Source organism: Aythya fuligula, chromosome 1 (genome assembly GCF_009819795.1).
Source record: "Aythya fuligula isolate bAytFul2 chromosome 1, bAytFul2.pri, whole genome shotgun sequence".
NCBI classification, from domain to species: domain Eukaryota; kingdom Metazoa; phylum Chordata; class Aves; order Anseriformes; family Anatidae; genus Aythya; species Aythya fuligula.
In genome coordinates this window covers 185,654,719-185,705,441 of record NC_045559.1, presented here as the reverse complement: position 1 = coordinate 185,705,441, position 50,723 = coordinate 185,654,719, and the positions used below count along the sequence as shown (strand labels likewise).

The following is a 50,723-nucleotide window of genomic DNA, read 5'->3' as shown; positions in this document are numbered from 1 at the left end:
ACCAGATGATCTTGGAGGGCTTGTCCAACCTTAATGATTCATGATTCTATGATTCTATGAACTGGTGGTTGTTCAGTCTCTCCATAAAACACAAAAATCCTCCCCAAGCCCCACTCCTGAGTGTCTACAATGAATCCCAAAGACAAACGTGCTGCTCAGCCCCTCGGCTTTACTGCAAGAGGTTCAGAAACAACCACTCCCATCCCTTGCTCTGTTCGTCATGAGGAGATTCATGCTTGGCCAAACTTGCTGCTGCCGTGGTGGGGCAGAGGACGGCTGCTTTGGCTGAGCACCTCCTGCATCGCTCCCACGTCTGGCACTGGGGGTGAATTTTGCTGCGGGAAGCAAAATGAGATGTGGTCATCCCTGGTTATAGCAGATGCACTGATCAACATCACCGATGTTTCTAGTTTGTTGTTGTTGTGTCAACCAAATAGAAAGGAAATTTCTTCCCATGCAGACTCTAGCTAAACCCCCTTCCAGGTAGCAGCCACTGTTGTATGTCTGTAAGTTACATGTCAGATACAACTGTCACTGAAAATTCTGCGTTCTGTTTGTTTTTAGAAAGAAAATCAGGGTTTAAAAAAAGAAAGACTTATTTTCTGCCCCATATGGCAGACCTAGACTTCATTCCCCAAACACACAGCCTGTGTTTCCAGCAAGTACCTGGCTTCAAAGCTGGTTTGCAGCCTCTCCTGGGCTGTATCCCTCTTGTTTCCTGAGCCAGTGCTCCTGCAGCAGCTGAGCCAACTGCAGGAAAATCCGTCGGTCTTCACAGCACAGCTCTGCCCTGGCTGATGCCTTCCTATTGCTGCCCAAATTAATCACATAAAAGGACACCTAATTGCTCTTTCCTTAAATGTGTGGCCTGGCCTTCAACCAGCTGTCTGTAAATTAGAAACCTGCTCAATAGCCACGTCCCAGCATGGTGACAGGTCTAGGAAATAGAAAAGAGTGTGTCAGCCTCTGCTGTGGCAAGGGGACGCTGGCCAGGCACAAGGCTGCAGGTGACAGCCTTGTCCTGGGCTGCTGCTGAGGGCAGAAAAGGGCTTCTCTGGGTCTGCAGAAATGCAAGAGCTGGATACCTGTACTATAATGAATTGGATTTCATTAGACTTAGAGAAACAACAGACCAAATTCTGACTTTCTCAGGACGCTCAGTTTGGGGATGCCTCACAGGCGCTGATTTCCAGAAGGTGCTTAGCACCCTATGCCTCCCCAGCACAGCCCTTGGAGCAACTCAGAATGAGCAACTGGAGTAAAAATTGCTTTTCACAAATACAAGCACAGGGCTAGTGCTTGGCCTGGGTGTGTGGAGCCAGATTCTGGTAGGTGCTGAGCACCTTTCCATCCCAGGCACCGGGGCTGTTTGGTCAGGGCTAGACGCTTCATGCAAAAGAGTATTCTGGGCAGGAATGACTTGCTTCAGCAGCAAGCTTACAGACACAGGCATTTTCCCCGTTTCCTTGCACTCGTTATGAGCCATGTTAACATCCCAGTAAACATGTTTTCTTTTCAGCTACAGTGCTTGTAACAGTATTTGCCTGAATTAGAGCGAGTTTGTTCTGCAAACTGCATTTACCTTTCCCAGATACAGAGCAGCTGTTCCCTGTACGTTCTCGCAAGGTCTTTGTTTGCACAGACTTTTGTCAGCAAATATACCCCCCTAAACAAGCCACTCACGTCAACTTTCCAGCACTGATAGGGGAGTTGTGAGCCCTGCAAGACACCTTCCTCCTTGTCTTTTTTGTTTCATTTATAGGCACCTGCCTTCGAGACGGCGCCAACAAGGATTTGCTCATGCCATCAATCATGGCCATCAATCAAGACTCAATCGCAAGCCTTACAGAAGTGTGAAAGAAAGCAGCAGACGTTATTAATTTTGCCTTGGGTGAAAGCTCTTCGATCACACCATTCTGACAGCTGCTACCTATCCCCAGCAGCATAAACACGAAGGTCACCAGCTCCCCCGTTGGTACCCAGGAGAAAACATCTCCCCCATGGGTCCCCATGTGGAAGGTGGCATTTACTCCTTGCATAGTGGAATCATGACCTGTGAAAAGCACCAAAGTAGTGGTGTCCATTTTGCAGGCAGGTGTCCAGAGAAACTGCTTCTAGCACGGAAGATTGGTGTGGGTGTGTCGGTGTCCCGTGGGAGGTGTTGAAATGCTGACATGCCACAGAATATCTTGGTTTTGAGATGGACAAAGATGGAACACCAAATGGGGCTTCATGGTGCCTACTGTGGGCATCCCATTAAACCCAAGTTCAGAAAATCTCTTGAAACGTCCTTCCTACAAAGCCTGGAGAGGAGGTGGCTCTGAGAGGAGTTAATTAGAACATTGATCACCACCCATGGAAAGAAGTTAAGGTTTCTCCAGACTTCTTTGTGAAGATGCCTAAATTAGATGCATCTAACCCATCCAGAACCTAATTAGATCAGGTTCTTCAGATGGCTTACTAAAGATGCCATTACGTCTTCCTCCCTACGCTCATTCTGGGGTCTTAAAGCTCTGCAGAGTAGCTGGGTGAGCCAGAGCAGGTGTGGGTGCTGTCGTGCATCCACACACAAGAATAAGGCATAAATGCAGCTGCAAAGGACATGCCCAAAGTGTTAGAGAGAATCTGGAGCAGAGCCAGTGACTGAAGGCCATCATTCCTCACAGACAGTTGTATCTGATGACTGGGCTCTGTGAGTGAAACCAGCTAAGAGACAAGGTTAGATGCTGGGCTACTCAGGCTGACTTTGGTCAGCCTGCCCCAGTAGGCCACGGCAGGGGATCTGGTTGTGTTCCTGCTCCTGAGGGGGTTCACATTTACCACCACATTTACTCTCAGGGGCAGGTACACCTACAAACACACACCCTCCTCTGACCCAAACAGAGCTGGCAGGTGCTCATGTCAGCCCACAGTATTTCTCTGAAACGTATAAAAGAAGTTGGAGTCCATCACTGCCAAGTTGTTGCCTGAAATAAGAATGCGGGTTATTACAGTGTCCAGGATAAAGCTGCTTCATGCCTGTTGCAACTAATCCAGCTGCCCCCAGACTCCCCAGAGAGCACAAGGAGATCCCCCTGGCAGAGCAGTGTTTGAGGAAGGTGACCATGGGCCAGCCCAGCCTCCAGGGAGACGTGGCAGATCGGTCGTCCCATACAGTCAGTGCCCGTTGTCTCTTCTCAGAACTCATTATTTTCCTTGCTCTGAGATTCCTGTCACAGATCTCCACTGCCTTTTAGCTAGAGAGGGTTGGCCGTAGGTGCTTTTAAGCTTCAGAGGGTGTGAAAGCCAGAAGACATGGTTCTTTTCCTGGAAAGCGCCTGCAGCGACTCCACCCCATGCATTGGTTAGATACTATCTGAAGCCATTCAAGCAGACATTACACAAGTAAAGAATGTTATACATCCACCACACACAAAAAGGCAGTGCAGTAATGGTCGTTGGCTTCATCCCCAGTGATCTGAGCTGTTGTCTCTGGCCTATCTTGGGCAGGGGACACATCCCCATCTCCTTGACAGCAGTCACATACAAAGCTATTACAGCAGCAATTCATGCCCTCAGATAACTCCACAGTCATTTCCAGGTCCAAGAGTACTGATCTGGGCAGTTTGAACCAGCCAAGGTTATCTTGGAGGCCTCCTCTGACCATGGTCCCTTGAGAGATGAGGATTTAGTCCTGGGTACAGCCATGGGTGCAGGGTGCTCTCAGGTCATTGGAGTTATGCTAGGAGTCAGGCTGAGCCCCAGAATACAAATGATTGGTGATGGTAGAATGATAAAAGCCTTTTTTCTTCACTGATCATCCAATGCCAGGAAGAAACCACAGTGATTTGACCTCTTACTAAATGGAGTGGCTGAGCTAGGTAGGTTGAATGGGGCCAGAGCTGCAATCCAGAATAATTTCTCACTGAACACTAAGAGTTTAGAACAACTTGGGTCAGTAAAGAGGGCTAATTTTTGCTGCCTGATGAAGGCAGAGTGTCTTCAATACAGTTAGTTCCCTTTAGACAACTGTCTGCCATCACAGCTGGTTCTCATAGGTGATCTGTCCAGCTCTCAGCACAGGCTGACTGCCTGTAGAGGCTTGCAGCTTGTAGCTCCAACCCACCTGGGACCCCCTCGGGGCTGGAGAATATTAGCAAGGACTTATTCTGCTTCACATTCCTAGCTCTGTCAACAAGGGGTGTTTTAGAAGCAGCACAGTGAAATTGCATAAAGGTTATGTGGCATTTCTTGATCTACTGAGAGGGGTTATCTCAGCTGGAAAGCTCTGACTTTGTGCATTTCCAGGGATTATGTTTCTGTGCAATGGGTAAAGCATCCCATTAGATGTAGCCTCATTTTCAACACGTGTTGGTGCCTTTCCAGGGAAGTTTTAGTTTGGTATTAAGGGAAATAACAGTATGTCTTCACTACCACTCTCTTCTCACTATTCAGGCGTGTTAAGCTGACTGAGCACCAGAAGGACATTATAACCAGATGACCAACCAAGGGAACCTGAGCCAATCATAATTTAAGGCAGTATCAGCTCAATCAAGCAACCTATGAAAGAGACACAAAACCTGTTTGCCATGTTGTCACTTCTTATCAGGCTGGGATTTGCTTTGGATGTGACAATTCAGCTTGACACGATATTCAACAGTGAAGAAAGCTGGCTGAACGTGGCAACAGGCACAGTAGCAAAGAAAGGCTTTAAAAGGAACCGATGAATCCAGAAAAGGAGAATGAAGAACTAGGAAAGTGCAACGTGAAACACGAACTGTTTGCACAGTCTTTAGGAGAGTTATATTTACTGAGTAATCTTGGTTATCTAATGCACATGGGCAGGGCACATCTCTTATTATGTGTCCGAACAGCACCTGGCAAAATGACACGTAAATATCACTGATGAAAACTTTGTATTAATAACCACAAGAATAAAGGAATGGAAGGTGATGTCTTCAGGCAAGAAGCCCTTCATGAAAGCGACCAGTGAAGTTTTAAGCTAGTTGTCCACAAGGATGCAAACAGCATCCAAAAGAATATATGGAAACTGTATGTACATTGGTGTTAACTTACAGCACGACTTCAAAAAGATTAAAACGTACCACGGGCTTTCAATTTTAAAATAATAGGGGCCTATCTCTGTAATGGAAAGGAAAGGAATTTTTTACATTGATTTTCAAAAGATTTCCTCTTTCATAATAAAAGGAAGTTTGGTAGTTACAGATTATAAATGCTTACACAGAAAAATTTAAGGCCAGTAAAGCCCTTTAATGACTACTGAAATGCCATCTAATTTCCACCACATTAGTTAAAGACACAGAGTATCAGAAAAGTTACTATTTTTTACTGTTTTTCTTGATTTGTATGATTAATATTATTCACAGGCAATGGCTATCAAAGGAAGTTTCAGAAACATCACGAGGGCAGCAGATAAAATCTGTTAATCAGCTTCAATGAGTGAGTGTGCTTGTGTTTGGATTATGTAGTTTTCTAAAGGAGGGGGATAGAGGGGCTGGGGGGGAGGGAGAAAGCTTTCCTGGACCTTTTGTAGGTGAAGAATTGTAGTTTCTATGCCTCGATCTGCCCCATCTCCATGTTTCTGATTGAGTTTTCAAGCTTCCATGGTCAGCCTCACCCAAAATCTTATGGTTGGCACCAAAAGGGGGGTTTTAGGACTCTCAACTAAGGTTAAAAATCGTGAAACTTAACATTTAACACCTTCCTCCTTCCAAACCTGATATACCCACACAGCAAGTTGCATCATCCTCAAATCTGCTGCTTTAAAGAGAAAAACGCCAATCTCAATGCAAGAAGAGGCGTAAACACCCTTCTAAACTCAGGGCTGAGTCTATTAGTATTTAACTGCACATTTTCACATGTAATGGAAGAAATAACGCAGTGCTTGGCTGATGCTCTGAAGATAGTCTATGAGAATGCATCATAGGAGAGGGAATTAACTGGTTCTTTTCTGACAGATGGGTGTATGTCCTCCCTCAGGCTTTCTGCTAGAGAGGTGCCTCTACCCCATCTCCTACTGCCCTTCAGAGTGGGTGCACACTACAAACCAGTGCCCACGGTCGTCTGTTCAGGAATGAGAGACCAAAGCACATCAAATGGGTTGCCCAGGGAGGTGATGGAGTCACTGTCCCTGGGGGTGTTCAAGGAGAGGTTGGACGTGGTGCCTGGGGACATGGCTTAGTGGGTGACATTGGTGGTAGGGGATGGTTGGACTAGGTGATCTTGGAGGTCTTTTCCAACCTTAATGATGCTAGGATTCTATGATCCTAAATCTCTGTGCAGCGAAACAGCTCTGCGCACCTGCTCCACCCTCACACATTCCCAGTGCAGGAGCACAAGACTGTTGTGTGGTGTCTACAAAGCAGATATGCTGTTTAAAGCTGGAAAGAGCTGGTTTTTCTCTTCTGTACAAGAGTTTATAAGACGTAGGCACTGCATGTTGCCATCTGGACAGTGAATGGGACAGCAGCAGCCTGTCATGATTGATCGGAGCTGAGAGGCAGTGAGAAAACAGCGGTGCTCCACTACTAATGGCATTGATTTCCCTCCATGGAGACCCATCAGACACCTGGGAATCAAACACAGTGCCTTCCTGTGCCATTTCAATTTACAGCTCAGGCTGGGTGCTCGGCATTTAGCAGTGTCTGTGCTGCACAGGGTCAGTCCCTGCGCCGTGCAGCCACCGAGGCGTAGCGTGGTTCCCCTCCCACATGCTTGCTCAAATGTTCCCACATATGCCCACATGCTGGGAACCAGTGTGCTGGGAACCCACCTTTGGTCCTGACTTTTGGCATGTGTGTAAAACCATGTAAAAATGTGTAAAACTGACCCCGCAAGGTGGGGAAGGAAGGCTTCACAAGTGGTGGGTGGCAGTTAGAGTCTGTACCAAAGCACGAAGAGGATGCTGCTCTGTTTTTTAAAGCCTCATTTTCTTGCATTTCTCACACACCCATCATTGAATCACTCTTAACTGGAAAGATGAAAATCTCCTTTTTTCCTCATCATGCTTTTCTTTGAGATTTAAAACACTTCAAGTATCTCTTTACACTTCTACTATCCTTACTCTAGCTTTTCTCACCTTTACTTGAGCCTTGGTAGTGATGTGCTCGATGTGCTCAGGTTTTTCGAATCTTTACTAGCTAGCCAAGTGCATGCCAGCTCATAGATTTCCACTTTAGTTTGAAATTAGGCTCTTCCTTCTAGATACTACAGAATTAGGACATTCCCAAATGGTCAGAGCATCTTTCACACAGCATCAGAGGGCTTCTGTGGGGAGTGAGGGCACCAGGCAGCCCCAGGAGCTGGACCCATGGTGAAATGCTATGGCTTTGTCCCTGCTTTACTGTGCCAGATGAATGATTCATCAGCAGGACCATAAAAACACAAGTCACTTGCCCAAGGCATGCTAGGGTCTGAAAAGTAACATGTCTTTCATGCAAGTAATTTGCTTTCAGACAACTAATTAGCATTGGTAAACATAGGCTCAAAACCAGCAATAAATTAAACGTAGTGAATTAAACCTCAGATTTTGATTACTGTTTTGGAAAACTGCAAGAAAATCACAGTCTAAATTACTCAGCGACGTGCCATAGCCAATTTGGGAAATGCCACATGATTCAGAGTGGAACAGTTTCATGAAATGTATTGATCCTTCCTTTTTCTCAGATGTATTTGCAATGCCAAAAGCAGACCGCCGTGTGTCATGCAAGGAAGGAAATCAGCACAGCCTGCATGATTCACTGCCCCACGAAACTGTGGCGTTGCCTTTGCTTGTGCCGGGGTGCGGCACAGCATCTCTTCTGCCCACCAGCCACTGTGGCCCATCCAAACCGCCCTGGCTCTGAGCTGCCTTGTTGATAAGGACACTAAACACAAAGCTTTTTTTTTTTTTTTCTTTCAGTACAGTAGAGTAGGACAAGCTGAAACAGCAGGAGCCACCTTTGGAAACACGCATATATATTGAGAAGTTGCTCAGGAACCAAGCTATGTAAGCAGAGGATTTTTACTAGCTCTGATTGCAAATGAAAAGAAGTTTTTACTTCGTTGGAGGTGTGTATACTGATACAACCAAAGAAGCAAAGAGAAATATCAGAAGCCCTAGAAAAGCATGAAGTGGGGAGAGAAGTACAAATTTTTGGCTAGAGAAAGTGCCTGGCACAAGGAACGCCAACACAGGTCTCATTCCCCCAAGAACCTCAGTGCCTGGGTTGGTCATTGTTTTTTTTTTTTTTTTTTTTTTTTTTTAAAGTCAGTCAAGAGAATTGCATTTCAGAATTGCCTGACTCTTCCTTGTCCTCAGAACTGCTGAAGCATTGGCTCCTCTATCCAGTGGCTTCCATCCCCACATCAGCCAGAAGCATTGCCCTTGCCTCTCCCCACTCCCCCCAGTAAAGGTGCTCCCGTATGTTGAGCAGCAGGGCTCCAAAGATGCTCCACAGCTGGAGGTTGCTGTGGGTGAGGTGCACAAAGTCCATTTTTACCCACCAAGCCCCTTTCAAACTACTCTGGCCTTCCCTTAGAAGTCTGCCATCAGCAGAATTTCTCTCCCAGGGCAACGCCTTAGAAAACAGCCTTCCTTTCATGCAGGCTGCTGCAGAAAATAGTCATTGTACAATAAGAAGGCATAGAGAAATCACTGAGAATTAATGAGAAGCAAAGACTCCTACACAACCAACTTCTTTAGATGCATTTTATTCCTTTCAGCAGGGAAAGTCAGCCGGATGAGCTTGCACAGGCCAACCAGCAAGCAAAGAGCCCTCGAGCTGCTCCAGCTGACCTCATCCCAGCCAGCAGCTTCCCCACCAGCCCTGCCAGGTTGCATGCTGCTCGAGTGGCTTTGCTGATTCAGACCCTGAGAGCAAGTAGTTGTCCGCAGCTACTGGAAATGGAGCTCTCACTTAATGATGCTTGAAGCTACTGTCACCAAGAATGGCCAAAACATGAGTTCAAGGGCCTTTTTTTAATTGTTATTATTTTTTATTATTATTATTTTATTGTTATTATAATTTTGTGTTTATCAGTTTGTAAAGTTTTCCTGTTTTAACAGGTTCAGCCATTTGTAAGGAGATCAAGGACGTTGCCTACAATCCATGGGGTGCACTGGGCTTTTTTTTCTCCCTCTCCTACACTCCCCACTGCCCACTCTGAGCACAGCACGTCTCCCACACACCTTGGGTATGGGATCTGTAGCCCTACAAGTAGTTACTTCGATATAACCACTGTGTCCTTGACCCTATCTGTGGTTATAAATGGAGAAGGTACAGCGCATCCCCCCCAAAGAGGACATTTGTTCTGAGTAGCCCTTGCAAACCTGGTGGCCTTGACACCAGGAGGTCTTGACAAACACTGAGAAGACTCTTGTTCCTCTTTCAGACACTTGTCCGTCCACCTGCACAAAACCATGGCCTGAAGATGAAACCGTGGCTCCCAGGCTGGTACCACACAGGTCAGACTGGGTGGTCTGCATGATTTCTCCACCCTTCAAAACCTACCAGGTATGTAACACTTGTGGAGAGAGGTGGCATTAGGGTTTCTCCAGTTCAGCACATAAAAACAACGATGATGATGACCATATTAACATCCCAGTTTGCATTTTGTGAGTGTTGCTCAGAGCCATTCGGTGTTGCCCACTAGGACAGCCTGCCTTCTGAGCCAGGTAATGCTGAACCCCCCTCAGCCAGCTTACGTGAGGGCAGGGAGGCTGCGAATGGCCTCATGCCCCGGGTTCCTTCATTACGTCTTGCCTTGTATCCACCGGATCAATTTTATCTGAACTGTTTGCTGTCCCCGAGCAGCGGCGAGAAGGCAGGAATGCTGCCGATAACTCTGCAAACAGAGAAGGCATGGAAGGGTCAGAGCCCGAGAGAAAGATCAATATGTTGGCTTAGCCGAAGAGATGAGCGAATTGTGACCGAGGGCCAGACACACATCCATGAGAATAAAAACAAGGTGTTTCCTCCCTTGGCCCCTCTCCCCTCCATCCCTTTTGCTTTTGCAGCTCCTTGTTCATGTCCTGCAGGCAGCTCCCAGCAGCTCGGAAATGCTGGGTCCATCCACGCCTTTCCCATGCTCTTTCCAACCACCACTGCCGAATGAATTCGTCTTCACTTTCCCTACCCAGACCCCGCTACCTAATGTAACCCCGAGGGACATTTTCCATCAGGGATTTCTACTGTCCGTCAGATCCTCCCTTTCTCCCTCGCCCCGGGTTGATTAATCGCCCAGCACACGCGGCGGCGGACAGCTGACCCACTGACGCAAGCGCTTTGTTTTTCCATCCTCATCACCGTAGGATGATACTGATCAAACAACTGTGGGCATAAAGCCAGGTTGAGGCTCCTTTCAGATAACAAGGCACTGTTTCCCTTCCAACATTAAACCCTGGGGGGTGTGGGAGGCACTAAAACTAGTTCCCCCCAGAAGTAGACAATATCTTTTTCCCCCAACATCACATCTCATCCAGCTGAACTGGAAGCTCACCGGTTTGGAAACTGCCCAAATCCTTCTTGAGGCAAAGGGTGGTGAGGTAGTGCATCCTGGCTAGGGCACGGAAAGGGCTGTCACTGTGGGGTGACACTGTGGGGTTTGCTAGTGGGCATGATGTGACTGCTTGGCTAATCCTCAGCTCCCAGCTTCACGGGTGCTTTGGCACTCCCAAAGTCAGAAAAGTGCCACAGACGTGTGTCTTGTCTGAGATCTGGGCATTTTCCTCACACAGCATAGAGTGAAAAACTTAATTCAGGGAGCAGGCACACTCAAACATCAAATATTGCCTCCCCGGAGGGAACACTGATGTTGTACATTAGGTGCTTGTTTCATCTGTAATCAATTGTAGGTCTTCCTCTGTTGGGAAAGGATCACATACAGGGGCTTAAAAACATTCCCACTGCTTTTAAGGTCATCTGGAGGCAAGCAGACCCTTCCTTCAGGAAGGATTTGAGGTCGCCTGTGCAGAAACCAAGAGAACAGTGATGGCAAAGGGCCGTAAGAAAAAGCATCCCTCTGCAAACACCAGCGAGATGGTGAAGACCGCGTCCCGGAGAGCATCCAGGTGATGCCAGCCCTGGGAAAGCGGGGACGTTATAAGCTTCTGTGTAAGAGTAGCGTCTATCTTTGCTTCCCTTTTAACGAGATTAGTCTTGCTTTTCTCCCCCTCTTTATTTTGCTGTCTACTGGCCACCTCCGTGCTCTCGCGCTAATGTGATTAGCGGTGCCTGTGGACCATACTGGCAGCAACTGTCACAAAGATCTCTGCTTACTTGAGTGCACCTCTTTCCTGAATGAACCATCTTGTGTTTATGGTCACAGGGGGTATTGTTAACTCCTGGATTCAAATAGAAGGGGATATTTACGGCCCTCCCATAAAAGTTGATTCATGGAGGCATTTAGGAAAGAGGCGGACAGAAGACAGATGTGTTTCCTACCACAGATGCTGAGGAGGTTCAATTGTTCTGCATATGTAATGACTTTTTATGGTTCCTTACAAACGCTTTTTACACCGCTAGAAAGGTGCCAAAGTCAAATACACACAGTCGCTTACTGAAGACAATTTAGTGACCATATAGGACACTACAACTTTATATCTCCTTAAATATGTTAGAGATGGGCATTTCTAAATGTACGACGTGGAGGGGAATCTCTTACTGCCTTCCCCACACGCAACACCGGTGTCCTTTAGAGTTCCCTGAGCCTTTCAGAGCATGTTTACTGTTGTTCCCATATGCTTAACACTTAAAGAAACTATAGATTATTTTTTTTCCCAAGTGAGGCACGTTATTGGTGTTAAGTCACCAGTGGAGGTGTATTGCCTGCTGTTTACATCTTTCCAAAAGAGCAGACAAAAAGTGCTCCTGACTGTGCAAACAAATAAGTGCTTGTAGGTGGCAGGGCCAGATCGGCTGCTGGATTCCTGGCTGAAGAGAGCAGATGACCAGGGAGCAAAGCTGGTGTAATTACAGGTAAGAGATGAGAAGGAAGATGGCAAATTTTTGTGCTGTGCTCGTGGCAGCCAGAGGATGCTTGGCTCCATGAGGCCTCTGCCCAGGGATGGCTGTTTTCACTCCCTCATGTTAGCTCCTGGGCTGTGACAAGAGGTACAGGAGGAAATTTGTATCCCTGCTGGTGAAATGGGCTTGTGGCTTTGTACAGCATCCAAAGCTCAAGCCAAAGCCACCAACTGTGGGCACTCTGTGCTCCTGTGACAGCAGCAAAGCCGTTTCCCAGAGCTCTGACACCAAAAACACTATGCAAAAAGTAGTTGTTTTGCTGTGATGCCTGTGGGGAAATGCTGTTGTTCCTACCACACAGAAGGAAAGGGAAAGATGGGCAGCAGGAGATAGCCAAGAAGCATCTGCACCTCCCTTTGAGCTCAAAGGCAAGTATTTCTGGCCTGTGGTTGTGCAGCATGGTGGAATAGGCAGGGTTTCATCCTGGTGTGGGGCTCTTTTCTCAGGTGACAAGATATAGGATGTGAAGAAACGGCCTCAAGTTGCACCAGGAGAGGTTCAGGTTGGATATTGGGGATAATTTCTTCACAGGCAGGGTGGGCAAGCCTTGGAACGGGCTGCCCAGGGAAGTGGTGGAGTCCCCAGCCCTGGAGGTATCATCTCCTGTTCACAAAGAAAATAACATGTTCCTTGATGAGGAAGCTTTTTTTTTTCCTCTGGTAAATAATTACTAATGAAAGTACAAGCTGCTGCTTGCCTTGTGCTTTTATACAGCAAGGTGAAAAACTCGTGGGCTACACAGCATGTCTTCAAAAAGAAACCTCACTTGGTAGGAAAATCTGGGCTAAAATGACCGAGGAACAGCCAAGTTTAGCAAAGGCTGGGGTCAAAAGAGAAAACAAGCTCTGGAATATGTCTCTGGTTTCTGAGGTTCGTGAATTATTCCCCAAACTGTAGGGACTTACCTTGCCCTCCAAAATACTGCATTTTCATGATCAAATCACTCCCACCACATGCTCTGCAGGCTAGATCCTGACCTTAGGTCCTGTACCAATCTCACTGACTTTTAGGAACAAAACCCTTTCTTTGAGAATGCATTTATATATTTCCTTCGTTTGATGTGAGCAGGAGTGTTACACTATAAACCACATGTTGACAAGGAAAAAATCCTCACTACCAGCCCAGGAAACTCGACGCTGGTGATATTAGTGACAGCAGCTTTCCATGCGTCTACAGAAGGTGATTTTTGCACACTGGAAGCAATAAGGCCACAGATTTTCTCTGCACCTGCCTATGTTCTCAGCTGTGCATTGGGGCTCCCCGTCCCACCACCCGCTCAAAGCCACCCCTGCCCTGCCCAGGCACCGTGGATGAGCCCCGATGACGCTGGTTGGAAGAACAAGCCATCAGTTGTTGCCTAACCCATCTTATGCCTGCTTTAACTCGTGTCATTTCTTCAAATTCCTCTTCAACTTCTCTGTTTCCACAGCCATTTGCTTCGTCACGTCTGAGCCCCGTCCCGCCGCTGCAGCACACGTCGGCGGGGACAGCCCGGCCACCACGGGGACTGCTGCAAGCATTTAGGAAATGAAGCCAGGAACGCCGTGAGTCCTCGGCCATAAAAAACATGCTGCAGGCTGTGTCTTGCTGGGCAATGTTAGCTCCCAAAGCTGTTTTTCCCTAGTTGTTGTCATAAAACCCCAGTGAAACCACCTACGCGCTTCAGAAGTTGTGTGGGGGAAGGGGTGTGCATCGAGAGTCCCCTGTTAAAGCCTGCAGGGCTTCTGTTGCTTAAATTGGCTTGTCCTGGTAGGACTTTGCTGGGCTCTGTGGGATGGTCAGAGAGCCAGAGCCGAGGAATCAATTCATCATCATTTTCTCCCCTGAAAACAGATGACTCAGCCAGCAGAACTCCTGAACAAAGGTGTTTGCGCTGGGCTCCTCGCTCTTTCATCTGCCTAATTAGAGGCCTGGAGGTCTGTTTAGCGAGGCTGCTCCAAGTGCTAGGTAGAGCTGAAAGCTGCTGGCGAGCCAGCTTCCCAAAATACAGAAACAGCACAACCCGAGCTCCACGGGCGGGTGGTTTGGGGGTGATTGTCAGTAGCCACAACACGTCTGTGTGCACAGCACAGCGGCACGGCGCTTTCAGACGATGACAAATGTGCAGTTGTCGTCCTCTAAACCAATTCGTAATCGGCTGATTCATAAGGACACGGGGAGGAAGCACACCTAAACTGAGCTCCCTGAGTTTTGTTAGCTTATTACTGCAATCTCTCCTTCTGCCTGCTTGTGTCCCTGGACTGAGGGCAGCACGCAGCTCGCCAGGTCCTGCCCAGGAAGGTGTTTTGCTTGGAGTCCTTTGCAGAAAGCGCAGCGGACGTTTGGGCAGCTTCCAGCTCTCGGAGGGTCTGGTGGAGCAGGTCTTCACAGAAGCTTTCTGTTCAAACACATTTTAGGAATCGGGCCTCTAAACTAAGGGCTGGATCTGGCCATACCACGTGCTGTCCCGGCCAGCGCTGTAAGCCAGCTGCGGGTTTCGGAGCTGACTCCAATCTGATTAAAGCTGCTTGAGTCAACTAACATGCTGCTCCCAGGTTCATCCCCAATTAACCGTGACCAGAGTAGCTCCTTCAGATGAGAGGGTAAACGAGAACTGGGCACCGTTAACATGTTTGGGCTGCACTTACAGCAGTCCAGGAAAAGACTAGAAACCCTACAAAAAGCAGCACAGCCTCTTGCCTCAGATTTTAGCATGTGGATTCACGAGCAGGCACAAAACACGGGACACATTTTCAGCCACAACTGGCTAAATGGAGCCGAGAGGATTTGGAAAGAGGAATTAATACCAAAATGAACAAAGCTAAGTGGGAGAGTCTCAACCCTAACCAGGTAAGTGTTGCAGGGAGTCACCTTCATCAGAAGGGATTTTTTCTTTTCAATTATAAGCCCAGGCAAAAGCGTTTTTGTTCCTTTGATGGCTGCATTGTCCTTATTCTCCTTCCACACCCTTCACCCTAGCAGCTCATTACACACACTCCTTTCACCTTGCCTTAATTAAGGATGTGGAAAATGCCTGGGATGCTGGTGCTGAGTTCCTGGCTGAGACTGCAGGTATGAACAAGTTACTGGGTAGAACTGGTTAAATATGTTCAAAGAGCTGTGTCATCTGGTAGAAACAAAACCTGTCTGTGGGAGCAAGAAAAGGAATGTTTTGGCCTCTTATTTTCAGAAGTAAAGCTGAAAGCAGAGGCAAAGCCAAACATGTAAGCTTGACCCCAGACAAATTGTTTTGCTTTGGGGTGGTTTGTGATGCAGACAGCCTTGGGTTTGGTTCCACCCCAAGACAAACCAAACCTTGAAGCTGGAATTTCTGCCCCAGACTGGCAGGTCAGCCCGCTCACTATGGCCCTGATGTGGTGGCACCAGCCCCACATCTTCGCCCCTGCACAGTCCTGTCCTTCGGCCATGGGGAAACCTCTTGGGGTGAGGAGGAGACCGAGGCTTGAGGGCTCTGTGATGGGGACACAGCTGCACTGAGCAGCGTGAATATAGCCTAAGGACCCCAAATGGTCTCGGCAGCACAGATAGGGACAGGGCTGACTCTGGTCCCTCTCTGCCCTAGGGCAAACGGTCTCACCTCTGTGCTCCAGGAGAATCCCTTCCTTCCCAGAAGCAATACGAGGCCTGGAGGGTGCTCGGGAAGGCTCACATGAAAGCCACGCTGGCTACTTTATCTTCCCCTTTATAAACCACAAAGTGTATGGACACTACCCGAGGAGCAAAACCTCCTCAGTAACCTCATTATCCCGTCGTTTGGGGAGTTTACTGTAAAACATCAGGCTTTGGATCTTAATTGGCTGGGAAGTGCAGTAATGCAGTTAGCTGGACTGATAATGAACTGAATTGTGTGGCTGCTTCAGAGGAGAGAGGGAGTTTGCTGGACAAAGAAGGAAAAGGAAGAAGAAAAAAGCAAAAATTCCCTGTTACAACCCCCCCCCCCTTTTTTTTTTTCAATACATTAGTGATAGAAAGTTATGAAAGTGTTTCATTTTGGTTTTCGTTTTGATCAGAGGCAGTGTTCAGTCCAACCTCAAATATTTCCTTACCTGAAAAGAACCTTTTAAAAATTTAATAAAATTTTATAAAAACAGCATCTCCACTGTCCTGTTTTTTCCCTTGTGTGGCTCAAGCAGCTCAAAATGAGTTTGGGGAAACTCTCCCAGGAAATACAAGAGCCCCATCCACCCCATCAGGATGCTCTCCAGCTGAGGCCAAGCTCTGGCCAAGCCTGGCATCCCACACTCTTCCCACCTCCCTAGGGCCCAAACCCAAACCTTGTTGATGACCCAGAGCAATCTTTTCTCTTGGCACTGCCATCCCTGCTCCCAGCTCCCCAAACCTTTGCTGTCCACAGGCTGCTGGGAACCAGACAAAGCTCCGGCTGCGTGAACCCCATGAGATGCACCCACGGGCGAGGGGCCCTCTGGCCTGCTGGTGGTGAACATTGGCCTTTGGGGGCTTGTGGACTTTTTGTGCTCTGTGAAATGAAGAATGCGTTTCTCTTGTCACTAGATGGCTCTATCTGCTTTCACTAAACACACACGGTTTTCCTTTTACATCCCCAAATCAGTGGCTTGTGGGGTCCCAAGCCACACCATGGGAAGGCAAATCTCCAGTGGGTGGGAAAATTCAGCTGGGCTGGGATGACAGTTTTCATTATGTTCCTGCTAACATCCCCGAATAAAATGAACACTTGTGAGAAATTTCATTTTGAGATTTGCATGAAACAGCCCTCTTGGGGACAAAGTCTGGGTTTTCCTCCAGCAGCCCTTGCACTTGTGTGGATTTGAAGCAAAAAGGGGGGGAATTTGGATGTCTGGTGGATGTTTAACTCGGGTGCAGACTGGTGGAGAGTCAGGAGCTGCCTTTTCTTTGTCTTTTGTGCAAAGGTGGACTAGCTCCCAGCACAAGATAAGGTGAATCCAGCTGGTGGGACCATGCCTTCCTTGTTCGCCACTGGCATAGAAGGAAAGGGAGGAGAGAATGCTTGTGGAGGGGATGCTTGTGCACAGGGGGAGTGCAGGGAGGTGGGTGGAAGGCAAACCTTTGCTGTACAAGAGGCAGAGGGCACACACCGAAGCCCTGGAGATGTCTGAAACCTCAAAAAGTCAGAGTAAAAGTGTTTTTGGATTTGGATGTCTCCGTGCAACTAAAAAGCTACTGCAGGTCTGATTCTGGGCAAGAAGGAACATGAGATTATTGCTTTTCCAAGGAGAAAAAACTATATCTTGAAAGAAAATACAACATATTCAGGGGCTCCACTGGCTGTATTGGCTTAAGGCTGGGTATTTTATCAGTTGACAGATCTCTCAAGTGTATTCAAGAGATGTTTGAAGCAAAATTCCTGCCCGGAAAAAGTTACTATCTGAGGATGTAATCCAAACCTGTTAAAGACTGCGAGCAACTCTCTACTGATTTCAAAAGGATTTCAATCAGGCCCTGGGGAACGAGTCCTTCTTCACATCGGCAGCTTCGATGAGACAGCCCTGGTAATGACAGCTGCTGGCAGGGCTCTTTGCAAGATCACAGCCTCCGCTGCACAAACGATACATGGAACTAGTGACCATGGTGGGAAAGGAAGCAAATTTGCTTATTTAGATAATTAACAGGCATTTGAGACGAGCGTTGATGCGTGACACGTTCCCGGCAGACTAATAATTCTGCCTGGCGAAGCAGCAATTATTACAATAACGTTATGGTCCACTAAAATAGCTGTCCCGTAGAGGATGGGGGAAATGGTGTTTCTCCTTCTTCCAAGTAAACAGACTACATGCTGGGGAAATGCCCCGAGGGCTCGGCCAGGGGAGGAAGGACTCCCACAGCTGCTGTGTGGCAACTTCTGTTGTAACCAGCCTTCGGAGGATGCCTGGTTTTTATGGCTGCAGGTAGCTGCAGGCGTAATTTTGCACCTGCAATTTCGGTTGGGCAGATAACCGCCTTCCTTATTGACCCATGCAACCCGATGCCTCGAGAGGCCTGCGTTGTGAGCACAAATAATTGTGACTGATTAAAAAAAGGTACCATCTTGAGGAGAGGCGTGATTCGGGGCATTGTGTCTCTTCTGAAAATCAGCCGTGCTGTGAGCCAGGAATGACCAATACCCCTGAGATGTCCTTTGGGCAGGCAGCTCCTTCTTGGAGTTGTCCTGGAGCAACTTTGCTCGCATCAGGGGAACACAGAGGTTTTATAGAGAAGAAAATCTGGCCCATTTTGGTTTATCTTGATCTTGTCTGATCTTGTCTAATGGCTGTGCAAGAAATTTTGTTCAAGGTCCGACTCCTCACCACATAAAATTGTCAGGGGCAGACAATGGGAGGTTGGCTGGGAACAGGGGGCTCTGAACTCTGCTTCACACAGCTCTGCCCTGCAACTTCGCTATCATCTGCAGCCTGTGCCCTCTGCAAACAGGAGAGAAAATCAGGCAATGAGGATTTCCTCTGTTTCTTCTGCTGGGGGATCAGTCCATTGAGAAATTCATCAAAATCTGCTAGGCCAGAAATAGAAAAAGCATCAAGTGACGAGACAATGCTCTTACAGAAATCAAGTCTTTGATAGCTTTACATGCTTCTTGAGCACAGGGAAAGACGGTCAGTAAAGTTCCTCGTGGCCTAAAAGCAGAAACATCTGTCGGAGTCAGCTTGCTAGGCTGAATATAGCAGCAGGAAAGCCCAACTGATTAACTCCATCCTCTTCCTAGCATGTTTTTGTGGCGACCAGAAATCCCCAGAAAGGGCTCCTGAGGACATCAGCCCCAGTAAAAGCCAGCTATAATTCTGTAAACAGGGAGATCAAGGGCACGTTATTCCAGCTGCACTTTACCTCTGGCATCCAGGTTGCGTAATTCACACCTACTGCATCTGCTCTCCCTTAGCTGTGGGATAAGCTTTAATTTTGGGAGAGAGGAAGAGCCCAGGCTCTGATGGGGGAGAGAATAAAACTGATGTTGTGAGGAAGAAATAGGCTGGAGCAGGGGAAAAAGACAGAGAAGATTAAAGCAATATAGTGGATGCAGGAGGCACTTTCCAGCGTGGCCGGGCTGATGCTGCTTGATGTGAACAACCCCCCGCTCCTCTCATCCACATTCACCCCAAGAGGGATAGCAGCCAGCTTTTTGGGGCTTTCTCTTGATCGTTTTTAACATTTTAGTCTTCCTTCATTTGTGTTTTGAGTAATCCTGTGGGATGAAAATGCTGAAGAATAACAGCCCTTTCCATTCTCTCCCCGGCATCAACTTCAAGTCTGGTATCAAGTGACAAATTTGTCCCTGATAGCACAAGGAGACACGTATTTTCACTGCTACATTTTGGACAGACATACATAGTTAACCCCACCATTTTTAAGAAATTTCAAGAACTGGAATTTAAGTTGTGATGTAGCTAATTTCCTGCAGCCAGGCTCCTGAAGCATGAGCTTTACTGACCACTCACTGTGCAGTACTTTTCGTTCAAATTATCCAAATTCTGCCTTTCATCAAGCCTGAAACCTTCAAAAATGGTCACAGTTCCTGTAGGGTACCTTCCAATTAATGCACTGCCATAAAATTGAGGAGAAGCAAAACCTGCTTTTGTGTTCAGACTTATGAACACGCTGAGGGAAATATGCAAGGAGAAGGGCTTCACTGGAAGTCTCTTCATCACCTCCCCATCTGTCAGCCTTGAAGGACACAACAGTTCCAACAAGGCATTCAAGGCATCCACACTAAATGTTTTCCAGGAGCACCAACATCTGGGTAATTTTGACATCCATTCAGCTGAAAACTCTGGAAATCATCCTGAGGGCATGTGTCTCAACATTCCTACGTGTTACCACTATTGCCAAAAAGGACAATTGTCCTGAAACCTTGTAGCTAATCAGGAAAAACGAATGAAAACTTCTTTCACAGCTTTTGCAGCCAAAAATGAATTACCTGTGACACCTTGTCCTGCAATACACAGTAGATGAGCCGAACAATTATGTAGGAGGAAATATTTCTTCTGGTTTTCCATGAACTTCGAGCACCATTAGCTGCAAATACCATACACTGTTAAAGTCAAATCATTTGATTGCAAGACATTAATTTTACCTTTCACAGCTTCCTCGCAATCTTGGAAATGATCAGACAGTGGTCTACTCCCTTCTCAATTATGGAAAATGAACGACCAAAAAACTTTGTTGCTTCTATGTTTTCAGGTATCTATGGCCTAGAGTGGAAAAAAAAGTCCTTTAAGTCCTTTTTGGCTAAGTCCTTATTTTCTCTGCAAGAGAGGATCTAATATATTGTTGGGATTCACAAAGCTCTCTTCCTACAAAGATGAATTGTGTTACCTGTAGGTGGATCAGGGAAACCTACACCTTTGTTTTTGCAGTCACATAATCCATTGGAGTGCTTATGGACTGTACTACCACAGGTTCCTGTCGCATCTGCTACAGTGATATTTTCACATTCCTGCTAAGAACAAGCTCAAAGTTTCACCTTTTAAAGAAATGTTTCAGTAGTTTCTTTCTCCATGCTGCTTCCATCCTCCCCTGCACAGGACAGGTCACGCTGCGTAACTGAGAAACTTCTCCACAACCTGAAGAAAGTCTCCTGCCAGCTTTGTTGATATCATTTGTCCACTTACCAATACTCAATACCATTTGTCCACTTACCCTGGAAAGCAGAAAAACTTTTTTTTTAACTTTTTTTTTTTTTTTTCCTCATGTGGGGGAATCATTCCTGCAATTCCAGAGCTACTCTGCAAGCACATTTAAAATATCTATCGTTTTAATACACAGTGAAACAATTTCTGTGCAATTTTCATAAAGAAACGTAAAATCTTTGGACTTCAATGGTTCAACATAAAGAGAAATGACTCTTGTCAGACATAAAGTCAGTATGACTTTGACTACTGCAGAATGGCATTCATTCTGAAGGCATTTCACTTTGGAGGAAAATAGATATCCCCAGCCCCACGTGCAGTCTTTCTGAGATTGCTGCTTAATTCTGGCTAGATTGTGATGGCTTAGAGGAATAGTTTTAATCAGTCTGAGGGATTACTACCCTCTGGGTTGTGTGTGTGTGTGGGAAAGGGAGTTGTGTGATGTTTTTTTCTTGAGGGGAAAAACCTCAATTCTGTTTGTTTTTCTTTCTTTGGTTGGTTTTGCATCTTTTCAGCTTCCAGATTATTAAAATTTATCAGTGGAAAAGTGGTCCTCGTGTTGGAAATTTGCATCTTCAGATGTTCTTTTCTCCACTGCACTTTTTTACCTATTAGAAGTCTCCAAAGCTGGGAACTGTATAAGATCTCTCCGACATGTGAGATCAAACCTCAGTGGGAACCCACTGCTCTTTCCAGCTCTTCTGAAGGACTCTTCAAAATCCTCCCTGTGTAGTCACCTCAGAAAACATAAACAGCATAACACAGTGAAAATCCCTCAGGACTGGCATCTTTCTCTTTACATATATCCAAAATAGGATGAAAATTCCCAGAGGACTCTGCTGAAATCTCTAACTGGGGTGACCAGCCCCCCCAGAAAGAGCTGGCCAAGGTCTGTGTTTCAAAGCCTAATGTACATGTATATGTATTGCTCACAAAATGTTGTGAGGTATTATGTAGGAAAACAACAACAAAAACAAACAAACAAAAGCAAACAAACAAACAAAAAAGCCACCCACAACGTGACGAATATTTGCTTTCAGTGTAGCCAGTAGTGACATTTTCCAAAGTAGACGTTTTCTTCCTTGTATGCTATTTCTTCATGTGTGTTAGACTGAAGTAATAGCATGTTTTAACAGGCAAAGTCTCAAAAAGGAAGATTTGTAACTTTTTTTTAGATTTCAATTTTTTCATTGTAAACCTGAGACAAAAAAAAAAAAAAAAAAAAAAAAAAAAAAAAGTGTCAGCTTTTACTTCCAGTGTTTGGGCTAGTACTTGTTAAAAACTGAGATGTTTTCAGACTGACTTCCCTTCCAAAAACAGGGTGAAAATAAGCTGCATTTCTTGCCATTGCTTTGTGAGGTTCTGACTGATAGATTCAGCCCTCTGCTCAAACCTGTGGCAGGTGACCAGGCTCAGATCGGTCCCTCAGGGCCGTGGGAATTTGGGCAGGGACTGTTTGCTCTGCCCAGCAGCTTCCCTCAACTAGTGATAGGACTCATGTTGCGCCAGGGGAGGTTCAGGTTGGCAATGAGGAGACATTTCTGCTCAGAAAGAGCAGTCAGGCACTGGGACGGGTTGCCCAGGGAGGTGGTGGAGTCACCGTCCCTGGGGGTGTTCAAGGAGAGGTTGGACGTGGTGCTTGGGGACATGGTTTGGTGGGTGACAGTGGTGGTAGGGGGATGGTTGGATCAGATCATCTTGGAGGGTTTGTCCAACCTGAATAATTCAATGACTGGGAGTTTTCCCCCCCAGGTGGGTTCCCTTGTCACTATCCTGTCTTGGTTCTCTGCCCCTTGTCCCTCACACTTGGTGGGTAGGGGTGTATCTGACATGGAGCGCCTCCTGAAGTAAAGCACAGGTGGTGGCTCCAATAATACATATCAGAGCAGACGATTCATTTTGCACAAGTTAGGAAATGTGAAAATGGCTTCGCAAGGTCTCAGAACCCCCCAGCTCCGTGCGGCCCCACAGATTCCTGAAGGGGTGACCTCGGGCTGAGTGGGGACAGGGGCGACAAGCCAGTGGCACCATGAGGTCCTGGACAGCGGAGACACCTCCGTTTGGGCTGAAAATACCTAAATTAAGGGCAGGTGGTGGGAAGAGTGCAGCAGAGGGGACTGCCCCTCTCTGTGAGCCCTCCTCATGGCTCCCCCTGCTCGCCCGCCCCAGTGACAGATCGCGCACGCGCGCGGCGCCGCGGCCATTTCGTCGCCCGGCCGCGGCGGCGCGCTCACGTGACCCTCCCGCATGGCCGTGGAGGGAGCGGCGGCGGCGGCGGGCGCGTCCCCGTGCCCGTGCCCGTCCCCGCCCGGTGGCAGCAGCAGCATCGGGAGCGCGCCCGCCGCCTCCCCCAGCAGCACCCGCCCGTTCATCTGCTCCTTCCCCGGCTGCGACGCCGCCTTCAGCAAGGGCTGGCGGCTGGACGCGCACCTCTGCCGGCACACGGGCGAGGTGAGGAGCCCCCTGCCGGGTCCCCGGGGGTGGTGGGGGGGGGGGGTGGGGGGTGGGGGGTGGGGGGTGTCCCGGTGCCGTCCCCGTCCCCGTCCCCGTCCCCGTCCCCGGTGCCATCCCCGGTGGTGTCTTGCAGAGGCCGTACGTCTGCGGGCATGAAGGCTGCGGGAAGGGCTTCACCAGGGAGTTCCACCGGGCTCGGCATCTCCTCACGCACAGCGGGGAAAAGCCTTTTGAGTAAGGACCAAGGGTGTTTTTGGGGGGGATTTTGGGGTTTTTGAGGCACGGGGATGCTGAGGGAGGCGGGGGGGGGGGGGGGGTACGGGAGTGGGCAGATCTCTGCCTCAAAGGGAGAGGAAATGAAGGAAAAGCAATCAACCCATATGATTTAGCAATTAATAGCTGCATGCCATGGACTAAGATTTAGAAATTCCTATATATTTAACTAAAATCCTTCCCTCTTACCATGTTTGCCAGTGGCTTTTAATGGTGACAACCTCAAGCTTTTCATGTCTTTAAGCCAAATTTTCACGTTTGGGCTATGAATTTTGGTGGTTCTTCCTCTTGTGAGTGATAATGATTTAGTTTATTTGCAGGTGCACGGCTGATGGATGCAATCAGAAATTCGGGACAAAATCAAACCTGAAGAAACACATTCAACGCAAGCATGAAAATCAGCAGAAGCAATATGTGGTGAGTAACTACCTTTGGTGTGCAAAACTAAAGGCTAAGCAAGCTCCTCGTGGGATGTCCATTGAGATTCTTGAACTTGTTATTATGCAGAACTTGTATGTGTCCAAATACTGCAGTTGGGATTTCAGCAAACACAGGTGGACTGGGCTCTGTCATTGTTTGGCCTCTAATGACAACTTAATTTCCTAAATAGTGCGACTTTGAAGGCTGTAACAAGTCTTTCAAGAAACATCAGCAACTTAAAGTGCACCAGTGTCACCACACCAATGAACCTCCCTTCAAGTAGGTGAATAATTTTACTGATAAACTTTAGAATTCCATTTAAATGATATAGGTGAAAACATGTGCCTCCTCCCAGCCTTTTCATTGATGTGGCGTTTAATACCTGAAAAAAACTTGCATGAATGTAGGTGTGATTGCCAGTACATTTCTTGTGTTGGTTGTTTGCTCAGTAGTCTGCTTTGAGCAACCATCATGGTGCACTGTAACTTCAACTTTCCATGTATTATGTTAGTATTTATTACAGGTTCACAGGAAAAACAAACTAGTCTTGAATTCACACAGTCTGAAACACAAACATAAAATATTGCACAGTAATGAAAAATGCAGTTACCTCTGTTTTCCAGTGAAAAGTAGGAACTTGGCTAACGCTGAACTGAGCAGTGGCTTAAAAAAAGGTGAGAGCCTTGGACACCAGTCTGAGACACTGCATTGCAACTCCATTATTTACATCACACGTTGGTACAAATCTGCTGAAAGAATCTTGTGTTTCTTACAAGTGGGACACACTTCACAGGAGTGTTCCACTTAAGTGCAGTAGTGTGGCTGGGTCACCAGTACAATATGCTGTTGCTGCTCTGCTACTGCCCTGACTGCTAGATTTGTACAAATCTCTTAAACCTTCCACTTCCTATCTCTATATTTGGAGAGCTGGAGTATGAAGGATATGAAGCTTGATTCTTTAGCTAAAGCTTAATTTGCTGTATACAAGGGAAGCTGTATGTAATTTACTTTTACAAGGGGGGAAATGGAACAAATCTCTGGGCAAGGGGAAACTTGGGTTATTTGGCACACTTTGTGCCTGACTTAACAAAAAATACATGGATGCAGTGCAAGAAATTAAACCAGCATACTTTATACCTAGATGTAGTCATGAAGGATGTGGAAAGAGCTTTTCTACTCCAAGTAGACTAAAACGGCACGAGAAGATACATGAAGGTAATCCAGTTTTTCCTCTTGCTGCTATTATGTTTTAGCAGAATAAAAAGGACTTTTTCTGGTGTGGATGGTATGCACGGATGTAAAAGTACTCTGGGCCTAGTGATCCAGACAGACAAAGTAAGAATACCTGTTCTGAATGGTCAGCAGGGCTACAATTGCAGGACGCTGCAGCATTCAGTTGTGATGTACTGGTGGCAGGCTGAACTGAGCTCAGGATGCCTTTCAGTTAATTTTTTTTCCTGTTATGCTTCCTTGTCAATAACCCATCTCCTGGAGAGAAGGTATAGGCTAATGGTTAAGCCACTAGCCTGTTTTGATCCTATTGGTTAGGAACAATTCCCAGTTCTGCCACAAATTTCTCATGTAACCTTGGTAAAACCACACGGGCTTGCATATTTAAAGTTATTAATGTATTTATGTGAAAGGTATTAAGTGGAATTGTCAGGAGGTGGTCATACAGGTGCTAGAGCTAATTCTGCTACACTACTATCTATTCTTTTAGTACTCCTGTCAGCTAACTTGCTTTCCAGTGCTAGTAAAAAACTGTGGCTAGGAAGAATATCCAAGAAGCTATGACTTGTACTGCATTCCTTTCTTAAGGCAGGGATTTGCTTACAGTTCTTTGACCTTTCCAGTCAAAGAACAGTATTGGCTTTCTGTGGTTCATTTAAAAGCCATCCTGTCTGATAACACGATGGTCTCTTTAGGCTTGAGTATTACTATATGGTAAAGTTCTTCTGTTTTTTAATACTCAATACAAGTATTTATATGGAAATACATTATTACAGCTATATACCTGAATGAAAGTGTATGGCTGATGAGAAAGTAGTCTTTCTGAAGACAAGAAACGGTAGAGCTTCATGAAGTTCTCTAAATTGGAAAAGACCTCTGGAAGTTATCTGGTCCAAATCCACGCTTGGTTAGACCAGCTTGCTCAGGGCTGCATCCAGTCAGGTTTCGAATGCCTGCAAGGGCAGGGATTCCACAGCCTCTCTGAACAACTTGTGTCTGTGGCCTTCTGTCCTGCCGTGCAGTATGGGAGGAGATGAAGAATGTTTGCCTCTGATTTTCAAACACTAAGGGTGGAGTTTGCCCTTACAAAAGTGGATTGTTTGCCAGACCCTTTGTGATTGTAAACAGCTGTTGTCTCGAACAGGCTATGCATGCAAGAAAGAAAACTGCTCATATATTGGAAAAACGTGGACTGAGCTTCTGAAACATAATAAAGAAAGTCATACAGGTAAACTCCAAATGCTTCAGTAAACCAAAATTACTTTTGAATAATTAGGAAACAAAGCGCTCATCTGAAAATTAGTCCTTGTTTAACTTGCCCCCTCGTCATTGTACCTAGACGAACTTGTTCACTAGCACTCTCTTGGTAGAATGTTATTAGTCTGGCTAGACCTTTAACTGATGGAAGTGTTGCTCAGTATGCTAACTTTGCTTTGTGATCCAGTTAATGAGGATTTGTATAATGTTGGATTTGGGATCTAGATAACTCATGTTGTGGTGATCTGAGTTCCCTACTTCATATGAGTTTTAGCTTAGTGGTAGAGGTTTGATTCTATAGTTTAATTCTAAGCTCCTGCAAGAGGCTGTCAACTTATATTCTGCTTCTATGTCTTTCCCCTCTACTCCTCCTCAGAGCCAATAGTTTGCAGTGAGTGTTCAAAAACTTTTAAACGCAAAGACTACCTCAAGCAGCATCAAAAAACACATGCTGTGGAGAGGGAAGTCTGCCGCTGCCCAAGAGAAGGATGTGGGAGAACTTACACAACTTTATTTAACCTTCAAAGCCATATTCTCTCATTTCATGAGGAAAAAAAGCCATTCTCTTGTGATCATCCAGGCTGCGGAAAAGTGTTTGCAATGAAGGTATGTATCTTTACACTGCCCTAATCTGAATGACATGATCTGAAATTAAACTTTCTTTTTCCTTTGCAACTGTAGCAGAGCCTAGCAAGGCACATGGTTGACCACGATCCTGAAAAGAGAAAGCTGAAATTAAAAGTAAGTTGTACTCAAAGAAATCCTCTCATCCATATCCTGCCACCTCACAGAGGAGGGTTAATATTAAGTGTTTCAGAATGTGATTTCAAGTGGGAAAACAGGTCAGCTATCTATTTAATTTGAGGGATTCTTGATCTTTTGGAAGTTCCTTTAGAAGTAGTGCTAGCCTTTTCATTGTTTTTTCTTCTACCTCCATCATTAGTCTTGGCACCATATATATGTTGCTAATTCTGTATTTATTTCTGCCAGACAAAGCGTTCTCGCCCTAAGAGGAGCTTAGCCTCTCGTCTGAGCGGATACATTCCTCCTAAAACGCAGCCAGGAAAAGGTGTGGCTGTGACAGAGAGCAAGACAGTGGATAAACCCATGGAAAATGAAATACCAACTGTTGAAATTCTGACTCTGCAGTAAAGGTTAATTGAGACAGTTTTCTTCGTGGAATGACCAGTGCAAAGCTCAACAAAAAACACTTTATTATTATTTTTTTTTTTTTAAATAAGAAATTAATATTGTTTATACCTCTTCATAAAGTCACTGAGACACCCCACTTGACTTCTGATCTTCATTTCCATCTTGGTTTACTGTACTGTTTTTCTGCTTTTCCGCCTTCTGGTGTGCTTGCAACTCTTTGTCAGACATTTGTCTCAAAATACAGGTACCTGTTCCTTCTTTAATAGCTTTTGGCTTGGAAAGGTAAGTGGCTTTGTCAGACACAGTCTCCAAAATCCGATCAAAAAGGATGAACTGAAAAGAAGGGGAGAAATTGGGTAAAATGCACAAACACGGGTAGAAAAACATTTCAGACTGTTTTGTTAGCCCTAGTCTGAGCAGTTTAATTTATCAAGATGAACTCTCAGTTCATAGTTAAGTATTTAAATTTAAGGAAAACCTAAATGTGGACTGCCATGAAGTGTTCCCTCCCCTATCCAATTCTTCCACATGATACCCTTTCCCTGTAAATTCAGCTTCCTACAAAAATGTTTTGCTCCTTTTGAGTGAAGTGGCATCACTTTTTTTTTTTTTTTTTCCAGCAATTTACAAATTCATTGCACACGTTAAAAGGAAAAAAAAAAAGTCTTTGGAAAAAAGCCATTTGTGCAGGTGACAAATCTGAAGGCTCTGCAGTTATACTACTCGATTGCCATTCCAGTAGCTTTGAACACAGCAATGGAAAACTAAACTTAGCCACAGGATGCACATATGAGTCTTCAGAAGAGCAGTTTGATTATTGAAATAATCCAGCTAAAATAGAATCTATTAAAAACCTTACTGCAAAATATCTCAGTATGTGAGCTGGCTTAAGGTATAGATGGGAGTTTTACCAGCCCAGTTAAGGTAGTGCTGAAAAGAAATAGGAACTGCTTAAATTCTGCTGTCAAGACCAATATTATACTGGCATTCTTAACAAAGAATTCTTAACAAAGAATATCAGAAACAGTGTGACCAGCAGGGCTAGGGAGGTGATTGTCCCTCTGTACTCAGCTCTGGTGAGGCTGCACCTCGAGTACTGTGTTCAGTTTTGGGCCCCTCGCTACAAGAAGGACATCGAGGTGCTTGAGCGGGTGCAGAGAAGGGCGACGAAGCTGGTGAGGGGCCTGGAAAACAAGTCCTACGAGGAGCGGCTGAGGGAGCTGAGCTTGTTCAGCCTGGAGAAGAGGAGGCTCAGGGGCGACCTTATCGCTCTTTTTAGGTACCTCAAGGGAGGCTGTAGCGAGGTGGGGGTTGATCTGTTCTCCCATGTGCCTGGTGACAGGACGAGGGGGAATGGGTTTAAGTTGAGCCAGGGGAGTTTTAGGCTAGATGTTAGGAAGAACTTCTTCACTGAAAGGGTTGTGAGGCATTGGAACAGGCTGCCCAGGGAAGTGGTGGAGTCACCATCCCTGGAAGTCTTCAAAAGACGTTTAGATGTAGAGCTTAGGGATGTGGTTTAGTGGAGGGCTGTTAGTGTTAGGTCAGAGGTTGGACTCGATCTTGAGGTCTCTTCCAACGTAGAAATTCTGTGATTCTGTGTAAAGCATAGTACTAGAATTGTGTATACAGGACTGCAGTGTTTGAACAGACATAGCAACCACTGCTTTCATGGGACCTACACTTACTTTAGCAGTGAACGATACGTTAAAAGAAGAAAGCAGCCCTGTAGAGGGGAACTTAATACCAGTACACCTGTGTAATGAAACCGTCCACTTACCATGTCTGTATTGCTATCCTTTGCTTGGCGGATGGTAACTTTAACGTGGTACTTCTTTTCAATCCAGTGTGCTATCTGCTTAGTCTTGGTCTCCAAGTCGTTCTTAGCAATAGCTGAAGAAAAGGATAACTCCTTCTGAACTAGCCCTGTTTAAAACAGAACTAAGATTGTGTTGGTGTAGCATGACAAACCTGCATTGCTTTCTTTCAATAACCTGTGGTGGTTTGCTTAACTCCCTTCCCCGTGTTGATTTCTCATAGATTACCCAGTCTCCTTGTGTCAGAATTCACCCTTGGTGGTGGTGGTTAAACTGTTACCTCACACTCACTGCTGTAACACAGAAAGTGGCTGCATGTTTGGGGCACACAGGAATGTCTCTTCAGGGTCAGAACATTCTCAAGTGTTTTTATTTCAACTGCAATTTTGTTCGTACCACCCACAGTGCAGGCCTAACAGACAAATAGGTAAGCACTGGATCTGGACTTTAAGTGTACAAATTCCTATAGTTTGCTCGTGATGTAGCTGAGTGTGAAAGCCTTAAAACTAGGCACCTATTCATCTCAAGCCCATTTTCTTACACGGTAAAGTATGATATTAAAGTGGAAGTACAAGACCTTGTAATACATTTAAACAAGTTGGTCTCTTCCTCCTTAAGGATTCTGCAAAATAGTTACTATGTGAATAATCTTTCTGTACCTTTTGGAACAAAAAAAAATCACTACCACAGCAATCACTACCAAAGCACAAATCCCTTCTTTAACCTGAGGGTAACAAAAGACAAAGTCAGATATTTTTTCTAAAACTTCCCAAACTCAGTTTGTTAAACTGCTGGAGCAGACGAACTTAAGATACAAAAGTTTCCAAAGTGTTCAAGACTAAAAAAGTTGTTCTGTTATTCCGTAAATGAACGGGCTCCAGACTTTCTCCTCCTAGAAGCAGGCCAGGAAGAGAAAGTTTCGCAATTCCTGGTGATGAAACTAAATTTGTGTATCTGGTGCACATAGTTTTTACAAACTGTCATTTATGCCTTAATTAAGAACAGAAATTCAGCGAGTCTTACAAAACCAGAATCTAGTTGTATTAATAATAGATATTGAAATAAAACAAACAAACAAAAAATCAGCTGATGCCAAAATAGTAAATCCTGAGAAAGCAATAGAAGGCTTCTCTGGAGAAGACAATACTAATCCAAAATTTTATTTTCACTAGTGCAAATCCTTAGTAGCACGGACTGCAGTGGCATGGCTTTGGATTTACACAAATGCAAGTAAGAGGATTTAATCTGCTGAAACCACTTTTAGTACAGCATGTTTCAGTGTTCATTGTTGTAACATTAACAGTATACGTACCTGCTTTTGAACTTGCTTTTTTCTTCTCTGCACGCTTAAGCTGCTCTTCATGAATCTGCTGCCCACTCATTAGCCTGTACACAGGAGGTTCGACGTTCTCACGAAGCAGAACAAGTTTCAGGCCATGCTGATCCATAAGTCTGAGTGCATCCGCTCGGTGCATATTTCCTAAGCTCTCTCCATCCTGGTTGAGGACGTGCAAAATCCGATACGGAATTCTTCGCCCAACACTTCCAAACACTGCTTTCTGTTTTGGTTCTCTGTGAGATTTTTCAGCTGTACAAAATGGCTGAGCAAGTCCGAACACTGTTGTCTTTTTAGGGTCAGGTACCACCAAGCAGAATGGAGAAAAGACTCCCTTTTGTGCTGTCCGTGTCAGGAGAGTACCAAAGAATCTTTTTGCATATCCATTTTCATTTCTGGTTGCATGACATAAAAATTTCATCACACAAAAGGTGGTCATTCTGAGGAAGCAGGGAAGAAGAAAAAAACAAGTTAACTTCATCAGTCAGATTCTTCTACTTGTCATTAGACCTAACTCCACTAAACAGCCATCCATTAAACCACTCTGAAAAAGATGTATCGCATTGTTACACAGAACAAGCAATCAACAGTAATTTTACAATAACAAAGGGAGCTTCAAAACAGAGAGAAAATGTTACAAAGGAACAGAATGTGTAGAATTGATGTTATATTTAGTATTTTAACATTTAAGCTTTGAAGACTCCAGAACAACTAGTTCCTTTCTTCTCTGACGCAGCTCTTGTCTGTGCAGAGAAATTAGCTAATGGTTACAAGGGAGAAGTTTTTGTCAAATAAAAAGGCTTGTCACACTTTTAAAGTCATGTATTTTCAGTCCAGATTTTTTTTTTTCATGAAACATGCAACACTAGGACTTCCTTTTTGCTTCTGGTACTCCTCTATGTAAAGTACTATTCAAGCCACGTTGCTTCAGACTTACCCTAAGTACTCAGCCTTCCCAACATCTATGGCCTGACTCTGCTGCTGTGTTTTGTATGGGTTTGGAACTTCAAAATGCCATTTTATCAGGCATTTAAAGTATCGATTGCCCTTTCCAAAAACACTAAATTTGGTGTGGCATAATCCTGTTTATAATGAGCTGAGCTGATTTTTTTTCAGTTAACAAAACTTTTAGATTTCTTACATACAGAATAGATGCATCTAAGCAGCATGAGTTGTTTGTTTGGAAAGTGCAGTTTGCTGTAGACATTTCATCAGAACCACCTAGTAAAAACCCTGATACTGAGATTTTTCTTCCTGAATGATGTTGAAAAAAGCTCGCAGGAAAGAGGGAAAAATTGAAAAGCACAAGGAAGACTTCTCTGCAATACACGGAACAGAAGATAAGCAACAAATTCATATGCCTAGGATCCCCATAAAAAAAATTTAAATGCATTTTTACAGGCATCTATCCTGGCACGGTACTTATGGAGCTGCATGCTTTCAAAACAAGCCTCAAAATACACCAGTGCTTGAAATCTGAAAACTAGTGAAACTGTTCTTTGAACACGCCTTCCATGATCATTTTTCCCCATTCCTGCCTGGTTTGTGAAATCTCCCTGACAATCTTGGTGCACCTGACCACTACTCCCATTTTGTTCCAGGCCTCAGAAGTTATCTGCTCTCTTAACAGCTGCAAAAACTTTAGATGCAAAGAGCACACTGTGGAGTATGATCTGCAGGTTTGGTATTCTGTGGTTAAAATGCTGCAAGGATACTGAAGATGATACAGGAACAAGTGTGTTTTGCCTGGTAAGCTGGGAAGAGCATGACTTCTTTTGCCTAGGAAGGAACGTAACTGCACTCTGTGAGCATATATATGCATGTGTATATCACTGTGTAGATGTGTTTCCATGTGCATACATAAATACGTATGTCTGTACACACGTATCTGTGGAAAGGTGCAAACACTCAGCAAGCATAAGGCATTATTTGTAAGTATAAGCAATATTTGGAATAGGAACAGCTAAAATGACCTGCCTGGGAACAAACTTAGCCTAAAAATGGGGAAATTTCACAGCCTGGAACAGACTTACAATTTTAGCAACCGCAGCAAAGCCAATACAAACCACCCAGAGCCCCATCCAGCCTGGCCTTGAGCACCTCCAGGGATGGGGCATCCACAGCTTCTCTGGTCAGCCTGTGCCAGGGCCTCACCACCCTCTGAGGGACGAAATTCCTCCTTATATCTAATCTAAATCTATCCTCTTTTAGTTTAAAGCCATTCCCCCTCGTCCTACCGCTACGCCCCCTGACAGCATCCCTCCCCAGCTTTCCTGCAGCCCCCTCTGGGTGCTGTCAGGCTGCTCTAAGGTCCCAATTATTACGATAATTTCACAGAGCAGCTGCAGGACACTCACTGCAGGCTGTCGGAGGAGCAGCACCACCTGGGTGCGTTATAAATCATAATAAATAATAAATAAATCCCATTTACCCCGCGTCCCAAGGCTTCACCCCCCCAGCACCAGCCGCCCCTACAGCCGGGCAGCAGCCCTATAGCCCCGGGAGCCACCGGCCCCGCTCTGCTGGCCGCCTGCCCGTGCCTTTCTTCCCCGTCTGCCGTTGAGATCCGCCAAAACCCTGCCGAGAAGGGCGCTTTTTGGGGAGAAAACGGCGCTTTTCGGGGAAAACGGCACCGGCGCGGCCCGGTGCGCGGCGCCCGGTACCCGCAGCCCAGTGCCGGCCCCACGGGCACCCCTTACCTGGCGGCCCGGCCCGCCGGGACCCCAGGGGTCACCTCCCCCTTCCCGTCACCCTTTCCCTTCCCCTTCCTCCTCCTCCTCTTCCTCTTCCTCCACCCTCCACGCCTGCGCCTGCCCGCCCCCTGCCCGCCCTCCCCTCAGCCCTGTGGGTTCGAGCCCGCAGGAAGCAGCCCTGAGGGAGGCCTCGTCACCCTGCCCGCTCGCAGGAAAATTGATTTTTTTTTTTTTTTCATTTTGTGTGCCTTGGTTGGAAAAGTCCTCCAAGATCACCTGGTCCAACCATCTCCTTACTACCAATGTCACCCACTGAGCCATGTCCCCAAGCACCACGTCCAACCTCTCCTTGAACACCCCCAGGGACGGTGACTCCACCACCTCCCTGGGCAACCCGTCCCAGTGCCTGACTGCTCTTTCTGAGCAGAAATGTCTCCTCATTGCCAACCTGAACCTCTGCTGGCACAGCTTGAGGCCATTCCCTCTGGTCCTATCACTGGTTACCTGTGAGAAGAGGCTGACCCCCAGCTCCCCACACCTTCCTTTCAGGCAGCTGCAGAGAGCAATGAGGTGTGAGAAGGGGCTGACTGAATTGTCTGTGAAACCAAAAAGTTTCACTAATCAATTCACAAAATCAGAAATTCACTCACATTACCATATTCTCATTTAAACACCTTGTCTGCAGTAATGGCTATGGAAACCTGCCATTATCCGAATTACCCATGTAGGTGGTAGACGGTGTTAACAGCCGGGCTGAGATGTGTAGGTTCACCTGTGCTGTGCAAACGGCTCCTCCTTTTTCCATCCTTTAGTCCTTTAGTTCACTTCTGGATTTCGTTCATTCTTTGTGCCTTTACAGTTGTGAGCATTTTGGGAATGGGGATTGCCATCCAGTATAGCAGTAGAGTGCCTAACAAAACCAGATCTCGGTTTGATGCTCTTGAAACAAATAATTGAAATTATACAGTACCCAGTTGTGGAGAGTGTAAAATTCCACAATAAGGAGGGAAAAAAAGAAAGTTTTATGTGAGTCTTTTGATGGTCTGGAAATCAAGTGTGGTATTTGAATGCCTGTGAGGTGAAGTTTTGGCAGATAAAAATCCTGGAGATACTATTTTTCATCCTCAGACCCTACAATACGTGTTGGAGGAGAGCTGTTCAGAGGCCTGGGCTGCAGGGAGCTCCTGTTGCCTCTCTGAGAACCGTCCCCACAATACAGATAATTTTCAGCAATGTTAGTAGGAGCAATAAAGTTAATAATCCTCCTCACTGTGATAAAAACTACCTGCATGAAGGCAAGATATTTCAGAGCGGAGTATTTGCATTCCTCCTCTCTACCCTTTATTTAATTCTGTTAAGTTTAAGCTTGATGTTTGTTTTACTTCATGCCTTTCTAATTAAATTTAGTCTGCCAAGAAATAGTGCAGCCTTCTCATGCTGTTTGTTCTCAATTAACTTGATCTTTCTGGGGGCTCATTGTACTCGCTCGCCTTGTCCTTTGTCTCGTCTGTTTACCCTGTAATAGTCCAGGGGCTGTGTTTTTATACAGTGCCTATCACAGTTGGGACTGCAGTCTTAATTATCTGAAAGATGCTATCAGAATAAGTTCATTAAATAATAACTTTCTTCTTTCTGTTTTGTCTGATGCACATCATCCTCTGCCTACCCCAACAAGATTCTTAGTCATTTATTTACTTGTGGATTTTTTTTTTCCTTCTTAAATCTACATCTGGCTTTTTTTTTTTTTTTTTTTCCATTTGACATTTAGTTTCCCAAACTAGTTAGCAAAGTCACTCTATCTTCTTTTGTGCCAAATCAAGGCCTGTTCTGCTCGTCCTCATGCCAAACCACAGATAATTCATGGCACAGAGAATTCAAAGTGGAAGTGAATGAGAAGGAGGAAGGGTGGTGGAGGGAGGGATTGCTTTCCCTGGTTCATGAACAGCACCAGCACCAGCACAGGTGCTATCAACATGCTCTTGCAAGACTCAAGATGCTGCTGGGAAGCTTTCTTCACACTCAGAACTGATTTCTGGGGGACCAAGGGTTTGACTGTCCCCTGAGGATGTGGAAAACTGGCTCCAGTCTTTCTGTCTTTTGGGTAGGTCTGGCCCTGTTGCCATTTGCTTAGCGTACAGTTAGCTATTAGTGATGGCTGGCAGTGAGAATGCCCTTAGCTGGATGACAGTGCTCACCTGGACACTCAAGGCTCTGGTGCTTATTTCCACTGAAACTCCATCATTCATTTCTGGGAAGGAAGCAGTGAGCTGCTGGAGCACTCTGCGTCTGCTAGGGGGCTCATCCCTGCTGGCTGTGAGCAGAGGACGGATCTTGCAGTGGCACACGGTGAGCATCTTGCTGCTTTCTAAGCTGGAGCTCTCATTCTCGATACTTTGTCCAAAACATTTCAAGGGCCAAACAAGATCATCAGGAATTTATTATTGATACTGCTAGTTTTATGCAAAGCCTGGGGCTCTTGGTTATGGAGCAGTTCCAGAGGGTGGGACAGCAGTTTTTCCAAAGCCGTATTACTAAATCTGTGATTAGCCTCCTGCACAGCCGTGCTTGCCAAAATACCATGCATCTGCACCCTGCGCACCTCTGTTTTCCTGTTTTTCTGCATAATTCCCTCCTGTATAGGGCATTTTGGTGGGGAAGCTTTGGGAAAGTCTCAGAGATTGTGTTTTTCTTCTCCTCTGTCCTACTCTCAGGCATCAGCTGGCACAGCTTGCCTCCACCTTCCTGCTTCACTACAGCCAAGACCACATGGCTCTGCAGCCCTGTTTTGCAGAGGGGCTGTACCTGCCCCTATGTGCTCCTTAGTATATATTTTCCTGTTAGTATTCATAAACGTTTTTCTCATATACATGTAACTTGAAGGAAAAACTCCCTTGTGCTGAGCTGAGCCCTGCCTTATGCTGCAGAACACGTTGGAGTAAATGCATATTTAAAGAATACAGACATTCTGGGAAAGTCGCAGGTACAGATTCCTGGGTTCTCCAGTAGTTCATTTACTCCTTTTTCATCCCCAGTTTTTGAAAGCTGTTTAATACACACTCTTCTCTATTCTGATTCTTACAAGAGACAGCAAAAAATTAAGGCAAAAAACAAAACTTGTGTTGAATCATAAATGGTCACTGCTAACTGAGCCCTGCACAGGATAGCCAAAAGAGCTGAGGTTTTGTTTGGTTTCAGAAATCTGCCTCTGTTATGTGAATTAAAATAAATCTTTTGAAGATGTGTGCTCTGACAGTAAATTGCTTAGACTGATTAACTGAAGCCAGGCAAGGAACTGTTTTTTTTTCTCCCTGAAAAGGGAGGCTGACTGAATTTATTAAAATGGTAATCATAAAGCAAGCCTGGGTGTCCCTGTGGCGAGATACAATTAAAGTTAAAACTTCCCAGTGTAGCAAGTTTTTTAAATGCCTAGTTTTACATCTTGACTGTAGGGAGAGGAGTTTCCACTGTACATCTAAGACATTGTTCTGCAGCCTTTGCAAGTTGCTGGGTTCAGCTGCGAAGATTTTAAAAGCTGCTTTTGTTGGCAGCCTAGGACACATCCGTGACCTTATTAAAGTGGAAGTGAAAGCTCTCTCTCTCTTTTTTTTTTTTTTTTTTTTTTTTTTTTTTTTTTTTTTGCAACAGTAAATCTACTAATTTTACAGTCAGTTGAACAGCAATAGATTAATTTGTTTAAAGTCTGCATTCACAAAGAAAACGTGAACTTCGCTGCCTTGAATACCCGAAACTACAGTGCGATATTTAAAGGGTAGAAACTATTACAACTTGCCCTAGAATGGTCCAAGCAGTTCCCTGTCACCTGCTTCTCAGCACAGGTGCTGACCTCCCCGTCTATTCTATCCCTCCTGACAGACTAGCAGCGAGGCTGGGTCTTTGTGTGCAACAGAGAGCGCTTTTCCAAGGACTGGGCCAGTTTTCTTCAGCAACCACAGGAAGCAGAATAAAGAAAAGGTTAAGGGCCACCGCAAGGGTCAGAATGGGTTAAATTTAGTTAACATCAGAGGTTATAGCTTTTAACAAGAGCATGAAGGAAACTTATTCGAAGATGCAATTTGTTTCTTCTTTGTCAACCATTATTTTTTTTTACTCCATTGATGGTGACAGCTTAACAAAGTTTTTATATGCCCGGGTTTTCATCCTTTAGAGGATAAAGAACTGTGATGCAAAAAAGAGATGCAGGTGGAAGACTTTATAAAGCCTCCATGATTTTCAAATTGAGGGTTGAAAGTAGGCTCCCTGCCTGGCTAAGTCAAAAATAATTTGTAAATGTTAAAAAAATGCACATTATGGACAGAGGAGCTGCTTTTTTTTTTTTTTTTTTTTTTTTTTTTTTTTTTTTTTTCCTTCAATTATTTAACTTGCCAAGAGTAAGTGCTTTATCAGAAGCACTACAATGGACTGGTTTTGTATTTTTATTTATTTATTTATTTATTTTTCCCCAAGGTAATCTTATTTTCTTTTTTATCTCCCTCTACAGATGATAAAAGTCAAATGCCCTTTAGAACAGTCTTGATCATCTCCCTTCAAGGTATTTTAGTGTACAGCACATCATGATAGTTCTTTGAGTTTTGTGGGTGTTTTTTTCTTCAATTTAGTAAACAAGCACAAACTACAAAATGCAGTCGGTGGATAGCTCCATCAGGAAGTCCTCGTTCAGCTTCTTGGAATACAAAGAGGAGGAAAGACGAAATCTTTCTGAAAACCATGGAAGAAAAATAGAAAGAATAAGAGCAGTAGGGTGTTTCACATGTTTATACATATTAGCTTATCTTCTGCCAATCTATCTTTTCTTCAAAATTAATTCATAAGATCACTGCAATTTTTTGTTTTATCTTGCTACAAAGTAAAGAACAGAGATCTGAAGACAGAATATAATTAAATCTGATAAGAATTCTTAAGTACAAACTGTATTTTTCTTTTTCGTTTCTTTGTAACATGTTACTCTAAAGGAAAAAAAGATTATGTGATCATCATATCTGCCTGTCCATCTGTTTTTCTACAAGTTCACCCAGTATAATTTTAATCTCTTGGACACTTCTGCCCAGTTTGCTGAAGAGATGGTGGCCCCTCAAAGCTACTGTACACTTGTAAAAAGTATAAATATACATTTCTAACAAGTTTTGTGAAAATTTGAGATTAAACAGAGGAAAGACCCTCAAACTAGCATCTTGTTCATCCAGTTGACCAGGCGGAGTGTGTATATGGACTGCCCAGTTATCCCACATGGTTCTGCAGAGTTATTTAGGCTGGAAGGGACCTCTGGAGGTCTCCTCGTCCGACCCAGCTCTCGTCAGATCAACCACGGTTCAAGAGTGTCCCTTGCCAGAGGGCTGTGCAGGGGATATGACGGGATGAGAGAGTGCTGCAGTGGGGGATTTAGAGACAGGAGAAGGAACTGCTGGAACCAGGACATTTCGAGGACAAGGGAGAGGGGACATGCTGGGGGGTATCAATATTTTTTTATGTTGTTGTTCAGTATTGTGTGGTTTGTTGTAAAAGATAGGAGGAACAGTGGGAATTGTTACAGTGGGAACCAAGAGACAACATTCAGTGTGGGCTGAATTCTTCTGGAGAAAGTCTGTTCAGCTCACAGGCACTAGTATTTACATGTATATTAGGATGACACCAGTGGGTGGTGCTTGGTCCTAAAGGAGGACTTTGGAGGCATACTGTACAGACTGGAAAAGGAATAGAGGAGAAAAGAAGGGGAGTAGGGGCCCTCTCTATCCCCAAAGCTGGAGACGGGGACATGATCTGGCTCAGATGGCTGAGCTTTATCCCTTTGGCCCACCCATGAACAAGGCCAACCTCCACTGAGGAGGTGACTTCCTCATGACCTGCCTGCAGCAAACAAAACAAAACAAAACAAAACAAAACAAAACAAAACAACACAAAACAACAACATCAATCAATCAAACAAACAAACAAAAATCAAACAAGAAAAGGTATGACTTGCTACAACCCAGACAAACCAGCCTGGAAAAAAACACACAAACTCCCACTTACTATTCTGCTCATGAGCTGCAGGCCAAACTCAGCTGTGAGCAGAATAAGAACATCTTTTTAAAAATGTAAAAATGCCATATATTTTTTTTCCTTCTGAGGTGCTCCTCCAGGCTTTAAAGCAATAATTTCAAAAGCTGCATGAAGACAGCAGGCATCAGATGGCCCAGGGTGAGAGGAAGCTTGGAGAGGAGAACTACAAAGAAAGTTGTGTGGATGAAGGCCGCAGACACACCAAAGCGAGGTTATTTGCTCGTTGCGAGTCACCGATCGTGGCTTTTTATTAATGCTTGAGCAGCAGGGAGGAAGAGTTAGAGTGGCCCAAAGAGCTCTGATCCATACGGCCTGAATTTCCCCTACATGCTTTGCCTCGGCCTGTGGACTTGGAGAAACCATTTCACCTCCGTGCCGCTCCTCTCATCTTTTCACCCACTTAAAATCTCTTTGTTGCAGGGTCTTTCCCTAATTACATGTCTGCACCATGCCGAGCACAATGGAGCTGTGCTCTCAGGTTAGGTGCTGCTATAATCTAAACGAACAATAAAGAAATACTGCGCTGAGCACTTCACCGGGGCTCTCCTGTTATCTCAGGGCTGGCAGCCTTAATAAAATAAAAGTCCTTCAAAAGATTGAGAGTTCTTGCCTGATGCTCAATTGCTTGCTTTTTGTGTAGCATCTGGAACATGGAAAAGTATCAATTATGATAACTGGCTTGTCAGAAAATAATGATTTATAGTATTTTATTCTTTCTGAATTATTGGCACCAAGTTTTTTCTTCCTGAAATCTCAGTGGTAGCCTCCACACTTCACTGTGCATTATTTTCTGTCAAACTGAATTGTAAAACAACTTGCAGCTTTATATCTTACTTATTTTGATATGTTTTCCTTTACTTTGCTCTTTTGTGTAGGTGCAATTCGTGTGTCTGAAATGAGGGACAAAACCTCCTCTTGAATTCATTATGCATAATGTGGATGCTCCTCTACCATGTCCACCATGTCAACATCTTAAGAAATAAAATAAAATTAAATTAAAATAAATTAAAATAAAATAAAATAAAATAAAATAAAATAAAATAACTATATCCTAGGGAAAAAAATAAAAAAATAAAAAGTTGACATCCTTCAACAACAAAGCATTCATACCAATCCACACTTTCCTTTACACCTCCTGTTCCAACCAGAATTCAGACTGGATTCTTCTAGGAGATACATAAGGAAAACTCATCATCCAGAGTTTTGCATTTCACCCATTCCTACAATGCTCTGTCTTTCATCTTTATATCAGGTTTACTCTCAGCAGGCATATCCAACAAACCTTTCACAGTTAGGCTAAATCTCGGTGTCCAGTATAAATTGAGTGTTCCCAGACTTGGTATTTTGGTGACTTCCAGAACCCACAGTGTGCTATCAACTTCTTGTTTAATTCCAATAGTCTTTCTTCCCATTCTCTTCTGTCATTCTTCTGCATGCTCTAGGGTAACAGGAATAAGGTTTTTTTAGCTCCAGGAAAGATGGCTTCTGAGAGAATCTACTACTTTGTGATAGAAGCATAGAATCGCAGCTTAAGTCAGATTGGAATGGACCTCAGGGGGTCATCTACTCCAATGGCATATCCAGAATTTTGCATTATGAATGAAAATGGTGAAAAACCCTTATTTTGCTATGAATATCTTCAGAAACCAGCAGGACTCCAATGATTTTCAGGTTGTGCTCTTTTGCATTCTGATGCAGGATTGGGGTTTTTATGTTTACATTTTCTTCAAGCAATTACAGTCCTAACAAGCTCAGTCCATTTGAAATTCAAAGAACTATTACATATTCGAGTGGCAGTCTAAGAATTTATTTGTTAGTAATTTTAAAACACTATAATTGTGCTGAGACGTCTTTACATTCTAAGCAATTTTTGTATTTATTTGGATTTATATACCAGTTTTATTTACATGGTATCAGACCATAAGTTATTTACGTAAATTAAACACAGATGCTGGAACCAAAAGAAATGAATCTTATTTTTTTTTTCTGTCAAGAGCAGCAGGAGGTAATTGTTTTTGATGAGAAATTCAGAAACCAGCTCTGCATGAACACATAGAATTCTGCTCAGAAATGGACTGAATTATTCCCACATTCACTATGATCAGGTAACTCACAAATGTACGTAGTAGTAGTAGAGAGACTGAATAGATTTTTTTCATACTGCAAAAGCTCAGATGCATTCATTATATCGAAGTCCTTCAAAAAGTGTTCTGCAAAATGTTCTAATGAGAACTTTGGTAAGTATAATTGAACATAAAACCATCTTAAAAAAAATTAATGTACTAATCTGCAGCTCTGTAGTGTTTTTCCATGTTCAAAGCAGTATGAAATTTGTGCCTGGTCCTAACAAGTAAGGCAGTTAGCATACCTGCAGGAACTCAAGCTTCTTGTTTGTCCACTTGTTTAGAAGGAAATAGAACAACAGAGGTGGAACATTTTTTAACATCCAAATCTCATAGTCATTCATCTCAACCAATATGTTTCAACGTGCTATTGAAAAAGATAAGAGTTATTGTTAGCTGTTTCATGTCTGTGTGAAAATGAAGTGGAAAAATTGCGGTATCTTTTATTAAAAAGCCAAAAAGGGGGAAAAAAAATAAAAGTAGGCCTAGAACCAGGCCAGTTGGTGCTTTATTTAGTAGTTATTTTTCCATTAGCTCACCCTGTTTTTGTAAACTTTGAAGAGGAATGTTGGGCTATAACAGTAACATTTGCTTTGCTTTTACAGTTACATGTGTGGGTAATGAAAAACAACTGTACTTTGTAAGCTTGAAATATAATTAACTGATGCTCTAAAAGGTAAATGGTTTCTTTTAATTATGTCTAAAAACATTCATAAGCCAAGTAAAGTGATTTATATAGAGTAACTCTAACCAATGTCTAAGTAAGTATATAGAGGTTATCCCCCTGTTTCCTTATATTATTTTTATAAGTATTTATTGTAGACCCTTTGGAAAATTTTCGTTTTAATGAAAATTGAATTTTGGAAAAAATGTAGCATTTCACTGAAGCCAAAGGCTTTGCTGTGGGATCTTGGCTCAAGAGGAGGGAAAGGCAGGTCCAAGTCTTCTCTGCATTAAATTCATATCAAAATTTGTCATCTCACATCACTCCAGATCCTAGTTTTCCACTTTCCCATACAGGCCTCCCCAGCCATTTATAAACTGACCACAGGACAGACAGAAAAATACATGCAAAATTTCCAAATCTGGGTATTTTCAATGACATTAAGTTATTAGCTTTTCATTGGCAGTCGAGATATTTTTGCTTAGTGAAAAAAGCTACTGCTATTTCCCTTGGATTTTTAAAATGAGTTTGTCAACTTATAGGCCTGAATGTCTGTACCTGGACGTGCCCTGAGGTGATTCCTACCTTCATTGCCCTCTCCAGGCTGGGTTTTCTAGGCACAGTGCATTTCACAAAGTGCACAAATTACTGATTACTGATGAAGCTGTGCCTCAGAAGTTAAGCTGAGCCCAGGAAAGGATCCTGGTGAGCATTCAGGCTGACATACCCTGTATGAAAAGTGCTTTGCTTTTAACCCAGCTCACTGGGACAAGAGGGGCAGAATATTCCACAGGCAGAAGGCATCCTCTCAGAAACAATGGAAAGCTGTGCAGTTTTAAATGGAGGCGTTCCACAAAAACAGTGTCAGTGGAAAAAATCTGGACAAAGCTGTAAATAATGAGCGCTGCCCAAGTCAGCCAGTTAAAAGGGCAGAACAACACCGTTCGTTTGCCAGGTAAAGGTGGTGGTAGATCAGTCGCTAAAATTGCATAATGCCATTTGCATAATCATTCCTGTACCCGTAACCACCTGATAACTCTGCAGGTGCAGCGTTAGTTTTGTTAAACACAGAAAAGGGGAATTACAGAACCTGCTTTTGGCTCCCCGTTGATACGGAAAGGTCCTGTTATCTGGGGCAGGCACGCGGGGATGCACACTTCAGCAATGGGTTACGGGCCGCCTTCATTATATGCAAATTTGACAGGGCATTAATCTGCTAGGCATTAACATAATATCAATCACCGCATCAGGGTGATTCTCATCTGATCTAAAACATTCCCCATGTAAGCAAAACAGTTGAGCCACAGGGAGAAATGATGAACTCATCCATTCTGGATCTAACCATATCCAAATCAGCAAATACGAACCAGAGCTGAACAAGACGTGACGGGGTCTGTAAAAACCAGTGCCTTGCAGGCAGTTTATTCATTTAAATAACCAAATTAAACAAGATAGTCCTAAATGCATCTTACTTAACTTGATTATTTAAATAAGCAGCCATCTGCTATGAATGACAGAGATGAAGTTTTTCTTTAAAATTTTCTCCTTTTCACCAGAGCTGCTTCACATCCTGTGCCTATTTCATGTTATGTCTGCTAGAGTATCTTTATAAGGGGACTGGGGACAGAAGTTAATAGAAATTATAATACAAATACAGTCTGAACTCTCAGTCTCCCCAACTTGATGCTAATCAGATAAAGGGGGCATTAGCATCCCTATTTATACAATTATTTTGGCCACAGGAGAATCCATTTGTTGCTGGAGGAATACAGCTGAAATCTATCAAGATTAAAAGGCAAGGAAAGATGTGATAAAAAAATGCTAAGTAAAAGCCTTAGCAAGTTGAAATAACCCATTTTTTTATTTGAGGTCGTTAAAAGTATTTTTGTCTTTTTGAGCAGGGAACACTTTTTATTATTCCTCATTAAATAGAGAATACCTTTGGGATTACAAAGCGTTACTTAAGGTCTGATTCTGAAGGCGTGTGTGTGTAAGAGCTGCTCTACACATGGGGACTGTCCTACTGACTTTGAAAGGATAAAAGGCTGGAGAAAAGTTATATATGCAGTAGAGTACCAAAGAATTGGGGCTGTGGATGTGATCACTGTTAAGTGTCTGTGTACTGTTGCTTGGAGCTTTGGATAATTATAGTTACAAGGCTTGTACTACAGTAAAATTAGTAGGAGCAAATCGCGTTTAATTGAGATAGGATGTTTTTCACAATGACCTTGTGTAGAGTCTCTCGCTTACAAAACACGTCCTGAGCTCTGCAGTATCTGGAGAAGAGAGGATCCTTGGTTTTGAGACTGCTGTGATACATCTGCCCCAGTAGATGCTCGGCTGAGGGCAGTTGTACATGCTAGCAAGATGACTCAGTGAGGAGTTAAGACTCCTGGATTTAGTATTTGCTTCCTCTTACCCTAAGACACCTAAGAGTAATTTTTCTGTGCTGCCATTTCCCCTCCCACCTGTTGTTTTGCAGGGGTAGCCAGCAGGCTCCCTATGGAGCTTTCTCTGTGTTTTACTCGATGTTCATTCAGTGATGTTGGTCCTTGGGTTATGGTTATGGTGGTGTAAAAGAGGACTGTCCATCAACAGCCTCAGGCACTGGCTGAGCAGCTGCTTCCGACCTATGGGATGCACAAGGAAAGCGTGTTAACATAAACCTCAATGCAAAAGGCTCAAGTTAATGCAGTTTATTGGTTTGGGCATGTCAAGAGCTTATCACATTCACCCTGGCTCACCTCAGTGAAGAGACAGGGCAGGTCAAGGTAACTCTGTGCCTCCAAGCCCTCCTGTCCAGCCAAGGTCTGTAGGTGCTGCTGTCCTACAAGCCAGTAAGAAAATATCCCAAGCAAAGAAAGAGTAGAAAAGGAACTGAGCAGCATTGCTACGCAAATGCATTTTCCTCTTACTAGGTCAAAATATACCTAACATCACGTAATTACATAGGTAGCAGCATGCAGCTGTGGCTATTATAACTGTTAGCAGCTTCAGATTTCTGTCATATTTTGAGTATATTTTTCCTCCAGCAATCAAAGATCCAATATGGGAGGAAAATAACATGGCAGGTTTATCTCAGTACAAAGTTATTCTGACTTTCTCTAATTGATTTAATGTAAATCTAAGAATATTATATCTTTTATTATGTTAAAATAACCATCCCTCCTTCCCAACCCTCACACGCACACACCTCTAGTACTGCTAGTTGTAGTAATTAGCTCAATGTGCTAATGAGAGTTTCCAGGGAAAATGCTGACAGGATTAATTAATGGGTGAATTTCACTTTAATAAATGTATAGGCAATTTTCTAAATGCAGATGGCACAGTCCACCCGGATAGGGGCTCTGCCTAGAGCTACTTAATATGGTAAGTGTCTGGGGAAAGTGGTTAATTTGTAAAATGCTTCATGATACTGATTAGAAGAGAAATAATGCTTATGTTTGCTTCCCAATGCATTATTCATTTCTCGACCATCTGAAAATGTGGCGTCCTTTTATATGCTCGCTGTTCCTAGCCCTGTCCATTGAATCACGAGGCAGGAACGCACGCACCGGTGCCATTAGAGCAGGTCCACACGTGCACACCCTGCACGCCTGCTTCTTCCATTTATTGTGTGTCATGAATGTGAAGAACAGCAGCAGGACCCTCACTTGGGTTGTAACACAAGCTAAGGAGCACCACATCCATTAAAACATTGGGTGGCAAGCACCCATCCTGCCCTTGCATGTAGGATCCAAGCAGCGCAGCTGGGCTGGGGAAGGAGGGCTGTGCCGTGCCAGGCTGGGCTATGGCGCTGACTCTAGAGGCAGTCAGGGTCTTGCAGTCCTGGAAAAGTGAAATGTTTGCTATTCTCTTCAAGTTAGACATCATAACATGATGGCTGGACTCAAAGCATTCCCATAGGATGCATAAGAACTAGCGTACATAGCAGCTCCTCCACAGCTGCTCCAGCAGCTCACCAGTCCAAGCTCCTCCATAAATATACTATTTAATATATTTTTTTTTTTCTCATGCTACATTCCCAATCTTAATATAAGGCCAGGAGGAAAAAAAAAAATCTTACATGTGAAAAGATTTCAGGATTTTGCAATTTAGATTCCTTCTGATAGAGTGATGCGAACTGCGGATGACATTTTTAACCCTGCCTTTCTGTTTGCACACAGATGCCGTTCTCTGAACAGAGATGCTCACACGCTCGTGCACCTTCTCTTCCTGAAAGCTCAAGCTGGCTGTCAGCAGCCCAACACCAGGGACTGGTGGTGTTTGGAGCATCAGCTCCGGCCGGGGACCTGAAAGCAGAGACCAGTGCTCAGCATCTCTGACAGCGATCCTAAAATGAGGTGATTGGCAGGTTTTGGGAGAGACTGGCAGTGTGTGAACACTGGATGAACAGAGCAAGTAGAGCTGTTCTTCCTTGTTCTCCTCTTCTGGCTTAGGAATAGTGTTTGTGTGCATTTTTGCACGTGTTTATATTTATATATACATTCCTGTTTATATATTCATGCTTGAACACGATTTTCCATTTTTTCCATTGGAAAAATGCCCATATTTCCAATGCAAACTTAAGCTGGAGGTTGCATTACCCTCTTTGCTTTTAACCTGATATATATATATATATACTTTTATATATCTAATCCCAAACTGTGGAAGTCATTATCACAAGATAAGTACAAAAAATATCTTTCTGCTTCATTTAAAACTTACGCACACCTAACTGGTCTTTGAGAAATAGCAAATAACCATTCTTTTTCGTTGTTGTTGTTTTCTAAATGCCGTTCGTAATTTAACAGTTCACTTTATTCCCCTTCAATCATGCTTTCTGCAAACTTCAGTGTCCTCGTTTTTGCAGTTACTTCCCCTAAAAAGTCCTTCCATTCCTTTATTCCCCTCCCCTCGTTTTTTGTCAGCCCTAGCACATGCTTTCAAGACAGGGGACCAGAACTGCGTGCAGTGTTCAAGGTTTGAGTACATCTGTATTATGGCATAATGGTGTTTTCTATTTTGCTCTCTGTTCTTTTCCTAATAACTCCTGACATCCTATTTACCTTCTTGACCACCACTGAGTAATGAGCTGGTATTTCAGAGAGCTATTCAAAGATCTCTTCCCTAGTGATAATAGCTAATTTAGAGCCCATCACCGAGCATACATAGTTAGGATTGTTTTCCCCATGCACATTACTTAGCATTTATCAATGTTGAATTTCATCTTCCATTTTATCCTCAAAGTCACTCCAACAGCCTAAAATCCTCCTGCAGCTCCTCAGAGCCAGTTGTCATTGTTACTCCCCGACAATTTCGCAGCATCAGCAAACTTTTTCACCTCGCTGTTCGCCCCTCCTCCAAATCACTTATGAAGATGTTGGCCAGCGCAGCTCCCTGGTGGTTATCTCCTTCATTGTGACAAACGGTCTCAGCTTCTCCATCCTTTGTTTCATATCTTTTAACCACTTTGGATTAGTTATTAATCCTTGAAGGAGGATTTTTCATGACAGCTCCATTTCCGCGACAGCCTTCATGAAGGGCCTGATTGAGAGCTTTTTGGAAACTGGAAAAGAAGTAACAGCACAAAGCTCCTTGTGCGTGGAGGAAAAGATCCTTATGGAAGTGGGCAAAGTTCCTACTGACCTTGTGAGTGTGCTAAAACCTGAAGGTAAGATGCAGGCAAAGGTGATATGAAATATCTAAGGCAGCTCTTTGGATTAAAAGACCCTCCGGGGTCAGGGCTGTTCTCCAGATGGCCCCAGAGGCTGGGGAATCCCAGCCCTTAGAGAGCTTCAGACTCTGGCTGGAGAAGGCTCTAAGAAACTTGATTCAGCTTTGATATTGGTCCTGATTTGGGCAGAGGTTTGGATTGCATGGACTGGTGCTCCAGAAGTCTCATACAATAGCAGTTTTTCTATGATCCTATGTTTGTAAGCACATATGAGGGATGTATGTGTTTGTACAGGGTGTTGTAGGCACTCCAGAGTCTAGACATAACTTTTGATAGATGAATGGAGTCTGCTTTTGACCTTAAGCAAACAAACAAGGGAAATTTATGCCTATATTCCGTGGAAACAATTGGATGGGTGGAAAGGAGCTGAAGTGCATCTCTATTGCATGCCTTGTTCATACAACAATTTTTGTATCCATTCCATCCCAGTAAAAAAATGGGAAAATTGTAAATCATGCTTTCAGTGCAAAGCCACAGCGACCGCAGCCCCGGATATTTCATTTGTCAAGTTCTCCTGTTACTCTCCTGACCCAAGACCACGACAGTTGGTGTAACCTGCTGTGACAGCCCCCATGTGCAACCCAAATCACGCCTTTAAGCAGCACCTGGGTACAAAACCATTCCACGTCCCTCATTTTAGACAGCAAATTGTCTTTGTCCCAGACGAACCTGATATTAATAGTCATTTATGACCGCAAATTATTGTAATTAGAGCTGGTTTGCTATTAATGGGCTGTAAAAAAAAAGTGAATCACCGTTTAATTCAAGCTGCCATTTCGTGATTTAGCCATGACTTGCCTGTGTCCTTCAGGCCAGCGGGAAAGGTGAAGCACATGCTGCGCTGCCTAGGGAATGCAGCTGGCTCCCTGGGAGGAACTGGGGCTCCGGGGTGCAGTTCCTCACCCCGCTACACCTGGTAATGGAGAAGGTGATTTACTCCTTGTCTGAAAGGGCACAGCAATGTGAGCAGATAGCCCACTGAGGAAGGAGCTTCGGCTCCTCTCTGATGGATTATCCGTGCTCCCTGCACGCCCTACGTGACAAAAACTCCCCTTTGTGCAGTGCAAGAACACGAGCCAAGCTCAGGCAACTGTGCACCGTGCTCCTCCTTTCTGCTCCTCCCCGGGGTCCTCTGCTTTGCTGCAGTCAGAGCTTTGCTCACACATCCCAGACCTGGAGTCTCGGGGGACAAAAATATATCCATATCCGTCACGTTCTTCAAATAACTAAAATGCTCACTTTTAGAATTTCACTTGCAGCATTTGTTTTATTATTTGTAGAGCTTAATTTACTTGGAGATAAAGGACCAGAACATCACAAAAGTATTTCCATGCCATTTTTATCTCTTCGGTTTTCATCACAGAGGAAAGCGTGGCCATGGACATGGCTTACTGCATTCTGACATTACAAGAAGCCCAACTCCTTTAAGAAGTCATCTTACATCATTGGCAGCTCAACATAAATTGCACTGCTTAAGCTTAAAGGGAGGGTTGAGAAAGGTTGCAGTTATTGTTGTGAAGCCTTCTGTGGACACCTTGGTCCCCCTTTGGTCCCAACTCACACTGCCTGGTGCTGTGACCTCTCCGAGCAGCCCCAGCAGCTCTTTGCCTCGTTCCAGCCCGTGCTGCATCACGCCACCCCTCCAGCTGTGCAGGAGCCGCCTCTGAGCTGCAGATCATCCGTGACAATCTCATCTGGTTCAAAAATAAATATTCTGCAGGTGTTTGGGAGGTGAGAGCAAGCACCCTGACCCGAGTCACGATATGACTCTGGGGTGGCCGCCCCAGAGCCAAGACGCGGCACGGGACCGGGCACACGAAGCAACGCTCTGCAGGGGTGAGGGGGAGGAGAGGCATTGCTGCTTTGCTGCTCTCCACAAACCACAGCCTTGTTTGGAGGCAGTTCTCCATCAGCCACTGCTCTCCTGCCCTCTGTTCCCACCCACCACGCTGCCACCTGTGCTGGCACGAGCGGCTTCGTGGCGGCGCGGGGCCAGAGAGCTGGCGGAGCTGAGAGACGGCTTTGCAGAGAGGTGGGATATTTTTCCCCCCAGGTAAGCACGGTGGTCCTGCTCTCCATATGTTGCACAAATGACTGAGGGTGGAGTGCAGCAGGAGCAATGCTGGAGATAGGTTTGGGAGGAAATACAGCTGACAGCCTTGTCCCTGGCAGTGTAGAAAGGTGTGCAGTACGGATATATTTGAAACACATGGTGCAGGAGCAATCCCTGTGTCTGTGTGTGCTTGTAGCTTTCCTCTCCTAGCTCTGGGCCAAAATAAGTCAGTGCTCCTGCCCTCCCCGTGAGCTCAGGGCATGCACGTGGCAGGTAAATTGTGCTGGGCTGGTGCCCCGTGACCACCTCCGAGGCCTTGGTAAGGTGATTGTCCTCATGCAACCCCCATCTCACCCAGCACTGCCCTGAGAGTCTCTGGGACCAAATAATTTCGCTGGGGAAGAGGCTGGGTCTCTGCATCCAGCCTGGAGAAGGACACAGTAAGCAGCTGGTAGCATCCAGCTCCGCACCAGCATCCTCCGTCGTGTACCACATTAGTGGAAAAATCCTTAAAAATCCCCATTTCTTAAAATGGAGATGGATTTTTTTTTGCCAATAAATATGTAATGTGATGAGTTCGGTGTGACTTGGTTTGCCAGCACACCAATATGCTTATCTCTACGCTCACAAACTTCCATTTTCAGCAGGCTGCAGGTGGATTGCTTTGGGTTTTGCTCTGCTGCTTCCCAAGCCACCGTGGGAGCCCGCACCTTGGAGCAGCTTCTTTCAGGCGCCTTGAGATCTCATTGCCCAGATCTTAACGTGCTCACATCGGGGCTGAAAGCTCTCTCTGCCAGCAGGGGGAAAAGGAGAAAACTTGGGGGAGAAGGTGGGGATTTCTTCATCACCCCCCCAGTG

General features: G+C 44.7%; 2 protein-coding genes across 2 annotated transcripts; one reads left to right on the top strand and one right to left on the bottom strand.

The window, feature by feature from the left end:
• The first annotated feature begins 22,870 nt into the window (after positions 1–22,870).
• Positions 22,871–27,545, top strand: GTF3A (general transcription factor IIIA). Its single transcript, XM_032207348.1, has 9 exons — positions 22,871–23,074; positions 23,211–23,311; positions 23,671–23,767; positions 23,961–24,049; positions 24,912–24,985; positions 26,145–26,228; positions 26,634–26,863; positions 26,939–26,998; positions 27,248–27,545. The coding sequence occupies exons 1-9, from the start codon at positions 22,871–22,873 to the stop codon at positions 27,407–27,409; spliced, it is 1,101 nt and encodes a 366-aa protein (XP_032063239.1). The 3' UTR covers positions 27,410–27,545.
• On the bottom strand, positions 27,461–33,316 carry MTIF3 (mitochondrial translational initiation factor 3). The gene is made up of 4 exons (XM_032207499.1): positions 33,259–33,316; positions 30,536–30,999; positions 29,187–29,332; positions 27,461–27,742 (listed from the first exon to the last, which is right to left on the bottom strand). The coding sequence occupies exons 2-4, from the start codon at positions 30,996–30,998 to the stop codon at positions 27,530–27,532; spliced, it is 822 nt and encodes a 273-aa protein (XP_032063390.1). The 5' UTR covers position 30,999; positions 33,259–33,316; the 3' UTR covers positions 27,461–27,529.
• Positions 33,317–50,723: the final 17,407 nt, after the last annotated feature.

What these genes read in the sequence shown, in the direction of transcription:
- GTF3A (XM_032207348.1), top strand. Translation starts at nt 22,871, where the DNA reads ATGGCCGTGGAGGGAGCGGCGGCGGCGGCGGGCGCGTCCCCGTGCCCG. An exon ending in ACCAATGAACCTCCCTTCAA is followed by an intron (nt 24,050 to 24,911) that starts GTAGGTGAATAA and finishes CTTTATACCTAG; the next exon opens with ATGTAGTCATGAAGGATGTG. An exon ending in GAAAAGTGTTTGCAATGAAG is followed by an intron (nt 26,864 to 26,938) that starts GTATGTATCTTT and finishes TTGCAACTGTAG; the next exon opens with CAGAGCCTAGCAAGGCACAT.
- MTIF3 (XM_032207499.1), bottom strand. Translation starts at nt 30,998, where the DNA reads ATGACCACCTTTTGTGTGATGAAATTTTTATGTCATGCAACCAGAAAT. An exon ending in AAAAGCAAGTTCAAAAGCAG is followed by an intron (nt 29,333 to 30,535) that starts GTACGTATACTG and finishes TGTTTTAAACAG; the next exon opens with GGCTAGTTCAGAAGGAGTTA. An exon ending in AGGATAGCAATACAGACATG is followed by an intron (nt 27,743 to 29,186) that starts GTAAGTGGACGG and finishes CCTTCTTTTCAG; the next exon opens with TTCATCCTTTTTGATCGGAT.